Source organism: Malus sylvestris, chromosome 12, assembly GCF_916048215.2.
Source record: "Malus sylvestris chromosome 12, drMalSylv7.2, whole genome shotgun sequence".
In the NCBI taxonomy this organism is placed as follows: Eukaryota; Viridiplantae; Streptophyta; class Magnoliopsida; order Rosales; family Rosaceae; genus Malus; species Malus sylvestris.
Genome location: NC_062271.1, coordinates 23,820,937 through 23,887,539, shown reverse-complemented (window position 1 = coordinate 23,887,539; position 66,603 = coordinate 23,820,937). Strand labels below are relative to the sequence as shown.

The 66,603-nt window shown below is 36.3% G+C and overlaps 3 protein-coding genes, 1 long non-coding RNA gene and 1 pseudogene across 10 annotated transcripts; 3 read left to right on the top strand and 2 right to left on the bottom strand.

Moving 5' to 3' along the window:
- Positions 1-9,555: 9,555 nt before the first annotated feature.
- On the bottom strand, positions 9,556-42,938 carry LOC126593344 (probable LRR receptor-like serine/threonine-protein kinase At3g47570). 5 transcript variants are annotated; one of them, XM_050259388.1, is made up of 3 exons: positions 41,134-42,938; positions 25,334-26,239; positions 24,621-25,236 (listed from the first exon to the last, which is right to left on the bottom strand). In XM_050259388.1, the coding sequence occupies exons 1-3, from the start codon at positions 42,896-42,898 to the stop codon at positions 24,785-24,787; spliced, it is 3,123 nt and encodes a 1,040-aa protein (XP_050115345.1). In that variant the 5' UTR covers positions 42,899-42,938; the 3' UTR covers positions 24,621-24,784. The 5 variants fall into 5 exon arrangements, with proteins under 5 accessions (XP_050115343.1, XP_050115345.1, XP_050115344.1 ...); XM_050259387.1 differs by having other exon boundaries at positions 25,334-26,347; positions 41,242-42,938; XM_050259389.1 differs by having other exon boundaries at positions 25,334-26,992; positions 41,887-42,938.
- LOC126593347 (uncharacterized) lies at positions 27,859-28,436 on the top strand. 2 transcript variants are annotated; one of them, XR_007612918.1, is made up of 2 exons: positions 27,859-27,983; positions 28,173-28,436. It is a non-coding gene; the product is annotated as an uncharacterized LOC126593347 (long non-coding RNA). The 2 variants fall into 2 exon arrangements; XR_007612917.1 differs by having other exon boundaries at positions 27,862-27,983; positions 28,176-28,436.
- A 6,690-nt stretch (positions 42,939-49,628) lies between the features above and the next one.
- LOC126591767 (uncharacterized) lies at positions 49,629-51,727 on the top strand. Of its 2 annotated transcripts, XM_050257446.1 has the most exons (2): positions 49,629-50,862; positions 50,974-51,727. In XM_050257446.1, the coding sequence occupies exons 1-2, from the start codon at positions 50,172-50,174 to the stop codon at positions 51,429-51,431; spliced, it is 1,149 nt and encodes a 382-aa protein (XP_050113403.1). In that variant the 5' UTR covers positions 49,629-50,171; the 3' UTR covers positions 51,432-51,727. The 2 variants fall into 2 exon arrangements, with proteins under 2 accessions (XP_050113403.1, XP_050113402.1); XM_050257445.1 differs by having other exon boundaries at positions 49,632-51,727.
- Positions 51,728-53,108: 1,381 nt separating this feature from the next.
- Positions 53,109-53,832, bottom strand: LOC126591768 (30S ribosomal protein S31, chloroplastic-like). Its single transcript, XM_050257447.1, has 3 exons — positions 53,586-53,832; positions 53,449-53,513; positions 53,109-53,327 (listed from the first exon to the last, which is right to left on the bottom strand). The coding sequence occupies exons 1-3, from the start codon at positions 53,743-53,745 to the stop codon at positions 53,199-53,201; spliced, it is 354 nt and encodes a 117-aa protein (XP_050113404.1). The 5' UTR covers positions 53,746-53,832; the 3' UTR covers positions 53,109-53,198.
- A 2,468-nt stretch (positions 53,833-56,300) lies between these two features.
- Positions 56,301-57,787, top strand: LOC126592281 (uncharacterized; annotated as a pseudogene).
- Positions 57,788-66,603: the final 8,816 nt, after the last annotated feature.

Here is a 66,603-nt window from a genome sequence, read left to right as displayed (position 1 = left end):
AATTCCACATCAAGCGAACTGAACTAAAAATTCTTATTTGGTTGGTTATGATCGTTGAGATAGTTGGTTTTGTTAACAGTTTAGGCTGTAGAACCAAACAAGACCACGTCCATCCCTAGATAATCTTAATTGGTGAACCTAGTAAAATATGCGTGGTGTGTTTAACATAAGAAGTTGATTAGGGTTGGTGGAAACTGCAAATATGATTAAACATTTTTTTATATTAAATATGATTAGCCATAGCATAAGTAGTTTTGTTAGACAAATATCTGTCATAATAGTGTTCATTAGTCAATACTATCAAAACATGAAATGAATGTGATGGAAGTTACCGAGAAACAGGGCCGGTCCTGAGTTTTTTGGTGCCCAGTGCAAAAGCTCAAAATGTGCCATTTTTTAATACAAAAACATATGTTAAAAAAAAAAAATTTTAACGAGGGCTAGAACCCAGTCAAAGCTGGGGGGCTAGGCCCTCACGCCCAAATTATATTACTTGAGAAAATATACAACGGGGGGGACATAGTACCTAAACCCCGACAATAAAAAATACAATCATATACAACCATTCCTAGCAAAGCTCCTTGAAATTTCAACCTTTAAGAAATTGTCTTCTAGCATTTTTTGAAGCAAAATCATCAATTATATCATCATACTCCAAGTCTTCAATCTCATCATTTTCAATGCATAAGATTGCTAATCCATTTAGCATATCTTGAGTCATAGTGGTCCGCAAGTAAGATTTTAATAATTTCAGTTTTGAAAAACTTCTTTCTGCAGATGCCACGGTCACAGGTATAGTCAACACTACACGATAAGCAATCAAGACATTAGGACACGTGTCAGTTTCTTTTACAACGTTTGCTATTTCCATGGATGTCCAAGGGTTATTAAGGAGAAATATTTCTTCAGGTAACATCATTTGCAACACTTGTAATTCGGAACATAAGTCGGCTCCATCTACATCCATGGTATTTCCATGTTTCAAATGTGCTTCAAGATCCATATAATTTTCTTTTAGCTGTTGATCATCCAATGAAATTAACTTCGATGCATCAAACAAGAAGCCAAAAATAGATTCAAAAGCCTTTAACTGTTCAAACCTGTGTTTCAGTTGAGAAAGAGCAATATCCACTATAACAAGAAAATAATATGTTCTAAATGATTCTTCAGCAGACTGTTGTTCCCTCTCATTACCATCAACTTCATCATGATGTCTTTTTCTAGGTCTATGACGTTTAGTTTGAAAAACATGGTCAATTTCCGAATCAAGTGCAATTTCTTTAGCATCATGCATGGCAGAAGCAAAACCAGTTTCTTTGTAGTTTTCAAAAAAGTTAACAAGTGCTTCCAATGCCTTTACAGCAACATCAAGACGCATGTCTTCATATTGTAATTTTGTGCTCATCATGTTAATCTTCAACAAAATGTCATACCAAATAATCAAACTTAATACAAAATCAAAACTGGAAAGTTCTCCTGATGCTAAACATCCTGCATCCCTACTCAATTGAGGATTCTCAGTAATTTCTATCAACGTAAACAAAGCATTTCTAACTTGGGCTACTTGGGATTTAATTGCTTTTAACACTTTCAATGTGACTTTCCCATCGAGTAGTTGACAATGACTTCAAAGTTAAATCATCAATATGTTCAAGCAAAATATTCCAACGCTTTGTAGAGTTGGAAAACACCGTATATATGCATTGACATGCTCCAAAAAAAGATTTTGCTTTAAGACATGAACTTGCCATATCACAAACTATTAAATTAAGATAATGAGAACCACATGGCATGTAAAAGGCTCTGGGATTTATGTCTAGCAATCTTTTCTGGACACCTTGGTGTTTCCCTTTCCTGTTAGATCTATTATTATAACCTTGTCCCCTCACATTATCAATATCAAGATCAAGAGACTTTAGGACATCTTGCAACTCATTAAAAAGTCCTTGTCCTGATGTATCTTCCACACTTAAAACTCCATGAAATACTCCCTCATATTTATTAACCTAATTGACAAGTCAACACATCTCAAAATTAAAGTCATCTGTTCCAACATGACTTGCATCAGGAGTACAATCAAGAATGACAGAAAAAAAAATTGGCTTCTTTTACTTTTTTAATGATTGCGGTTTTGACTTTTGAAGCTAAAGTAGCTATCAACTTATTTTGGATTTTATGGCTCAAATAGTGATGATGAATCTCTTTATTCTCAATGAGTTGAAAATGCTTTTGCATTATTGGATCAAACTCCACAATCATTTCAAGTAAACCTAAGAAGTTGCCATTAGAGTCTTCATAAGGTCTTTCATTTGTTCCACGAAATGCTAAATTACGTATGGTAAGACATTTCACAACAACAATAATTCTGAGCATCACTTGTTTCTAATGATTTGTCTCTTTCTTGATTCGCATTTGAAATTCTTTATCCATTGTCTGTTTTTTTTGTCAATCTACTTTTCAACTCAACCCAAGTTCTCGAATTAGTGAGATGCTCTTTATGCTTTTCATGGTGGTCAAACTTCACACCAAGATGTCTCCAATCACTAATTCCATCTTTTGCTAACTCACTTTTTGAGGCAATTGTTTTAAACAATTTACAACAAAAGCAAAAGACTTTATCCAACTCTTTTGAGTACACGAGCCATTTCCTATCATAAATTTCACCCGTTGGTAATTTTCGATCATAGTAGTGTGAGGAAAATTGTATACAGAGTTTGTTCTTAGGATAAGTGAGATTAGTTTCTCGAATTGGTCCCTTTTCTACAAGTAAGTCTTTCATTTCTGTATTAAAACCATCACAAACTCTTGGATCATAAATGTTTAAATGGAACATAGGTTCAGGAGATTCAATATTTTCCTCTATACCAATATGATCATCATCAACATTTAAATTCACGTCACCACCATTTTCATGGTCTTGAGACTCATCACCAACATTTTCTTCTAAATCACTACCATTTTCATGATCATGAGACTCCCCAACAACATTTTGTGACTCTTCACCAACTTCATTTTCTCTCAAATTTTCAACTGACTCATTCTTTGTCACGCCCCAATCCCGACATACGTCCAGGATCGACACGTGACGTCACCAAATACTCATATATCTATCATACCTTGCCTCCTGAATATATACAAAGTATCCTTCAAGATCCAGATGCACAATAATCTTTCGTATACTTTATGGCTGCATCTAACCTCTTCGTTAGACTGCCTACGTACCCTCAATAAGGATCAAGTCATTCGTAGTTCACCTTATCACAAAATTAGACGTTTATCCACTAAGTTCAAGCAGAAAAGCATAGCATTCCTCAATCATTTATTATAACCTGACAACATGTAATTCCTGGACTCAGGCTACATAACCAATCCCCATGAAAACATGATTTCTCTCCCACCAACATATAAATCATTATGTCTCATCATGATATCGCAATTCATAACACACATCATATTTAAGAGTTGACGAAACACAAAACCTTTCTCTAGCTACATTAATTAATTAATTTGATCAAAGTAATAACAATCATTCCCATATCTTCTAAATTCATACCTTATGAAATCATAATCGAATCATAGAAAATCCCGAATGAGTCATTCAGGCGTCCAACATCTTTTCTAACTCAATTCACAAGACTCTCGAAACCATTGACACAAATATATATAAAACTAAGGCTAGAGTGACACAGTTAGGCCAAGCCTACTTCTCCAATTAATGGGATTTTAGGCCATTCCACGAAATTCAACAATCTCGGGTTCCGGACCACTCAACGGAACCAAACCAAATATGATCGCCTATAAAATGTACCAAGTACAACCAATCATCATCACCTCTAGAATGTGTATGGTCCCCCATCGCGGATATATCAAGCAGAACCATAGGTATAATATCATCGTGTAGGCAGTGATCACGCATCGCGGATATACCAAACATGATCACCCCTGAATACATATGGTCTCCCATCGCGGATATACCAAGCAGGACCACATCCATGTACCATTACTACGTGGTGCAATCTCATCATCACACATTAAACATAATTATACGCATACATGTTATCGATTCCACATATCAACCAGCATCTAGTCATATAGAACACAACACTAGGAATTCCCTTAATTACTATTCCTACTAAAAATCTAATAAAGTACCTAACTCATCTCCATCTCAAGCTAGGTAGTAATGCCAAGTTCAAATAGGTATTCAGTTGGAAATCATATCCAAATAATTATCAAACAATAATTAAATCTCATAATTGTCATAACATTCATCATAATTATCAATCACATTATTAAAAAGATAATTAAACACATATATATCACAAACATCATCAGTGTACAAGCCAAATCCTATTTAATAAGCATAGGTCTATGGCTAAATATATAAAATCACATTTCAATAGAAATCATATTTATAAAACCAAGTCATAATCACAATTGATATTAATATAAGAATTTAAGGTAATCACCATAGCCCATATATTCAAGTCACTCTCTAACCAATGTAGGCCCACTAGGCCTCACTACATCTCTCGTAGTACTAATTTTAGTATTTAGAACGTTTCGAGACATGTTGACCAAAAGTCAACTCTCGATCAAAGGTAGGATTCACAATTCTACATAACTCGATCCATAAGATCCGCAAGTTGGATTTCGGATCTGTAACTTTCTAAAATTCACATTATTCCCCTAAAACAACATACTAAAATTTCATCACGATCCGACAGTCGGATCTCCGCCAATTTCAAAATTCAAGTGGCGGGCGACATTTAATTTTATAAACTTAAAAATCCAATTAGGGAAGATCCGTACGTCGGATTCCCGATCCGTAAGTTTCTATGATCCAAAAATATTATTTTCTATCATGCATTAAGGTTTGGTGACAATCCAATGGTCGGATCGTCAAATCATATTTTTAACCTACCCACGTATCGTAATGAAATTAGGTTCAACGATCAATCCATGTCAAACGAATATCAAATACAAATTCAGGACATCTAATTGAACTTAGAAAGTCATCGTCGGCCCACTGGCCACGTGCCGCCGCACGCGCCGCCACAGGTGGTGGTCGGGCACCCCGACTCGCCGGAAAATTCAACTATTTAAAAAAATTACGAAATTTTACAGGCAAGTAGATCTCAGTGAGGGGAACAATTTTCATACCTATGACCAAGACCAATTTTGCCGGGAAACACCTCGATTTTACACAAACCCGCCGGAACCCTAGAAAAGGGTGTGCTTCGATTCGTAATCCATACGAGCTCCGATGCCTCAACCAGTGCTTGGGCTTTGTTCCTGGGGTTGAGAGGAGTCCTTTGGTGGTCGATGGTGAAGCTTTCCGGAGCCACCGGAAAAAGGATAAAACCGTCCGGACACCCGTGGGTTTGTGGCTTCGAACTGAAAAAATGGGAAATAAATTGAGAAATCTAACACTACAAAGATGTAGGGCTTGTTAAGGGCTTTCCATGGACATCAAGAGCACCCAAAACGGAGTTCGTATGAAAGAGATATGAGCGGTTCATTTTGAAGGTTCACGGGTCAAAATGACCCATTTCGGGTCTCCCTCCTTTCCCCCTCCTTTCCTCCTTTCTGATTGGCTGTCCCCTCCTCTTTTCTCTCCCGCACTCTCTCCTTTCTCCCCTCTCCCTTGCTGCCACTTGGCAGCTTCTAAACTTTTAATTATTTATTTTCCAACAACTAAAACGTCTCTAACTTCTTCGTTATAGATCCGTTTCATGAACGGTTTGCGCCTACGCGTTCGTGAGATCCAGCTCTATCCAAAGATATAAATTGTGACCTCGAACGGTCTAAGAATTTTAAATAATTAATTTCCAAACTCTAAACTTCGCAACTAGTTTAATTAAAGTATAACTTCAAATAACTTAATATAAATTCTCGAAAAAATAATATAAAATCTTAAGAATACAAACACGTGCATTATAACAGTGAAATCCGGGAAGGGGATTTCACATTCTTTGTAGAGAAAAATTTATTAAGAGATCATCTTAAACTTTCGGCAATTTCGTTATCCTTTGCCTTTTTTTTCCTTTTCATATTACCAGAGAGTTGTTTCCTAAAAGATATGGCTTCGATAATTTGTTTGCAAAAATTACCTACACATGATATAACAAAAATATCCTATCAAAATTATCATTTCAACACATATTATATATTATAAAAACACTTACACAAAGTCTAACATATTATAAAAATTGAACCTAAAAATTGGGTTTGAAATGAAATCAAATAATTAAATTAGTCAAGAAATCAATTCATCAACAACAATTCTATACATCAATTATCATATAATTCTATATCACTTGCAAAATTTTATATTAAAGTATGAATTGATAATTCAAATTTTAAAAATTAATTTACCTCAAAACTCAAAGGGGTTGGTGGTGAGTAAATGCTCTTGCACTTGAGCAGCCAATGCCCAATGTTCTGTGACTGTTGTCTGCCTGCGTGCAACAACTTGCTGTTGAACTTTTGAAAAGGGGGTCAGGAACTGAGGAACGGCAGGGTGGAAGTGGGGGAAGTGGGGAACAAAGGGGGGTGGCCCGGGTGGGAATTAGGGTTGTAAGGTTATGGGAAATCGGGAAAGGGTTGTAAAATGGGGACCAAGTGGTCCCTCTAATAGTCTAATGTCTGATTTTTTTTTTTGGCTGTAATTCCCAAAACTTGGACTGAGTGGTCCAAATCCCAAAACCTGGGCCCTTTTTAAAACTTTCTTGAGCTCTTGCCCTCCAGCCCCTATTTGGGCTCTGGACTTTTTTTATTTTTTTATATTTATACCTAGTTATTTGGGGTTTTTTTTTTGCCCCCTTCAATTTGGGGCCTTGGACAGCTGCCCATGTGGCACTGGGCCTAGGCCGGCCATGCCGAGAAAGTTATTTAAGAAGATAATGAGGGTGTGTGCGAGGAAGAAATAAGCATGATAATAAAGAATTTGCCCATTTTTTGGGAGTTCTAGATAAGGTTTGCGCTCGATGGGCTTGGAATGACTAGATTTCTAAATCTTTAAAAAACAGTATGGGTTATACTCTACCAGCATCTTTATCCAAATGTCTCAAATATTCAGAAATTCAATACTGAAGGAAGCAAATTTGAATGGAAAAGTTAAAATTGGTTTTGAGGTTGTGCCCACCTTTAAAAGATGTAAAAAGACGTAAATTTGTATTTTTATTTACGTATTGCAGCAAAGATGAATATTTTACATCATGCTATTGGAGTTTTTGCTTCCGTTTGAGGCAACTTTCTTCCCCCAGTCAATGGCTTAATGGAGCCAGAAAGTTGAATTTTCTCCCCTGCACGTTAAAAATGTACTTTTAAATTACGCATATGAACAAGGGTCGTTACAGTTTGTTAAATCAAATAATTTAATAACTCTTGTTCAAATGTGTAATTTAAACGTGCAATTTCGATGTACACACTAGAGAAAGCCTTGTGAGAGAGTGCCTATAATTTTCTTTGGGTGAAGTGCCAATTTAGTCCTTGAAATTAGGTCTATGAATATTTTTTTGGTAAAATAAGTCCCTAAATTCATTAAAAATTGCTAATTTCATTCCTACTATTATATTCAAAGTTATTTTATCCAATTTTTCGTCAACTTAAGTCACTTGACACACTTTATAGTGTGATACTGTAATTTTCTCGCCTATAAACCCTTAACATTTCATATAGGTTGTGAACCTATCATCTTAACTCCATACACTATTTCTTTATGAAAAATTACGAATTTACCCTCCAATTTGTATCACATACAAGTAACGTGACTTAAAAATTGACAGAAATTTGAATATAGTAGCTTCGAATATAATATTAGGGATGAAATTGACAGATTTTTATAATTCAAGAACTGAATTTTCTGAAAAAAAAAAATAGTTTAGGCACCTAATTTTCACCAAGGTGATAATTCAGAAACTAAATTGACAGTTTACACATTTTCTTTAGATGACTAGAAGAGCCTTCTGGGCCTACTATACACAAAGCCCATATGATATGAAATCTCGATAAAGCCCAGCGTGCTGAAATGTTTGCTGGTATTGATCTCTATGTAATAGCCGTTTTTTGATCTCTTTTCTGCATTTGTCCGTGAGCAAGAATCTGAGCACTGTTCTTGGCTTATCTGTGTGAGAGTGGATTTGGAACCTGGGTTTGTTCTTGGCTCATCTTTACGCTATTAAATTTCGCCTCATCTCGACAATTCCTGGCTTTACATGTTCATAGGAAAAAGGCCCACCGACAACATTTTTTAAGACGGACTACAACACCATAACTTTGTTAGCAAAGCACTGCCTGAACAAATATATGAAGTTTTAGACCCGTTGTTTGTTGAAGGAGGGAAGGAGAGGATGAGGAATCAGCTTGCAACGAGAATTGTATCGTGGGGCAGGTAAAAGATGTACCGAATCAGGACTGCCTGATTGAAATACTCAGAATCTGAGTTAGGAAACATTAAGTCGTGTTAGGAAACACGCAAAAGCTCAATTAAGACGTGTTAGGAAACATTAAGGTCTATCATTTACATGACTTGTAAAATGATTGAAAACGCTTTTAGAGAAAATGTTTTTTGGTTCCAAAAGCACTTAAAGTGCTTTTCCAAATTTTATTTGCATATTTACTAAGGATTAATTCCAAAAATATTTTCACAAAAAGCGCTTTCAGTAACTTTAAAATTATATTCAAACGAGCTATCAGTTTGCCTCACAACTTATCAGCTTGTCTCAAATAATTAATATGGCCAAGATATTTCTAGCTCATATGAGGCTACCATTTTGCTAAGAGTTTTATAATTTCCGTACACATAATGGACATAACTAGAAAACTGGCCAGCGTGTTGCTGCGGGTTCTTCATTCCTTAATGCATTTTTAATTAGATTAATCTAAAAAATGTACATCTTAATTCAACCAATTCAAAATAAAATAAACACACATGCGAACACAGATAATTCAACATACTTTGAAACCCTTAAGCATAGATACAAACTTGAGTTTCAAACCAATGCGAACCATGAAGCGAAGATACGAACCTGACTTTCAAACCAACTTATTAGCACATGGTGTTAATTAACTTTCCAGTAGGTTTATAAAGTTGTGAGATTAAGTAGTTCATTAGAATTTCTCACAAATTGTAATGAAAACTTCCTGTCGAAAATGAATGACTTCGACTTGAAAACATAAAATGTTGATTGACCCAATCTTAGTATTAGAAATATTTTGTGACCTTTACACTAAAACCTCCAAATCAAATCCCTCTATTTTTTTTCTCTTTCCTTTATTCCAAATTTACATAACCAGATAAAAAGCCTCAAAGAACCTCTTTTCCTGACCTGGTAAGTATTCCCTTGTCTATCGAATAATATCTCTTTGTTTTGTTGGCGTATATCTCTTCCTTCAACATGATTGAAAAGTTTTGTTTTAGAAAAGTAGTATCAAATTGTGTGATTAGTGTTTTTTATATAACCGAAGTAAGGAAAGAGGTAATAGAACTCTTGAGTAGTTCAGGTGCAAGCATGAAATGCTCTTAAACCAACCAAATTACAAGCCCTGCGATTATGAAGAGACAAATATATAGAGTGATAAAATATTGATTCAATCTTACATGATGTCACATACATTTATACATATAATTTATTGCATACAGATAAAAGCTATATATAGATTGGAATAGGTAAAGAAACTTAGCCTGGTGTTGCACATTGCAATCGTCATCATCTTCATCTTCTTCTTCTTCTTCTTAAGTTGAGATATGAGTCTCTGAGTGCACCCATTTTGTTGACAACCACATCCATACGCATCCGCTCTCCTGGTGATATTGCGGAGCACGAGATGCCTATTTTTATCACCGAATACAGGCATTCCTCCAGTCTTTTTGCTTTGTCCGGGCCGGTATCCTTGTATTTGGCCAGTGGTCTTTCCCGTATTTTATGCCCATATCCGTCGCCATCATCATCTTCTTCAACATCTTCATCATCTGTTTCGAGTAGCAATGAGGGCTCAACTACGTCCTTGACATGGTCCGGCAATGCCATGGCGGTGAATTGGTGAATGCTTAGACCATCTTTGAAAATGTCATCGGTTGGCCTTTTTCCTGTGAACATTTCTAGCAACAGTATCCCGTAACTATAAACATCTCCTTGTGTGGAGACTTGTCCTCCCATCCCATACTCTACCATTCAAAATAGTTCATGCTTAGAATTTATAGCATATTTGAAATTTCTTTAGTGCTAAAAAATATAACAAATGAGGATTATAGAAATCTATACCTGGAGGAATGTAGCCTATGGAACCTTTTAGCCCTACTGACAAGGTTGTACCATTTGATGCCTCCAAGAGGAACTTTGCTAGGCCAAAGTCACCAACATGAGCAACCATATCTTCGTCAAGAAGAATATTGCTTGGCTTTAAATCACAATGAACAATGCATGTTTCACAATTGTGGTGTAGATAATCTAGTGCAAAAGCGACATCAATGGCTATATTCAGTTTTTGGGTAAGGCTCAATCTCTTGTTTGGAGATTGTTCGTCGTCCCTTGGATGCAGCCAAGGGTCCAGGCTTCCATTTTCCATGAACTCGTAAACTAGACTTTTGAACTCATTACCTTGACTATCAATGCTCGAGCATACAGTTATGATCTTGACAAGATTGCGGTGCCTTACACTTCTTAAAGCTTTGCATTCATCAATGAAACTCTTGGAAGCTCCTTCTTGTTGAAGGTTTAACACCTTAATGGCAACTATCATGCCATTACCAGAGAGTACTCCTCTATATACAGAACCAAAACTTCCCGAACCAATGAGATTTTCTAGAGAGAACCCGTTGGTTGATTCAACGAGTTGTAAATAAGAGACACCTAATTTTGATTCTTCATTAGAACGTGAAGTTAAAGGTCTACCTCTTGACCTTGTCACCAATGCACAAGCAGCAATGAAACATGATAGAGTAATTATTAATGCAATTGCACAAGTTAGAGGGATCATTACTTTCGGGGAAAGTAGTCCTTGAGATTTGCTGGTGCATACATGTAGACGTAATTCTCGGATGCCACCGCAGAGCTTATTATTTCCAAGAACCGAGAAACCACTCGCATTTGAAAATATCCCTTCTGTGGGCAATTCACCCTCAAATTCATTATAGGAAATATTGAGTTGCTTTAGAGCTCCAAGCTTACCTAAAAATTCAGGAATCTGGCCAGATAAATTATTGCTTGAAATATCTATTTCTTCCAAACCTCTTAAGTTGGCTAGAGATTGAGGAATTGTTCCTTCAAATTGGTTACCTTCCAAATGTAGGCTCACCAAACTAGTACAGTCGCCAAGGGTTATGGGGATTTCACCCGATAACTTGTTTCCTGATACATCTAGCTCCGAGAGATGTACCAACTTGCCCACTTCAGATGGTAGAGAACCAGTCAAAGAATTGTTCGACATGGACAAAGAAATTGATAGAGATGAAAGCCCGATAACCTCTTTAGGTATGGTGCCACTTAGCTGATTACTAGAAAGGTTAAGCATCAATAAGCTTTGGCAGTTCCCGAGACTCGGAGGTATGCTTCCCTCAAACCTATTCCCCTCCATGAAGAGCCTTGTGACTGAAGTCAAGTTGCCTAGCGTCGACGGGATTGTCCCAGAGAATTGGTTAAGATTCAAATACAGCCCGTGCAACTTCTGAAGCTTACCGATCACATCAGGGACACTACCACCAAGATAGTTTTGTTCCATTCCTAGATTGATCAAGTTTACAAGATTCACAACCCGGGTAGGGAAGCTTCCATGCAATAAATTTCCCCCCATTGTAAAAATTCTCAGTTTTGTCGAAAGGTTGCCTATGGACTCTGGCAATTCCCCTCCAAAACGATTACGACTAAAACTTAACACCTCAAGATTAGTACAATTGGCCAGAAAACTGAGAGAACTCAGGTCACCTGTTTTCCCACTTCCCAGCCTATTGTCATCAATGTTTAGTCTCACCAAGCCTTTCAAAGTTCCAAAATTTTCAGCAGGGAATTTTCCCGTGAGGCCATTTTCGGCAAAATCAAGAATTCGAAGTTTAGAAGCATTTGACAATGAAACAGGAATACTTCCGGTTAATTTGTTGACACCACCAGAAAATATCTCAAGATTAGGAAGAGTAGTCCCCACATTTTGTGGGAGCTCTCCCTGCAGCTGGTTCTGAGTAAATGTTATATAGTATAACGACGATATATTATAGATTGAAGAAGGAACCGTACCGGAAAGTTTGTTTCCTGGAATTACGAATCTTCCCAAGCTTGTCAACCTCCCGAATGCATTTGGTATGCTTCCTTCAAAATTGTTGTTAGCAAGAGAGAGGGCATACAAGAAAGAAAAGTTTCCTATCCAATCCGGAATTGTACCGGTGAGATTGTTTTCATCAACCCAAAAATGAGTTAAATTCAACAACGAATTGAGTTGGTTTGGAATTGACCCAGTAAGCTTATTTGCACCAACATCGAGCATTCTTAGCTGCGTGCAGTGAGATATATTAGTTGGAATTTTCCCACCGAAAGAATTCGAAGACAGGTTGAGATACTGCAAGCCTAGTAGACGTCCGATTTCTTGAGGAATTTCGCCGTGAAAGTTGTTGTCTATCAAGTTGATTCCAGTAAGATAAGTAAGATTTCCGACTGAAGGCGTTACGGAGCCTACCAATTTTTGAGCTTCCAAGTTCAAGATCATGACTCTTTTGTGATAAAATTTGTTTGTTTTGTGTTTTTTTTTATTGAGTGTTTGAATCGGTTTCTTGGGTAGGATAGTAGAGAAATTGAAAAAGAAGGAACTTGGAGATTGATTTCTGCTGTGCAGATAATGCAGCAGACTTAATTGAATAAGTAGAGTGAACATTACACAAGAGTATGGTGCATTTCCATCACCCATACTTTTCTAAAAGGTGATTGACAAGAGGCTTTAACAACCATTAAGCCTTACTACTCCAGATTACATCCTAACCCTTCATTTGGGGTTAAATGATTTAATCTGGAGTGTACACTTGTCACTCACACACTTACACAAACATTTAAAAAACAAAACTAGCCGTTGGAGACTAGAACCCTTCATTTTCTTTCTTCTTCTTCGATGCAGATGACATCCTTTTGCTCGGGAGTATCTTGCTGCCTTCGACTCCCCGACTCCAGGAGCTGGTTAGCTTCCAACATTTTGTTCGCATGGTTGCACGTAACGCCAACCCAACTGCACAAATCGACCGAATCATTCCATGAGTTCATGATATGGAGAGGATCTTCTATTATTCTCCTCTTGAAGTCCAGCAGAGCGAGGCGATCAGATTTGTTTCCGAATGTGGATTCCGGGCACGAGATCATGCATAAGAGAAAGAACCCGGGAAGGAATTTAAACAAAAAATTCGTACAGTAAGTATACGAAAGCTCCATTTTGTTGTAAATACTGAATACTGAATACTGATTTCGCTTTTCTTTTTCCATTGTAGTTTGTTTGTTGAATTCAGTGTTTAAAAGAGGAGTCTGCTTCTTCATTACTGGGTTCGTTGAGGAGATGAGGAGATTTGACTTTCTTTGGGAAGCAATTAATGTGATCTAACGTTTGTTTCCTATCAGCAGGCCACCCACTGGAGAAATTCTAGGTGTGGATGTCTGAACAACGTGGCTGTCCAACCACCCACAAAACACCCCTACTTGTATTTTGATCCCATCCCTTTGTGTTTGCTCACATTTGGTGTCCTGGACAGGCGTCGGCAAGCGAAAGCTCAATTAACGGCTGGTTTGGTATTGCTATGTTTAGAAAAAAAAAAACTGTTTTTGTTGTGCTGTGAGAATAAGTTCATTTTTGTTGTTTCACGTTTTCAGCTTATTTTCATCCAAAACTGTGAGAATAAGATATTTCCAGCTAGGCCTTGGTCTCGCTTCCTTCCTTCGGGCCGTCCTTTCTTTCTTCCTTTAGACCGCTGTTTCTTTGGGCTCTCACTATTTTCGGGTTTGGAAAGGACCCTGTGTTAACAGGTTGTTTTTCATTTAAAGGAAAATATTGCTTTTTGGTGGGATAGTTTGCAAAATACACGAAAGAAAGAAGGAAAGAATCATATCCGATTTTGGCGTAGGATGAAGAGAAAGTTATTGTGGAGGTATGATTTTCGTTTGAATATAATTCGTATCTTCTAAGAACGGAAAATGCTACTTTCAAAGACAAAGTAGGTGAGTAAAAATCATTTGATGATCCCCTATGCCAAGAAAAGATGGAGGAGGAAATTCGAGAAAAGGAAGTAGAATCGCCAATTAAAAGTGTGTCATGATTGAAGAGGAAGCCATAATAGAAGAAGACAATCAAGTTAGCATCCATGACGAATAAGGTATTGATAAAACTCAAACTATCGAGGTCGACATGGTAGTAGGATATATGCCATTATCAAACCAGGCATGTGAACCCGGACAACAAGATGAGTCAACTACATATTCAAATCTTATTTAGGGAATCGACTACATGGTTGTACAATCCAAGTTTGAAGAAGTTCTGGCTCCTCATGTCAGAGATTATACGTGCTTATTTAGGTCTGTGATTCTTGATGTCAAAGGCAATTTTAAGACGAACTCGATTCAAGTGGAAGAGTGTGATGTAGGACAAGATACGAGTTAATTCTAATGGAGAAACATAAAGAAAATAAAATATTTCAAATTCTGAAAATGAAGAATTAAGGTTCAAAAATATTGGATTCAATCGATATGTGACCAAAAAAGGTAGTAGGAACTATCTGGTGCCAGAATTGAGTGTTTAATATGTCCTTATATCAATTGACAATTAAATGCCTAATTCTGACACCAAAATATTTCTTACTGTCTTTTCTGTCACCATATAAATTGAATTCAATATTTCCAAACTTCAATTCTTCTTTTTTCAAAATTTAAAACATTTTATTTTCTTTATCTTTCTTCGTCAGAATTGATCCATATTTTGTCCTATATCAATTTTTGCTTTAGTACAGATACAAAAGGACTAGAGTATAGGAAAAGGATCCTCGCCGGATGGTAAAAACTGCACGACGGTCCATGCCTTTTTTTGGCTTTTGTAATAAATTGTTCACCCACTATAAAATTATAAACCAAGATTTATTATATTTGGCTGGTCCTGGGGGTGACATGTTAAAGGTGGCACTGGTAGGAAGAGTTTCAATTATCTACATCTTAAGTGGAATCCCTAAATAAGAACAACCATCATAATAAATATTTATAAAATAAATATAGAGACAAAATAAATCTCTAATGAATTGGAAAGTGAGTCTCTAAAGTATAAGGACTCACTGAATACATAATGTATGTACTCACATATAGAGATTTTATATGGACACAACCTTGAGTAAAAAACGGAGCCTACAATCTTGATTAAAGCTTTTAATACTTTTAATGCTTTTAATTTGGAAAGTTTTAATGAAAAGAGCTTGGGTCATTAGAATATTTTTTTGGAGGAGTGAATATACCACTTTCAATATAAGTGGGCCCGATTTTACAAGTGGAAGATGGAGTTCGACCTCCAACGCATTTTTGCCACCGGCCTACGTATTTTAAGCCCTTCATCGGTTTCTTCTAGTCTTGGGGTTGGTCCGGGTTCTATCTTTTAGTGTTAGATGAACCACTTTAGAGATAAATACTCATTCATCTACTTTTTCTTTCCCCTGGAAATTAAGGCTCAAAAGTTGCTTATTTTCCTGTGGCCTTCAAGGGACCAATATCAGATTTTTCACGGGCAAAAAGATTAATTAATTAATTAATTCAAAACATATTCATTTATTTTATAGAAAAAACGTATAATCTATCATCTATGAGATAGATGTATATTTTGTTGTTATTCTAAAAATAGTGTGCATTATTTTGTTTCAGTTTCAAAAAATAGTGTAGATTATTTTTCTGTAGTTCTAGAAATAGTTTGAGCTATTTTGGTTTGATTTCATAAATAGTGTAGGTTTGTGGTAGTTTCAGAAATTTGTTTTCTTTTATAAATAGTGTGGATTGTTTTAGTTCAGGTTTTTTTTTCCCAGATATAGTGTGTAATTTTGTTGTAGTTCCAGAAATAATGTTGTTTATTTTGGTTCAATTTCAGAAATAGTGTTGGTTGACACACCCCGATCCAGAGGATCCAGGCGTGCTGGCTGTCACGTCAGCGTGACGTAACCATAAGTGCGACACGGAAGCAAAACAATAACATACAAGATGGAATTCAAACCAAATCTCTAGTAGAACCACCTACTAGAATAACAGGATGAGTTATAAGGTAACACATAAATTCAGAGCATAGGTTTAAGTGCAGTCAAGTAGGACCAAAATAAAATACATCACCCGCAGGTGAGTCCTACATGCAGAACGTCTGTCAGAATGCCGAAAAAGACCTCGAGAGCCACCAACAGCTAACTAGAACCTGGAGGGGCGCAAAACAAAGATGAGTGGGTCAGTAAAATCAAAGATTTTCCAAAACATTTCATTTAAAATGTTTCTAACCCCTCACCATAAAACCTGTATACTTTCCCAGAAAAATAGTATATAAACATATATATACACATATCATCAAAACTCAGCTCATATCCATCAACATAACATCTTAGAAATAATATGCCACGCCATGCCAAATATAATCAGAAATGCATCAATATCAATAAGGTGAAATAATAAGTTAACCGGAGACCCTACAATGGTCCTGTACGGCTGATTCTAAAGCTCAACATCCCACTCAGCCGGAGTCACCACAGTGACCTATACGGCCCTGCCGGAGTCACCAATTGTGACCTATACGGCACTACACTGCACATCACTCGGAACTACGTATAATAGTCTGTACGATGAAAGGTGTATAAATACGCTCTAGTGCTTCTCTCATCAATCATCAGCGCGCATAACTAAGGTCACCCACTAGTCGGAATCACATTTAGTGATCTATACGACTAGCATGTCGGAACCCTCACATGGTCTGTACGACATCCACCTACTTGGATCCAAGGCGAGAGTGCGGTGTGGTGAATAACAATATAAGCACTAACACCTAGGGTGCAGGTTTTGAGCTTTCAATGCAATTCTCATAAAATAACTCATCTGCATAATATAAAAACTCACATGTGTGTCCACCGCGTCAATTAACATATATATGCATCAATTATCAAACTAAATATCTCAACATTTGCATGCATGGCAACTTAAATCATAATTTTCATATAAATGCATTTTCTGGGAAAAACAGTAGTATATAGGTAATACGAAAACAAAACTGCCCACTCACTGATAAGTCGATGGGTCGTAACCCCCGTGACGTCCCTGGATGCGCTCGTCCTCGGGATAAGTGTCACCTATATGTGAAACAACTATAAAAACGTTAATTTAAACACATAACCAACAATTCAAAATAACTTCTCATACGATGCTCAAATTGGGTATATGAATATACCACATCGACCTACTCGACGTCACGGACGTCGAGTAATTTTTAGAAAAATTTTTGGAGGCCGCATGCGCCCCCACGCGCCAGGACAGGCACGGGGACACGCGCCCCCACGCGCACCATCTTCAACCTCGGGCTCGCCGGACTGAACTTTCCGGCGGTCGGTTTCCGGCCAAACTTTGAACGTCTCGTTCTCCTTCGTTTCTCAACCATTTTCTTCACATTTTATACAAAAATGAAGCCCCAAACATGTAGAATCACGATACACTACTTTTAAGCTTAAAAAAAAACTAAATCTCACCGGAAAAATAGAAGCAAAATCGGCCAAACTTAACCCTCGCGATCCCGGCGTCCAAATCCTTCAAACGAAGCACTCCGAGCTTCCTTGGGACCTCACTAAGCTCACTATAAGCTTAGAATTCCCTGAAACACAACATTTCACGTGTGCATGAACAGTGACCAAAAATGAAGGTTCGGGTTTCACGTGAAATCGAGGGTTTCACTTCCTAAAACTAGTACCATTCAACTCAGAACGTCAAAATGATGAAGAACCATACCTTAATAGCTTCGATCCGTGACGTTTGGAAGGTTTTTGGGTGTGGTCCATACGTTTGAGGGTGAGGGAGAGAGTGAGAGTCGTGAGGGAGAGAGACAGAGAAGACACGGGGAATGAGAGAGGGAGAGAGGTCCTGTGTGTGGTCCAATCTAATCCACACCATCCATTTTCATCCTAACCATACAAACAAAATGCAAACCAAATTTTTTTATCCCCAAAACTTATAATAATTTAAACCAAATAACATTACACACACATACCTTAGTAACGTCAAGGGTAAATCCGTCAATTCACGTCCCCGATATGAAAATCTCGGGACGAGCTATGACATTGGTTATTTTGTTGTAGTTTCAGAAATATTGTTTATTTTGTTCCCTTACAGAAATAGTGTTGGTTATTATGGTTTAGTTTTAGAAATAGTGTGAGTTATTTTGTTGTGGTTCCAGAAATAATATGAGTTATATTGGTTCAGTTTTAGAAATAATGTGGGTTATTTTGCTGTAGTTTCAGAAATAGTGTGAGTTATTTTGTTTTAGTTTCAGAAATGGTGTGGATTATTTTGCTATTGTTTCAGAAATAGTGTTTATTTTGTTATCTTCCAGAAATAATGTGTGTAATTTTGATTTAATTTTTTGAAATAGTGTGGATAATTTTTCTATAGTTTTATAAATATTGCATTTTAAACTAAACACTGATTATTTCTAGAACTGAATACGGATACTATCACAATTTCTTAAATTGAACAATGCCTATTTCTAAAACAAAAAAAAAAAAAATTCAAAGCACCTATAGATGCAACACATAGAATTTCATTCAATGGTGTTACAAAAGTACTAGTGTAGTTTTGCACAAACGCCAAAAATGAACTAAGGTTGCAAATTATTGATTCTATTGCAAAAGAATATGTTTCAAAATTCTAATAACTACAGGACACCATCTATTCATCTCATGTTTTCTTGTGAAAATAGATTCAAAAGCCTTTAATTGTTCAAACCTGTGTTTCAGTTGAGAAAGAGCAATATCCACTATAACAAAAAAATAATCTGTTCTAAATGATTCTTCAGCAGACTATTGTTCCCTCTCATTACCATCAACTTCATCATGATGTCTTTTTCTAGGTTTATGACGTTTAGTTTGAAAAACAAGGTCAATTTCCGAATCAAGTGCAATTTCTTTAGCATCACGCATGGCAGAAGCAAAACCAGTTTCTTTGTAGTTTTCAAAAAAGTTAACAAGTACTTCCAATGCCTTTACAGCAACATCAAGACACATGTCTTCATATTGTAATTTTGTGCTCACCATGTTAATTTTCAACAAAATGTCATACCAAATAACCAAACTTAATACAAAATCAAAACTGGAAAGTTCTCCTGATGTTAAACATCCTGCATCCCTACTCAATTGAGGATTCTCAGTAATTTCCATCAACGTAAACAAAGCATTTCTAACTTGGGCTACTTGGGATTTAATTGCTTTAACACTTTCAATGTGACTTTCCCATCGAGTAGTTGACAATGACTTCAAAGTTAAATCATCAATATGTTCAAGCAAAATATTCCAACGCTTTATAGAGTTGGAAAACACCGTATATATGCATTGACATGCTCCAAAAAAAGATTTTGCTTTAAGACATGAACTTGCCATATCACAAACTATTAAATTAAGATAATGAGAACCACATGGCATGTAAAAGGCTCTGGGATTTATGTCTAGCAATCTTTTCTGGACACCTTGGTGTTTCCCTTTCCTGTTAGATCTATTATTATAACATTGTCCCCTCACATTATCAATATCAAGATCAAGAGACTTTAGGACATCTTGCAACTCATTAAAAAGTCATTGTCCTGATGTATCTTCCACACTTAAAAACTCCATGAAATACTCTCTTATATTTATTGACCTACTTGACAAGTAAACACATCTCAAAATTAAAGTCATCTGTTCCACATGACTTGCATCAGGAGTACAATCAAGAATGACAGAAAAAAATTTGGCTTCTTTTACCTTTTTAATAATTGCAGTTTTGACTTTTGAAGCTAAAGTAGCTATTAACTCATTTTGGATTTTATGGCTCAAATAGTGATGATGAATCTCTTTATTCTCAATGAGTTGAAAATGCTTTTGCATTATTGGATCAAACTCCGCAATCATTTCAAGTAAACCTAAGAAGTTGCCATTAGAGTCTTCATAAGGTCTTTCATTTGTTCCAATTACGTATGGCAAGACATTTCACAACAACAATAATTCTGAGTTTCCAATGATTTGTCTCTTTCTTGATTCGCATTTGAAATTCTTTATCAATTATCTGATTTTTTGTCAATCTACATTTCAACTCAACCCAAGTTCTCGAATTAGTGAGATGCTATTTACTCTTTTCATGTTGGTCAAGCTTCACACCAAGATGTCTCCAATCATTAATTTCATCTTTTGCTAACTCACTTTTTGAGTCAATTGTTTTAAACAATTTACAACAAAAGCAAAAGACTTTATCCAACTTTTTTTAGTACACGAGCCATTTCCTATCATAAATTTCACCCGTTGGTAATTTTCGATCATAGTAGTGTGAGGAAAATTTTCTGGAGAGTTTGTCCTTACGATAAGTGAGATTAGTTTCTCGAATTGGTCCATTTTCTACAAGTAAGTCTCCCAATTCTGTATTAAGACCATCCCAAACTCTTGGATCATAAATGTTTAAATGGAAAATAGGTTCATGAGATTCAATATTTTCCTCTACACCAATATGATCATCATCAATATTTAAATCCACATCACCACCATTTTCATGGTCTTGAGACTCATCATCAACATTTTCTTCTAAATCACCACCATTTTCATGATCATGAGACTCCCCAACAACATTTTGTGACTCTTCACCAATTTCATTTTCTCTCAAATTTTCAACTGACTCATTCTTTGTAGAGAAAAATTTATTAAGAGATCCTCTTACACTTTCGGCAATTTCGTTATCCTTTGCCTTTTTTTTCCTTTTCATATTACCAGATAATTGTTTCCTAAAGGACATGGCTTCAATAATTTGTTTGCAAAAATTACCTACACATGATATAACAAAAATATCCTATCAAAATTATCATTCCAACACATATTATATATTATAAAAACACTAACACAAAGTCCAACATATTATAAAAATTGAACCCAAAAATTGGGTTTGAAATGAAATCATATAATTAAATTAGTCAAGAATTCAATTCATCAACAACAATTCTATACATCAATTATCATATAATTCTATATCACTTGCAAAATTTTATATTAAATTATGAATTGATAATTCAAATTAAAAAAATTAATTTACCTCAAAACTCAAAAGTGTTGGTGGTGAGTGAATGCTCTTGCACTTGAGCAGCCAATGCCCAATGTTTTGTGACTGATGTCTGCCTGTGTGCAACAACTTACTGTTGAACTTTTGAAAAGAGAGTCATGAACTGAGGAACGGCAGGGAGGAAGTGGGGAACAAAGGGGGGTGGCCAGGGTGGGAATTAGGGTTGTAAGGTTATGGGAAATCGGGAAATGGTTGTAAAATGGGGACCGAGTGGTCCCTCTAATAGTCTAATGTCTGATTTTGTTTTGTTTTGTTTTGTTTTTTTGCTGTAATTCCCAAAACCTGAACCGAGTGGTCCCAAATCCCAAAACTTGGACCAAGTGGTCCCAAAACTTGGGCCTTTTTTTAAACTTTCTTGGGCTCTTGCCCTCCAGCCCTTATTTGGGCTCTGGACTTTTTATTTTATTTTATATATATATATATATATATATATATATATACACACACCTAGTTATTTGGGGTTTTTTTTTGTGCCCCCTTCAATTTGGGCCCTGGATAGCTGCCCTTGTGGCACTGGGCCTGGGCCGGCCCTGCCGAGAAAGTTATTTAAGAAGATAATGAGGGTGTGTGCGAGGAAGAAATAAGCATAATAATAAAGAATTTGCCCATTTTTTGGGAGTTCTAGATAAGTTTGCGCTCGATGGGCTTGGAATGACTAGATTTCTAAATCTTTAAAAAACAGTATGGGTTATACTCTACCAGCATCTTTATCCACATGTCTCAAATATTCAGAAATTCAATACTGAAGGAAGCAAATTTGAATGGAAAAGTTATAATTGATTTTGAGGTTGTGCCCACTTTTAAAAGATGTAAAAAGACATAAATTTGTATTTTTATTTACATATTGCAGCAAAGATGAATATTTTACATCCTGCTATTGGAGTTTTTGCTTCCGGTTGAGGCAACTTTCTTCCCCCAATCAATGGCTCAATGGAGTCAGAAAGTTGAATTTTCTCCCCTGCATGTTAAAAATGTACTTTTAAATTACACATATGAACAAGGGTCGTTAGAGTTTGTTAAATCAAATAATTTAATAACTCTTGTTCAAATGTGTAATTTAAACGTGCATTTTCGATGTACACACTAGAGAAAGCCTTGTGAGAGAGTGCCTATAATTTTCTTTGGGTAAAGTACCGATTTAGTCCTTGAAATTAGGTCTAAGAATATTTTTTGGTAAAATAAGTCCCTAAATTCATTAAAAATTGCTAATTTCATCCCTACTATTATATTCAAATTTATTTTATGCAATTTTTCGTCAACTTAAGTTACTTGACACACTTTATAATGTGATACTGTAATTTTCTCGCCTATAAACCCTTAACATTTCATATAGGTTGCGAACCTATCATCTTAACTCCATACACTATTTCTTTATGAAAAATTACCAATCTAACCTCCAATGTGTATCACATACAAGTAACGTGACTTAAAAATTGACAGAAAATTGAATATAGTAGCTTCGAATATAATATTAGGGATGAAATTGACAGATTTTTATAATTCAAGAACTTAATTTTTTGAAAAAAAATAGTTTAGGGACCTAATTTTCACCAAAGTGATAATTCAGAAACTAAATTGACAGTTTACACATTTTCTTTAGATGGCTAGAAGAGCCTTCTGGGCCTACTATACACAAAGCCCATATGATATGAAATCTCGATAAAGCCCAGTACTAGCTTGCTGAAATGGTTGCTAGTATTGATCTCTATGTAATAGCCGTTTTTTTTATCTCTTTTATGCATTTGTCCGTGAGTGAGAATCTGAGCACTGTTCTTGGCTTATCTGTGTGAGAGTGGATTTGGAACCTGGGTTTGTTCTTGGCTCATCTTTACGCTGTTAAATTTTGCCTCACCTCGACAATTCGTAGCTTTACATGTTCATAGGAAAAAGGCCCACCTACAACATTTTTAAAGACGGACTACAACTCCATGACTTTGTTAGCAAAGCACTGCCTGAACAAATATCCGAAGTTTTAGACCCGTTGTTTGTTGAAGGAGGGAAGGAGAGGATGAGGAATCAACTTGCAACAAGAATTGTATCGTGGGGCAGCTAAAAGATGTACCGAATCAGGACTGCCTGATTGAAATACTCAGAATCTGAGTTAGGAAACATTAAGGCGTGTTAGGAAACACGCAAAAGCTCAATTAAGACGTGTTAGGAAACATTAAGGTCTATCATTTACATGACTTGTTTGGATGTGCTTTTAAAATGATTGAAAGAGTTTTTAGAGAAAATGTTTTTTGGTTCCAAAAGCACTTAAAATGCTTTTCCAAATTTTATTTGCATATTTACTAAGGATTAATTCCTAAAATATTTTCACCAAAAACGTTTTCAGTCACTTTAAAAGTATATTCAAACGTGCTATCAGTTTGCATCACAACTTATCAGCTTGTCTCAAATAATTAATATGGCCAAGATATTTCTAGCTCATATGAGGCTACCATTTTGCCAAGAGTTTTATAATTTCTGTACACATAATGGACATTACTAGAAAACTGGACAGCGTGTTGCTGCGGATTCTTCATTTCGTAATGCATTTTTAATTAGATTAATCTAAAAATTGTACATCTTAATTCAACCAATTCAAAATATAAAAAAAAAAAAAAAAACACAGGCGAATACAGATAATTCAACATACTTTGAAACCATTAAGCATACATACAAACTTGAGTTTCAAACCAATGCAAACCATAAAGCAAAGATACGAACCTGACTTTCAAACCAACTTATTAGCACATGGTGTTAATTAACTTTCCAGTAGGTTTATAAAATGTTGATTGACCCAATCTTAGTATTAGAAATATTTTGTGACCTTTACACTAAAACCTCCAAATCAAATCCCTCTATTTTTTTTCTCTTTCCTTTATTCCAAATTTACATAACCAGATAAAAAGCCTCAAAGAACCTCTTTTCCTGACTCCTCCCCCTCTTTCCCTAGGGATCATTCTGCGAAATTTAATCCCAGACCGATCAACACAAATTCTTACTGAAAAGTTGATTCTTCTTACTGTTATGGAAGCTCAAATTGCAGTAATTTTACTGGGAACACTTATTTGCGGTGGTGTGCAACTTTGCTGCTACTTCATGACCTGGTAAGTGTGCCCTTGTCTATCGAATAATATCTCTTTGTTTTGTTGGCGTATGTCTCTTCCTTCAACATGATTGATAAGTTTTGTTTTAGAAAAGTAGTATCAAATTGTGTGATTGGTGTTTTTTATACAACCGAAGTAAGGAAAGAGGTAATAGAACTCTTGAGTAGTTCAGGTGCAAGCATGAAATGCTCTTAAACCAACCAAATTACAAGCCCTGCGATTATGAAGAGACAAATATATAGAGTGATAAAATATTGATTCAATCTTACATGATGTCACATACATTTATACATATAATTTATTGCATACAGATAAAAGCTATATATAGATTGGAATAGGTAAAGAAACTTAGCCTGGTGTTGCACAATGCAATCGTCATCATCTTCATCTTCTTCTTCTTCTTCTTAAGTTGAGATATGAGTCTCTGAGTGCACCCATTTTGTTGACAACCACATCCATACGCATCCGCTCTCCTGGTGATATTGCGGAGCACGAGATGCCTATTTGTATCACCGAATACAAGCATTCCTCCAGTCTTTTTGCTTTGTCCGGGCCGGGATCCTTGTATTTGGCCAGTGGTCTTTCCCGTATTTTATTCCCATATCCGTCGCCATCATCATCATCTTCAACATCTTCGTCATCTGTTTCGAGGAACAATGAGGGCTCAACTACGTCCTTGACATGGTCCGGCAATGCCATGGCGGTGAATTGGTGAATGCTTAGACCATCTTCGAAAATGTCATCGGTTGGCCTTTTCCCTGTGAACATTTCTAGCAACAGTATCCCGTAACTATAAACATCTCCTTGTGTGGAGACTTGTCCTCCCATCCCATACTCTGCCATTCAAAATAGTTCATGCTTAGAATTTATAGCATATTTGAAATTTCTTTAGTGCTAAAAAATATAACAAATGAGGATTATAGAAATCCATACCTGGAGGAATGTAGCCTATGGAACCTTTTAGCCCTACTGACAAGGTTGTACCATTTGATGCCTCCAAGAGGAACTTTGCTAGGCCAAAGTCACCAACATGAGCAACCATATCTTCGTCAAGAAGAATATTGCTTGGCTTTAAATCACAATGAACAATGCATGTTTCACAATTGTGGTGTAGATAATCTAGTGCAGAAGCGACATCAATGGCTATATTCAGTTTTTGGGTAATGCTCAATCTCTTGTTTGGAGATTGTTCATCGTCCCTTGGATGCAGCCAAGGGTCCAGACTTCCATTTTCCATGAACTCGTAAACTAGACTTTTGAACTCATTACCTTGACTATCAATGCTCGAGCATGCAGTTATGATCTTGAGAAGATTGCGGTGCCTTATACTTCTTAAAGCTTTGCATTCATCAATGAAACTCTTGGAAGCTCCTTCTTGTTGAAGGTTTAACACCTTAATGGCAACTATCATGCCATTACCAGAGAGTACTCCCCTGTATACAGAACCAAAACTTCCCGAACCAATGAGATTTTCTGGAGAGAACCCGTTGGTTGATTCAACGAGTTGTAAATAAGAGACACCTAATTTTGATTCTTCATTAGAACGTGAAGTTAAAGGTCTACCTCTTGACCTTTTCACCAATGCACGAGCAGCAATGAAACATGACAGAGTAATTATTAATGCAATTGCACAAGTTAGAGGGATCATTACTTTCGGGGAAAGTAGTCCTTGAGATTTGCTGGTGCATACATGTAGACGTAATTCTCGGATGCCACCGCAGAGCTTATTATTTCCAAGAACCGAGAAACCACTCGCATTTGAAAATATCCCTTCTGTGGGCAATTCACCCCCAAATTCATTATAGGAAATATTGAGTTGCTTTAGAGCTCCAAGCTTACCTAAAAATTCAGGAATCTGGCCAGATAAATTATTGCGCGAAATATCTATTTCTTCCAAGCCTCTTAAGTTGGCTAGAGATTGAGGAATTGTTCCTTCAAATTGGTTACCTTCCAAATGTAGGCTCACCAAACTAGTACAGCTGCCAAGGGTTATGGGGATTTCACCCGATAACTTGTTTCCTGATACATCTAGCTCCGAGAGATGTACCAACTTGCCCACTTCAGATGGTAGAGAACCAGTCAAAGAATTGTTCGACATGGACAAAGAAATTGATAGAGATGAAAGCCCGATAACCTCTTTAGGTATGGTGCCACTTAGCTGATTACTAGAAAGGTTAAGCATCAATAAGCTTTGGCAGTTCCCGAGACTCGGAGGTATGCTTCCCTCAAACCTATTCCCCTCCATGAAGAGCCTTGTGACTGAAGTCAAGTTGCCTAGCGTCGACGGGATTGTCCCAGAGAATTGGTTAAGATTCAAATACAGCCCGTGCAACTTCTGAAGCTTACCGATCACATCAGGGACACTACCACCAAGATAGTTTTGTTCCATTCCTAGATTGATCAAGTTTACAAGATTCACAACCCGGGTAGGGAAGCTTCCATGTAATAAATTTCCCCCCATTGTAAAAATTCTCAGTTTTGTCGAAAGGTTGCCTATGGACTCTGGCAATTCCCCTCCAAAACGATTACGACTAAAACTTAACACCTCAAGATTAGTACAATTGGCCAGAAAACTGAGAGAACTCAGGTCACCTGTTTTCCCACTTCCCAGCCTATTGTCATCAAAGTTTAGTCTCACCAAGCCTTTCAAAGTTCCAAAATTTTCAGCAGGGAATTTTCCCGTGAGGCCATTTTCAGCAAAATCAAGAAATTGAAGTTTAGAAGCATTTGACAAAGAAACAGGAATACTTCCGGTGAATTTGTTGACACCGCCAGCAAATAACTCAAGATTAGGAAGAGTAGTCCCCACATTTTGTGGGAGCTCTCCATGCAGCTGGTTTTGAGTAACTGCAAATAAGTATATCGACGAGATATTATAGATTGAAGAAGGAACCGTACCGGAAAGTTTGTTTGATTGAAGTACGAATATTCCCAAGCTTGTCAACCGCCCGAGCACATTTGGTATGCTTCCCTCAAAATTGTTGTCACCAAGAGAGATTGCATACAAGGAAGAAAAGTTTCCTATCCAATCCGGAATTGTTCCGGTGAGATTGTTTTTACCAACCAAAAAATGAGTTAAATTCAACAACGAATTGAGTTGGTTCGGAATTGACCCAATAAGCTTATTTACACCAATATTAAGCATTCTTAGCTGCGTGCAGTGAGATATATTAGCTGGAATTTTCCCGCCGAAAGAATTCGAAGACAGGTTGAGATACTGCAGGCCTAGAAGACGTCCGATTTCTTGAGGAATTTCGCCGTGAAAGTTGTTGCCTTTCAAGTTGATTCCAGTAAGATAAGTAAGATTCCCGATCGAAGGCGGTATGGAGCCTACCAATTTTTGAGCTTCCAAGTTCAAGATCACGACTCTTTTGTTCGCATGGTTGCACGTAACGCCAACCCAACTGCACAAATCGACCGAATCATTCCATGATTTCATGATATGGAAAGGATCTTCTGTTATTCTTCTCTTGAAGTCCAGCAGAGCGAGGCGATCAGATTTGTTTCCGAATGTGGATTCCGGGCACGAGATCATGCATAAGAAAAAGAACCCGGGAAGGAATTTAAACAAAAAATTCGTACAGTAAGTATACGAAGGCTCCATTTTGTTGTAAATACTGAATCCTGAATACTGATTTCGTTTTCCATTGTAGTTTGTTTGTTGAATTCAGTGTTTAAAAGAGGAGTCTGCTTCTTCATTACTGGGTTCGTTGAGGAGATTTGACTTTCTTTGGGAAGCAATTAATGTGATCTAACGTTTGTTTCCTATCAGCAGGCCACCCACTGGAGAAACTCTAGGTGTGGATGTCTGAACAACGTGGCCGTCCAACCACCCACTAAACACCCCTACTTGTATTTTGTTTCCTATCAGCAGGTCACATTTAGTGTCCTGGACGGGCGTCTGCACGCGAAAGCTCAATTAACTAACGGCTGTTTTAGTATTGTTGTGTTTAGAAGAAAAAAAATTATTTTTATTGTGATGTGAGAATAAGTTTATTTTTGTTATTTCACGTTTTCAGCTTACTTTCATCTAAAACTGTGAAAATAAGCTGTTTTTAAGTATTTACCCAACACATTTTTGAGCTCAATTTTTTTTTATATCCACTTTTTATAAAAACACCTCAGTACCTCTAAGACACATGTAGCTCCACGTGAGATGACCATTCCTCAATTTGCATCACAAACTTCCTTTACATTATTATTATGGGAACTTTAATGAAAAACTCCCGGTACTGTTCACTTTAACGAAAAATTATATTTTAACACTAAAAAGTCAATCTTGGTACTATTCACTTTACCCTTTATTTTGTCCTTATAGTTAAAACTCAAAGTTTTCAAGCCATTTTCATTACTTTTCCTTATTATCTAACGGGTTTGGACCAATTTATCTAGGGTTTGAGCTGACATCAGCTCGTCTCAAATAATTAATAATGGCCAAGATATTTCCAGCTGGGCCTTGGTCTCGCTTCCTTCCTTCGGGCCTTCCTTTCTTTCTTCCTTTGGACCGCTGTTTCTTTGGGCTCATACTATTTTCGGGTTTGGAAAGGGCCCTGTGTTAACATATTGTTTTTCATTTGAAGGAAAATATTGCTTTTTGATGGGATAGTTTGCAAAATACACGAAAGAAAGAAGGAAGGAATCATATCTGATCTTGGCGTAGGATGAAGAGAAAGTTATTGTAGATGTATGATTTTCGTTTGAATATAATTTGTATCTTCTAAGAACGGAAAATGCTACTTTCAAAGACAAAGTGGGTGAGGAAAAATCATTTGATGGTCCCCTATGCCAAGAAAAGATGGAGGAAGAAATTGAAGAAAATGAAGTAAAATCGCCAATTAAAAGTGTGTCATAATTGAAGAGGAAGCCATAATAGAAGAAGACAATCAAGTTAGCATCCATGACGAATAAGGTATTGATAAAACTCAAACTATCGAGGTCGACATGGTAGTAGGATATATGCCATTATCAAACCAGGCATGTGAACCCGGACAACAAGATGAGTCAACTACATATTCAAATCTTATTGGGGGAATCGACTACATGGTTGTACAATCCAAGTTTGAAGAAGTTCTGGCTCCTCATGTCAGAGATTATACATGCTTATCTAGGTTCATGATTCTTGATGTCAGAGGCAATTTTAAGACGAACTCGATTCAAGTGGAAGAGTGTGATGATGACAAGATATGAGTCAATTCTGATGGAGAAAGATAAAGAAAATAAAATATTTCAAATTCTGAAAAAAAAGAATTAATGTTCGGAAATATTGGATTCAATCGATATGTGACAAAAAAGGTAGTAAGAACTATCTGGTGCTAGAATTGAGTGTATAATATGTCCTTATATCGATTGACTATTAAATGCCTAATTCTGACACCAAAATATTTCTTACTGTCTTTTTTGTCACCATATAGATTGAATTCAATATTTCCGAACTTTAATTCTTCTTTTTTCAAAATTTAAAACATTTTATTTTCTTTATCTTTCTTCGTCAGAATTGATCCATATTTTGTCCTCTATCAGTTCTTGCATTAGTACAAATACAAAAGGACTAGATTATAGGAAAAGGATCCTAGGGATCCCGTGATCTCACTTGATTATTGTATATCGTGCGGTCAAAAATCATTTCAAAATTTAAAATTTAATATTAAATATGAATAGTACCTAGAAAACTGACCGCATGATATACGATAAACTGGTAAGATCACTTGATCCCTAGGAAAAAGATCCACGCCGGATCCTTTTCCCAGAGTATAAACATACAAAGTCCTCCGCTTGACCAAAGAATAATATTAAGCACTGAGATCATTTCTGGACGTAGATTTAAGATGGTAAAAACTGCACGATGGTCCATGCCCTTTTTTGGCTTTTGTAATAAATTGTTCACCCACTATAAAATTATAAACCAAGATTTATTATATTTGGCTGGTCCTGGGGGTGACATGTTAAAGGTGGTACTGGTAGGAAGAGTTTCATTTATCTACATCTTCAGTGGAATCCCTAAATACAACAATTATTATAAATATTTATAAAATAAATATAGTGACAAAATAAATTTCTAATGAATCGGAAAGTGAGTTCCTAAAGTATAGGGACTCAATGGATACATAATATATATACTCACATATACATATTTTATATGAACATAATTTTGAGTGGAAAACGAAGGCTACACTCTTGATTAAATCTTTTAATACTTTTAATGCTTTTAATTTTGAAAGTTTTAATGAAAAAAGTTTGGATCACTACAATTTTTTTTTTCGAGGAGCGGATAGACCATTTTCAAGATAAGTGGGCCCGATTGTACAAGAGGAGGATGCAATTCGACCTCCAAAGCATTTTTGCCATTGGCCTACGTATTTTAAGCCCTTCATCGGTTTCTTCTAGTCTTAGGGTTGGTGCGGGTCCTATCTTAGTGTTAGATGAACCACTTTGGAGATAAATAGACTCATTCATCTACTTTTTCTATCCCCTGGAAATTAAGGCCCAAAGGTTGCTTATTTTCCTTCGGCCTCCAAGGGACCAACATCGGATTTTTCACTGGCAAAAAGATTAGTTAATTCAAAACATATTCATTTATTTTATAGGAAAACCATATAATCTATCATCTATGAGATAGATGTATATTTTGTTGTTATTCGAAAAATAGTGTGCATTGTTTTGTTTTACTTTCAGAAAATAGTGTAGATTATTTTTCTGTAGTTCTAGAAATGGTGTGAGCTATTTTGGTTCAATTTCATAAATAGTGTAGGTTTGTGGTAGTTTCAGAAATTTGTTTTCTTTTATAAATAGTGTGGATTGTTTTAGTTCATTTTTTTTCCAGAAATAGTGTATAATTTTGTTGTAGTTCCAGAAATAATGTTGGTTAGTTTGGTTCAATTTCACAAATAATGTTGGTTATTTTGTTGTAGTTTGAGAAGTATTGTTTATTTTGCCCCTTCTAGAAATAGTGTTGGTTATTATGGTTTAGTTTTAGAAATAGTGTGAATTATTTTGTTGTGGTTCCAGAAATAATATAAGTTATTTTGGTTCAGTTTCAGAAATAATGTGGGTTATTTTGCTATAGTTTCAGAAATAGTGTGAGTTATTTTGTTTCAGTTTCAGAAATGGTGTGTGAATTATTTTGCTATTGTTTTAGAAATAGTGTTTATTTTGTTATCTTCCAGAAATAATGTGGGTAACATCCCACATCGCCCAGGGGAGTGATCCTTAAATGTATATTTTCATCCCTACCTAGCACGAGGCCTTTTGGGAGCTCACTGGTTTCAGGTTCCGTAGGAACTCCGAAGTTAAGCGAGAAGGTGGCCATAACACTCCCATGCTGGGTGACCAATTGGGAAATTGCTCGTGAGTTTCCAAAAACAAAACCGTGAGGGAATGGTAAGCCAAAAGCGGACAATATCGTGCTACGATGGTAGAGCGGGCCCAGGATGTGGTGGACCAGGGCCGGGATGTGACAAATGGTATCAGAGCCAATCCCTGGCCGGAAGTGTGTCGACGAGGACGTCGGGCCCCCTAAGGGGGGTGGATTGTAATATTCCACATTGCCTAGGGGAGTGATCCTTAAATGTATATTCTCATCTTTACCTAGCACGAGGCCTTTTGAGAGCTCACTGGCTTCGGGTTCCATAGGAACTCCAAAGTTAAGCGAGAAGGTGGTCAGAGCACTCCCATGATGGGTGACCCACTGGGGAGTTGCTCGTGAGCTCCCAAAAACAAAACCGTTAGGGAATGGTAAGCCCAAAGCGGACAATATCGTGCTACGGTGGTAGAGCGGGTTCGGGATGTGATGGACCCGGGCCGGTATGTGACAATGTGCGTAATTTTGATTTAATTTTCTGAAATAGTGTGGGTAATTTTTCTTTAGTTTCATAAATATTATCTCTTAAACTGAACATTGATTATTTCTAGAACTGAACACGGATACTATTAGTATTTCTTAAATTGAACACTACCTATTTCTAAAACAAAAACACAATTTCAGAGCACCTATAGATGCAACGCATAGAATTTCATTCAATGGTGTTACAAAAGTACTAGTGTAATTTTGCACAAACGCCAAATATGAACTACGGTTGCATATTATTGATTCTATTGCAAAAGAATATGTTTCAATTGCAAATTCTAATAGCTACAGGACACCATTTGTTCATCTCATGTTTTCTTGTGAAAATTGAATATTAAAAAAAATAAAAAATAAAAAATAAAAAATAAAAAGAAAAGAAAAGGCTGTCATAAATTGGCAGAACCCCATTATCATATTGCATAGCCATTATTTCAATACTAATTTTTTAAATCCATGGACAAGTAAACAAGTTCATTCGCTGAAAATCGAAGCCCAAAAGGACAACCAATTCCTTTCCTATATGTATAAGTTTACAAATGAATCAAAACTCAATTCAAGCTATTGGAACTGGAACTGGCTCTATGTCGATTTCTGCGGGTGGAACTGGAAGATATTGTTCTTCCTTGGGGGTGTGGATGGTCAACAAATCAAGCAATGGAGTCATTAGTCCCTGCTTTCCCTTAGGATCCCAGTCGAGCATGATCTGCACCTTCATACCAAGCACACCCTGTCTAAGAAGAACGTGTACAGCAAATCTAATCAACCAAAGTAATTTATCGTCGTCGATTGAGTCCTCCAACTGCTTTCTTCTCTTTGGTTTTTCTTTTGCTGCCCATCTGATTTGGGCTTAGGAGTTTGGGATTTGGGGTTCGCGATCAGAACAGCAGAAGCAGCAATTGATTGAATTTCATGGAATCACGGGCGTTGGGGAACGCCAACTGAAGTGAATCAGCTTTTCTCCTCTAAGTCCAAGGGGACAGACATAAATAAACGGGCCAATAAAAGACGTTAGGGGGTAAAATCGGAATCTCAATAAATTACTTTGCTTGGGCCTGTTTTATTGAATTGATTTGATGTTGGGATTTATTCTAATCTTTAAATAAAGTTATTACATGATTTTTTTGTTAGAATTCAAATTTTGAAATCATTTTTATTAGTTTTTTTTTAATTTTATTGTTTTTAATTAATTAAAAAAATGTATAAATAAAAATGTGCACCTAATCAAATTATCACATAAAATCATAAAAACTTCAAATTTAAGGATTCTACTATAAGGACTCTCCAATTGGAGGCAATATTCCTTTAGGGACACAAAGATTCCCTTTAAATCCTTAAATAAGTACTCAAAAGTGGTGGTGAAAGTTCTTAAGAGCAGCTCCACTGTATTCAATAGCCCGGTGGACCGGCTGTTGCTCCAACCCAATTGCCCTAGCTAACAGCTCCACCCCATGCATCAATCATATACATCAATTTCTAGCAAAGCTTCTTGAAATTTCAACCTTTAAGAAATTGTCTTCTGGCATTTTTTGAAGCAAAATCATCAATTATATCATCATACTCCAAGTCTTCAATCTTATCATTTTCAATGCATAAGATTGCTAATCCGTTTAGCCTATCTTGAGTCATAGTGGTCCGCAAGCAAGATTTTAATAATTTCAATTTTGAAAAACTTCTTTCTGCAGATGTCACGGTCACAGGTATAATCAACAGTACACGATAAGCAATCAAGACATTAGGACACATGTCAGTTTCTTTTACAAAATTTGCTATTTCCATGGATGTCCAAGGGTTATTAGAGAGAAATGTTTCTTTAGGTAACATCATTTGCAACACTGTAATTCGGAACATAAGTCGGCTTCATCTACATCCATGGTATTTCCATATTTCAAATGTGCTTCAAGATTCATACAATTTTCTTTTAGTTGTTGATCATCCAATGAAATTAACTTCGATGCATCAAACAAGAAACCAAAAATAGATTCAAAAGTCTTTAATTGTTCAAATCTGTGTTTCAGTTGAGAAAGAGCAATATCCACTATAACAAAAAAATAATATGTTCTAAATGATTCTTCAGCAGACTATTGTTCCCTCTCGTTACTATCAACTTCATCATGATGTCTTTTTCTAGGTCTATAATGTTTAGTTTGAAAAACATGGTCAATTTCTGAATCAAGTGCAATTTCTTTAGCATCACGCATGGCAGAAGCAAAACCAGTTTCTCTGTAGTTTTCAAAAAAGTTAACAAGTGCTTTCAATACCTTTACAGCAACATCAAGACGCATGTCTTCAGATTGTAATTTTATGCTCACCATGTTAATCTTCAACAAAATGTTATACCAAATAACCAAACTTAATACAAAATCAAAACTGGAAAGTTCTCCTGATGCTAAACATCTTGCATCCCTACTCAATTGGGGATTCTTAATAATTTCCATCAACGTAAACAAAGCATTTATAACTTAGGCTACTTGGGATTTAATTGCTTTAACACTTTCAATGTGACTTTCCCATCGAGTAGTTGACAATGACTTCAAAGTTAAATCATCAATATGTTCAAGCAAAATATTTCAACGCTTTGTAGAGTTGGAAAACACTGTATACATGCATTGACATGCTCCAAAAAAATATTTTGCTTTAAGACATGAACTTGCCATATCACAAACTATTAAATTAAGACAATGAGAACCACATGACATGTAAAAGGCTCTGGGATTTATGTCTAGCAATCTTTTCTGGACACCTTGGTGTTTCCCTTTCCTGTTAGATCCATTATTATAACTTTGTCCCCTCACATTATCAATATCAAGATCAAGAGACTTTAGGACATCTTGCAACTCATTAAAAAGTCCTTGTCCCGATGTATCTTCCACACGTAAAAACTCCATAAAATACTCCCTTATATTTATTGACCTACTTGACAAGTCAACACATCTCAAAATTAAATTCATCTGTTCTACATGACTTGCATCAGGAGTACAATCAAGTATGACATAAATTTTTTTTGCTTCTTTTACCTTTTTAATGATTGCGGTTTTGACTTTTGAAGCTAAAATAGTTATCAACTCATTTTGGATTTTATGGCTCAAATAGTGATGATGAATCGCTTTATTCCCAATGAGTTGAAAATGCTTTTGCATTATTGGATCAAACTCCGCAGTCATTTTAAGTAAACCTAAGAAGTTGCTATTAGAGTCTTCATAAGGTCTTTCATTTGTTCAAATTACGTATGACAAGACATTTCACAACAACAATAATTCGGAGCATCACTTGTTTCCAATGATTTGTCTCTTTCTTGATTCGCATTTGAAATTCTTTATCAATTGTCTGATTTTTTTTGTCAATCTACTTTTCAACTCAACCCAAGTTCTCGAATTAATGAGATGCTCTTTACTCTTTTCATGTTGGTCAAGCTTCACACCAAGATGTTTCTAATCATTAATTTCATCTTTTGCTAACTCACTTTTTGAGTCAATTGTTTTAAACAAGTTACAACAAAAGCAAAAGACTTTATCCAACTCTTTTGAGTACACGAGCCATTTTCTATCCATTTTCTATCATAAATTTTACCCGTTGGTAATTTTCGATCATAGTAGTGTGAGGAAAATTTTCTAGAGAGTTTGTCTTTACGATAAGTGAGATTAGTTTCTCGAATTGATCCATTTTCTACAAGTAAGTCTCTCAATTCTGTATTAAGATCATCCCAAACTCTTGGATCATAAATGTTTAAATGGAAAATAGGTTCAGGAGATTCAATATTTTTCTCTACACCAATATGATCATCATCAATATTTAAATCTACATCACCACCATTTTCATGGTCTTGAGACTCATCACCAACATTTTCTTCTAAATCACCACCATTTTCAGGATCATGAGACTCCCCAACAACATTTTGTGACTCTACACCAATTTCATTTTCTCTCAAATTTTCAACTAACTTATTCTTTGTAGAGAGGAATTTATTAAGAGATCCTCTTAAACTTTGGGCAATTTCGTTATCCTTTGCCTTTTTTTTCCTTTTCATATTACTAGAGAGTTATTTCCTAAAATATATGGCTTCGATAATTTGTTTGTAAAAATTACTTACACATGATATAACAAAAATATCCTATCAAAATTATCATTTCAACACATATTATATATTATAAAAACACTAACACAAAGTCTAACATATTATAAAAATTGAACCCAAAAATTGGGTTTGAAATGAAATCAAATAATTAAATCAGTCAAGAATTCAATTCATCAACAACAATTCTATACATCAATTATCATATAATTCTATATCACTTGAAAAAATTTATATTAAATTATGAATTGATAATTCAACTTTTAAAAATTAATTTACCTCAAAACTCAAAGGGGTTGGTGGTGAGTGAATGCTCTTGCACTTGAGCAGCCAATGCCCAATGTTATGTGACTGCTGTTTGCCTGTGTGCAACAGCTTGCTGTTGAACTTTTGAAAAGGGAGTCAGGAACTAAGGAACGACAGGGAGGAAGTGGGGAACAAAAGGGGGTGGCCGGGGTAGGAATTAGGGTTGTAAGGTTATGGGAAATCGGGAAAGGGTTGTAAAATGGAGATAAAGTGATCCCTCTAATAGTCTAATGTCTGATTTTGTTTTGTTTTTTTGTTTGCTTTTTTTTTTTGCTGTAATTCCCAAAACCTGGACCTAGTGGTCCCAAAACTTGGGCCCTTTTTAAAACTTTCCTGAGCTCTTGCCCTCCAGCCCTTATTTGGGCTTTGGACTTTTTTATTTTATTATATATATACCAAGTTATTTGGGGTTTTTTTTTTGGTGCCCCCTTCAATTTGGGGCCCCCTTCAATTTGGGGCCTGGACAGCTGCCCCTGTGGCGCTGGGCCTGGGTCGGCCCTGCCGAGAAAGTTATTTAAGAAGATAATGAGGGTGTGTGCGAGGAAGAAATAATCATGATAATAAAGAATTTGCCCATTTTTTGGGAGTTCTAGATAAGGTTTGCGCTTGATGAGCTTGGAATGACTAGATTTCTAAATCTTTAAAAAACAGTATGGGTTATACTCTACCAGCATCTTTATCCACATGTCTTAAATATTCAGAAATTCAATACTGAAGGAAGCAAATTTGAATGGAAAAGTTACAATTGATTTTGAGGTTGTGCCCACTTTTAAAAGATGTAAAAAGACGTAAATTTGTATTTTTATTTACATATTGCAGCAAAGAAGAATATTTTACATCCTGCTATTGGAGTTTTTGCTTCCGGTTGAGGCAACTTTCTTCCCCCAATCAATGGCTCAATGGAGTCAGGAAGTTGAATTTTCTCCCCTGCACGTTAAAAATGTACTTTTAAATTACGCATATGAACAAGGGTCGTTAGAGTTTGTTAAATCAAATAATTTAATAACTCTTGTTCAAATGTGTAATTTAAACGTGCATTTTCGATGTACACACTAGAGAAAGCCTTGTGAGAGAGTGCCTATAATTTTCTTTGGGTAAAGTGCCAATTTAGTCCTTGAAATTAGGTCTATGAATATTGTTTGGTAAAATAAGTCCCTAAATTCATTAAAAATTGCTAATTTCATTCCTACTATTATATTCAAATTTATTTTATCCAATTTTTTGTTAACTTACGTCACTTGACACACTTTATAGTGTGATACTGTAATTTTCTCGCCTATAAACCCTTAACATTTCATATATGTTGCGAACCTATCATCTTAACTCCATACACTATTTCTTTATGAAAAATTACCAATCTACCATCCAATGTGTATCACATACAAGTAACGTGACTTAAAATTTGACGGAAAATTGAATATAGTAGCTTTGAATATAATATTGGGGATGAAATTGACACATTTTTACAATTCAAGAACTGAATTTTCTGGAAAAAAAAAAAAGTTTAGGGACCTAATTTTCACCAAGCTGATAATTCAGAAACTAAATAGACAGTTTACACATTTTCTTTAGATGGCTAAAAGAGCCTTCTGGGCCTACTATACACAAAGCCCATATGATATGAAATCTCGATAAAGCCCAGTACTAGCTTGCCGAAATGTTTGCCAGTATTGATCTCTATGTAATAGCCGTTTTTTGATCTCTTTTCTGCATTTGTCCGTGAGCAAGAATCTGAGCACTGTTCTTGGCTTATCTGTGTGAGGGTGGATTTGGAACCTGGGTTTGTTCTTGGCTCATCTTTACGCTATTAAATTTTGCCTCACCTCAACAATTCCTGGCTGTACATGTTCATAGGAAAAAGGCCCACCTACAACGTTTTTAATGACGGACTACAACTCCATAACTTTGTTAGCGAAGCACTGCCTGAACAAATATCCGAAGTTTTAGACCCGTTGTTTGTTGAAGGAGGGAAGGAGAGGATGAGGAATCAACTTGCAACGAGAATTGTATCGTGGGGCAGCTAAAAGATGTACCGAATCAAGACTGCCTGATTGAAATACTCAGAATCGGAGTTAGGAAACATTAAGGCGTGTTAGGAAACACGCAAAAGCTCAATTAAGACGTGTTAGGAAACATTAAGGTCTATCATTTATAAGACTTGTTTGGATGTGCTTTTAAAATGATTGAAATCATTTTTAGAGAAAATGTTTTTTGGTTTCAAAAGCACTTAAAATGCTTTTCCAAATTTTATTTGCATATTTACTAAAGATTGATTCCAAAAATATTTTCACTAAAAACGCTTTCAGTTACTTTAAAATATATTCAAACGAGCTATCAGTTTGCATCACAACTTATCAGCTTGTCTCAAATAATTAATATGGCCAAGATATTTCTAGCTCATACGAGGCTACCATTTTGCTAAGGGTTTTATAATTTCCGTACACATAATGGACATTACTAGAAAATTGGCCAGCGTGTTGCTGCGGGTTCTTCATTCCTTAGTGCATTTTTAATTAGATTAATCTAAAAATTGTACATCTTAATTCAACCAATTCAAAAAAAAAAAAAAAAAAAAAACACACACACAGGCGAATACAGATAATTCAACATACTTTGAAACCATTAAGCATAGATACAAACTTGAGTTTCAAACCAATGCAAACCATAAAGCAAAGATACGAACCTGACTTTCAAACCAACTTATTAGCACATGGTGTTAATTAACTTTCCAGTAGGTTTATAAAGTTGTGAGATTAAGTAGTTCATTAGAATTTCTCACAAATTGTAATGAAAACTTCCTGTCGAAAATGAATGACTTCGACTTGAAAGCATAAAATGATTGACGTAGTTCAGGTGCAATCATGAAATGCTCTTAAACCAACCAAATTCCAAGCCCTGCGATTATGAAGAGACAAATATATATAGTGATAAAATATTGATTCAATCTTACATGATGTCACATACATTTATACAGATAATTTATTGCATACAGATAAAAGCTATATAGATTGGAATAGGTAAAGAAACTTAGCCTGGTGTTGCACATTGTAATCGTCATCATCTTCTTCTTCTTAAGTTGAGATATGAGTCTCTAAGTGCACCCATTTTGTTGACAACCACATCCATACGCATCCGCTCTCCTGGTGATATTGCGGAGCACGAGATGCCTATTTGTATCACCGAATACAAGCATTCCTCCCGTCTTTTGGCTTTGTCCGGGCCGGGATCCTTGTATTTGGCCAGTGGTCTTTCCCGTATTTTATTCCCATATCCGTCGCCATCGTCATCTTCAACATCTTCGTCATCTGTTTCGAGGAGCAATGAGGGCTCAACTACTTCCTTGACATGGTCCGGCAATGCCATGGCGGTGAATTGGTGAATGCTTAGACCATCTTTGAAAATGTCATCGGTTGGCCTTTTTTCTGTGAACATTTCTAGCAACAGTATCCCGTAACTATAAACATCTCCTTGTGTGGAGACTTGTCCTCCCATCCCATACTCTGCCATTCAAAATAGTTCATGCTTAGAATTTATAGCATATTTGAAATTTCTTTAGTGCTAAAAGAATATAACAAATGAGGATCAAAGAAATCCATACCTGGAGGAATGTAGCCTATGGAACCTTTTAGCCCTACTGACAAGGTTGTACCATTTGATGCCTCCAAGAGGAACTTTGCTAGGCCAAAGTCACCAACGTGAGCAACCATATCTTCATCAAGAAGAATATTGCTTGGCTTTAAATCACAATGAACAATGCATGTTTCACAATTGTGGTGTAGATAATCTAGTGCAGAAGCGACATCAATGGCAATATTCAGTCTTTGGGTAAGGCTCAATCTCTTGTTTGGAGATTCTTCGTCATCCCTTGGATGCAGCCAAGGGTCCAGGCTTCCATTTTCCATGAACTCATAAACTAGACTTTTGAACTCATTACCTTGACTATCAATGCTCGAGCATGCAGTTATGATCTTGAGAAGATTGCGGTGCCTTACACTTCTTAAAGCTTTGCATTCATCAATGAAACTCTTGGAAGCTCCTTCTTGTTGAAGGTTTAACACCTTAACGGCAACTATGATGCCATTACCAGAGAGTACTCCCCTGTATACAGAACCAAAACTTCCCGAACCAATGAGATTTTCTGGAGAGAACCCATTGGTTGATTCAACGAGTTGTAAATAGGAGACACCTGATTTTGATTCTTCATTAGAACGTGAAGTTAAAGGTCTACCTCTTGACCTTTTCACCAATGCACAAGAAGCAATGAAACATGACAGAGTAATTATTAATGCAAGTGACAAGTTAGAGGGATTATTACTTTCGGGGCAAGTAGTCCTTGAGATGAATGAGATTTTTTGCTGGTGCATACATGTAGACGTAATTCTCGGATGCCACCGCAGAGCTTATTATTTCCAAGAACCGAGAAACCACTCGCATTTGAAAATATCCCTTCTGTGGGCAATTCACCCTCAAATTCATTATAGGAAATATTGAGTTGCTTCAGAGCTCCAAGCTTACCTAAAAATTCAGGAAGCTGGCCAGATAAATTATTGCGTGAAATATCTATTTCTTCCAAGCCTCTTAAGTTGGCTAGAGATTGAGGAATTGTTCCTTCAAATTGGTTACCTTCCAAATGTAGGCTCACCAAACTAGTACAGCTGCCGAGAGTTATGGGGATTTCACCCGATAACTTGTTTCCTGATACATCTAGCTCCGAGAGATGTACCAACTCGCCCACTTCAGATGGTAGAGAACCAGTCAAAGAATTGTTCGACATGGACAAAGAAATTGATAGAGATGAAAGCCCGATAACCTCTTTAGGTATGGTGCCACTTAGCTGATTACTAGAAAGGTTAAGCATCAATAAGCTTTGGCAGTTCCCGAGACTCGGAGATATGCTTCCCTCAAACCTATTCCCCTCCATGAAGAGCCTTGTGACTGAAGTCAAGTTGCCTAGCGTGGACGGGATTGTCCCAGAGAATTGGTTAAGATTCAAATACAGCCCGTGCAACTTCTGAAGCTTACCGATCACATCAGGGACACTACCACCAAGATAGTTTTGTTCCATTCCTAGATTGATCAAGTTTACAAGATTCACAACCCGGGTAGGGAAGCTTCCATGTAATAAATTTCCCCCCATTGTAAAAATTCTCAGTTTTGTCGAAAGGTTGCCTATGGACTCTGGCAATTCCCCTCCAAAACGATTACGACTAAAACTTAACACCTCAAGATCAGTACAATTGGCCAGAAAACTGAGAGAACTCAGGTCACCTGTTTTCCCACTTCCCAGCCTATTGTCATCAAAGTTTAGTCTCACCAACCCTTTCAAAGTTCCAAAATTTTCAGCAGGGAATTTTCCCGTGAGGCCATTTTCGGCAAAATCAAGAAATCGAAGTTTAGAAGCATTTGACAAAGAAACAGGAATACTTCCGGTGAATTTGTTGACACCGCCAGCAAATAACTCAAGATTAGGAAGAGTAGTCCCCACATTTTGTGGGAGCTCTCCATGCAGCTGGTTGTTGGTAACATGAATTGAGTGTATCGACGATATATTATAGATTGAAGAAGGAACCGTACCGGAAAGTTTGTTTGATGCAAGTTCGAAGCTTCCCAAGCTTGTCAACCGCCCGAGCGCATATGGTATGCTTCCTTCAAAATTGTTGTTATCAAGAGAGATTGCAGACATGGAAGAAAAGTTTCCTATCCAATCCGGAATTGTTCCAGTGAGATTGTTTTTACCAACCAAAAAATGGGCTAAATTCAACAACGAATTGAGTTGGTTCGGAATTGACCCAATCAGCTTATTTGAACCAACATTGAGCATTCTTAGCTGCGTGCAGTGAGATATATTAGTTGGAATTTTCCCACCGAAAGAATTCGAAGACAGGTTGAGATACTGCAGGCCTAGTAGACGTCCGATTTCTTGAGGAATTTCGCCGTGAAAGTTGTTGTCTATCAAGTTGATTCCAGTAAGATAAGTAAGATTTCCGATTGAAGGCGGTACGGAGCCTGCCAACTTTTGAGCTTCCAAGTTCAAGATCATGACTCTTTTGTTCGCATGGTTGCACGTAACGCCAACCCAACTGCACAAATCGACCGAATCATTCCATGAGTTCATGATATGGAGAGGATCTTCTGTTATTCTCCTCTTGAAGTCCAGCAGAGCGAGGCGATCAGATTTGTTTCCGAAAGTGGATTCCGGGCACGAGATCATGCATAAGAGAAAGAACCCGGGAAGGAATTTAAACAACAAATTCGTACAGTAAGTATACAAAAGCTCCATTTTTGTTGTAAATACTGAATACTGATTTCGTTTTTCTTTTTCCATTGTAGTTTGTTTGTTGAATTCAGTGTTTAAAAGAGGAGTCTGCTTCTTCATTACTGGGTTCGTTGAGGAGATTTGACTTTCTTTGGGAAGCAACTAATGTGATCTAACGTTTATTTCCTATCAGCAGGCCCACCCACTGGAGAAATTCCTAGGTGTGGATGTTTGAACAACGTGACGGTCCAACCACCCACAAAACACCCCTACTTGTATCTTGATCCCATCCCTTTGTGTTTGGTCACATTTGCACGCGAAAGCTCAATTAAGGGCTGGTTTGGTGTTGCTGTGTTTTGAAAAAAAACTGTTTTTGTTGTGTTGTGAGAATAAACTTATTTTTGTTGTTTCACGTTTTCAGCTTATTTTCATCTAAAACTGTGAAAATAAATTATTTTTAAGTATTTACTAAATATCTTTTTGAGCTCAATTTTTTTTTATATCTATGTTTTTTATAAAATGTCTCAGTACCAAACTAATACTAAGACAGGTAGCCCTTGCATCACAAACTTCTTTTACATCATCGTCTAACGGGTTTGGACCAATTTATCTAGGGTTTGAGTTGACATCAGCTTGTCTCAAATAATTAATAATGGCCAAGATATTTCTAGCTAGGCCTTGGTCTCGCTTCCTTCCTTCGGGCCTTCCTTTCTTTCTTCCTTTGGACCGCTGTTTCTTTGGGCTCGTACTATTTTTCGGTTTGGAAATGGCCCTGTGTTAACAGGTTGTTTTTCATTTAAAGGAAAATATTGTTTTTTGGTGGGATAGTTTGCAAAATACACAAAAGAAAGATGGAAAGAATTCTATCCGATCTTGGCGTAGGATGAAGAGAAAGTTATTGTAGAGTTATGATTTTCGTTTGAATATAATTCGTATCTTCTAAGAACGGAAAATGCTACTTTCAAAGACAAAGTGGGTGAGTAAAAATCATTTGATGATCCCCTATGCCAAGAAAAGATGGAGGAGGAAATTCAAGAAAAGGAAGTAGAATCACCATTAAAAGTGTGTCATGATTGAAGAGGAAGCCATGCTAGAAGAAGACAATCAAGTTAGCTTCCATGACGAATAAGGTGGTAGGATATATGGCATCATCAAACCAAGCATGTGAACCCGGACAACAAGATGAGTCAACTACATATTCAAATCTTGTTTAGGGAATCGACTACATGGTTGTACAATCCAAGTTTGAAGAAGATCTGGCTCCTCATGTTAAAGAGTATACGTGCCTATCTAGGTTCGTGATTATTGATGTCAGAGGCAATTTTAAGACGAACTCGATTCAAGTGGAGGAGTGTGATATAGGACAATATATGGGTCAATTCTGATGAAGAAAGATAAAGAAAATAAAATATTTCAAATTCTAAAAAAGAAGAATTAAGGTTTGGAAATATTGGATTCAATCAATATGTGACAAAAAAGGTAGTAAGAACTATCTGGTGCCAGAATTGAGCGTATAATATGTCCTTATATCGATTGACTATTAAATGCCTAATTTTGACACCAAAGTATTTCTTAATGCCTTTTCTGTCACCATATAGATTGAATTCAATATTTCTGAACTTTAATTCTTCTTTTTCAGAATTTAAAATATTTTATTTTCTTTATCTTTATTCGTCAGAATTGATCCATATTTTGTCGTATATCAGTTTTTACATTAGTACAAATACAAAAGGACTAGAGTATAGGAAAAGGATCCTCACCAGATCCTTTTTCTAGGGATCATGTGATCTCATCTGTTCATTGTACATCGTGCGGTCAGAAATCATTTCAAAATTTAAAATTTAATATTAAATATGAATAGTACCTAACGAAAACTGACCGTATGATATACGATAAACGGGTGAGATCACTTAATCCCTAGGAAAAGGATCCGGCGTGGATCCTTTTCCCAGATTATAAACATACAAAGTCCTCCGCTTGACCAAAGAATAAGAATAAGAACTGAGATCATTTCTGGATGTAGATTTAAGATGGTAAAACCTGCACGATGGTCCATGCCTTTTTTTGGCTTTTGTAATAAATTGTTCATCCACTATAAAATTATAAACCAAGATTTATTATATTTGGCTGGTCCTGGGGGTGACATGTTAAAGGTGGCACTGGTAGGAAGAGTTTCAATTATCTACATCTTTAGTGGAATCCCTAAATAAGAACAACCATTATAATAAATATTTATAAAATAAATATAGGAACAAAATAAATATCTAATGAATCGGAAAATGAGTCCCTAAAGTATAGGGACTCACTGAATACATAGTGTATGTAAAGCACATATGGAGATTTTATATGGACAGAACCTTAAGTGGAAAACGAAGTCCATAATTTTGATTAAAACTTCTAATACTTTTAATGCTTTTAATTTTGAGAGTTTTAATGAAAAGAGTTTGAACCACTAGAATTTTTTTTCGAGGAGTGGATAGACCACTTTCAAGATAACTGGGCCCGATTTTACAAGAGGCAGATGGAATTCAAGGAGTGGATAGAAATTTTAAGCCCTTCATCGGTTTCTTGTAGTCTTGGGTTGGTGCGGGTCCTATCTTAGTGTTAGATGAACCACTTTGGAGATAAATATACTCATTCATCTACTTTTTCTATCCCCTGGAAATTAAGGCCCAAAGGTTGTTTATTTTCCTTTGGCCTTCAAGGGACCAACATTGGATTTTTCACGGGCAAAAAGGTTAATTAATTAATTAATTCAAAACATATTCATTTATTTTATAGAAAAAAACATATAATCTATCATCTCATAGATGTATATTTTGTTGTTATTCTAAAAATAGTGTGCATTATTTTGTTTCAGTTTCAAAAAATAGTGTAGATTATTTTTCTGTAGTTCTAGAAATGGTGTGAGCTATTTTGGTTCAATTTTATAAACAGTGTAGGTTTGTGGTGGTTTCAGAAATCTGTTTTCTTTTATAGATAGTGTGGATTGTTTTAGTTCAGTTTTTTTTCCTAAAATAGTGTGTAATTTTGTTGTAGTTCCAGAAATAATGTTGGTTATTTTGGTTCAATTTCAAAAATAGTGTTGATTATTTTGTTGTAGTCTCAGAACTATTGTTTATTTTGTTCCCTTCCAGAAATAGTGTTGGTTATTATGGTTTAGTTTTAGAAATAGTGTGAGTTATTTTGTTGTGGTTCCAAAAATAATATGAGTTATTTTGGTTCAGTTTCAGAAATAATGTGGGTTATTTTGCTGTAGTTTCAGAAATAGTGTGAGTTATTTTGTTTCAGTTTCAGAAATGATGTGGATTATTTTGCTATTGATTCATAAATAGTGTTTATTTTGTTATCTTCCAAAAATAATGTGTGTAATTTTGATTCAATTTTCTGAAATAGTGTGGGTAATTTTCTATAGTTTCATAAATAATGTTTCTTAAACTAAACACTGATTATTTCTAGAACTGAACACGGATACTATTACTATTTCTTCAATTGAACACTACCTATTTCTAAAACAAAAACACAATTTCAGAGCACCTATAGATGCAGCGCATAGAATTTCATTCAATGGTGTTACAAAAGTACTAGTGTAGTTTTGAACAAACGCCAAATATGAACTAAGGTTGCAAATTATTGATTCTATTGCAAAAGAATATGTTTCAATTGCAAATTCTAATAGCTACAGGACACCATATGTTCATCTCATGTTTTCTTGTGAAAATTGAATATTAAAAAAAAAGAAAAAGAAAAAAAGAAAAGGCTGTCATAAATTGGCAGAACCCCATTGTCATATTGCATAGACATTTATTTCAATACTAATTTTTAAATCCATAGACTAGTAAACAAGTTCATTAGCTGAAAATCGCAGCAGAAAAGGACAACCAATTCCTTTCCTATAGGTATAAGTTTACAAATGAATCAAAACTCACTTGAAGCTATTGGAACTGGAACTGGCTCTAGGTCGATTTCTGAGGGTGGAACTGGAAGATATTGTTCTTCCTTGGGGGTGTGGATGGTCACCAAATCAGGCAATGGAGTCATTGGTCATCCACATATGAACAGTTCAGTTATTTGGTCATATTATACGATAATTAGGGAGTTATGTTTAATTATTAGTGTTCATGTTGAATACGCAAAATTGATGTTTCCACTGATATTGACTTTTGGGTTAGATACTAGTTTTTTTTTGATAAATCAAGCAAAATTCGTAACTTTGTCTACCTTCTAGAACTGTTATATCAAAAAATTATTCTCTCTTGAGAATTTTGCGAGGTACAACTGCCTCGAGTGGATGGCTCCCACCATAATAATCAAAGTTGGGAGTCGTTCTTGCACTTCAGTTTTGACGAGCTTCATGATCAATTGTACACGTACAACCTTAGAATTTTTCTAAACCATGCGGGTTTCTTACGTTGAAAAGAGTGCTAGCAACTTTTTCATTTCAACATTTTCGCTTCTACTAATGCAATAAATAATTTTTTACTTTCTACTAAACCAGGACTAGGAGCTAATAATATTCCAAGACCCCATCTGTAACATCCCACATCGTCCAGGGGAGTGATCCTTAAATGTATATTCCCATCCCTACCTAGCACGAGGTCTTTTGGGAGCTCACTGGCTTCAGGTTCCGTAGGAACTCCGAAGTTAAGCGAGAAGTAGGCCAGAGCACTCCCAGGATGGGTGACCCACTGGGAAGTTGCTCGTGAGTTCCAAAAAACAAAACTGTGAGGGAATGGTAAGCTCAAAGCGGACAATATCGTGCTACGGTGGTGGAACGGGTCGAGGAAGTGGTCCACCCCGGGCCGGGATGTGACAATATGGTATCAGAGTCAATCCCTGGCCGCGTGTGTGCCGACGAGGACGTCGGGCCCCTAAGGGGGGTGGATTGTAACATCCCACATCGCCCAGGGAGTGATCCTTAAATGTATATTCCTATCCCTACCTAGCACGATGCCTTTTGGGAGCTCACTGGCTTCGGGTTCCGTAGGAACTTCGAAGTTAAGCGAGAAGTAGGCCAGAGCACTCACAGGATGGGTGACCCACTGGGAAGTTGCTCGTGAGTTCCCAAAAACAAAACCGTGAGGGAATGGTAAGCCCAAAGCGGACAATATCGTGCTACGGTGGTGGAACGGGTCGGGGAAGTGGTCCACCCCGGGCCGGGATGTGACACCATCCAATTTGATTCAACTCATAAGAAATTGTTACAACAACTACATCACTAATTAAAAAAGTAAACAATGTTTTAGCACGACCGAGTACACACCTTATCTAATACATTATATATGTAATAAAGAATATCATTAATAAAAACACTTTATCTACCATATAACATACAATATTAACGTGAATCAGCCAAGTAATCACGGAATAATTTGTAAGGATTATCTTAATCCCCAATGCAAAACAAGTCACAAGTTGCATGGACCCAACCCTTGAATCGAATCATATATACGTATTTTTCTGCTGGCACTATATATATTAATTATATTTCACATGCGATTACGTACGTTGCTTAAAACTATGACTTGAATAATTTTGCTACATGTTCCAAATGTTGCATGCAACCTCTTGATCGATAAATAAAATGAAGAAAAATAAATACTGAGAAAATCAAAATAGTTGACAAGTGGTACTACGTGGATCATATTAGCTAACAAATTATATTGTAATCATGTGCACACCTTAATTTTTTTAGTTTTTATTTCAGTAACAGAAAAAACCCTTTCAACATACTTTCTCATTAGGAAAAAGGTAGACAAAAAATCATATGATTTTACAATGAGTTGTGATTTACCTATATCTGAAACATAAGTCACCATGTTAAAAATATTATTGTTAAACATTATTATTTAAGCCACTTGTACAGGTTTTATCTTCGACTAATGTGGATGAGGAGGTATAAAAAAATCGTTATTTTTATCATATCTCCAGAGAGATGTTGTGTAATCGGAGAAAATATTTGCATGTTACGGTTTTTCGTAATAAAGAAAAATTTAACGACATCACTTCATTTCTCAATGTACTATTAAATGATGTCTCATGTGATGACAGATGTAAATACAAGAGTGTATATTCTTAATTGTATGTAAGAATTTCTATAGACCTCAAAACAGACTGATTGTATCATGTCTATGAGAGATGTTGTGTAACACACAAGAGGAAATTTTACTCACATCACATGTCATGGTTTATTATAACAAAGAAAAATATTTATGATTGTATACGTGTAAGAATTTGTATACAACAAATTTAGTTGTGGGTAAGAAAAGCTAATGTATGTAGGTAACAGAACAATCAATATTCTGTCCACTAGAATAAATAATATTTCAATCCAATATGAAAAGATGAATTATCCAATATAACCACGTGGACAAAAGAATAAGGAATAAGACACAACATAATTACATAAATCCATTGTTTTATAAACCTTATGCAATGTATCCCCCTCTCTAGGTCCACTAAAAATGGACGTATGAGGAAAATAAATACACCAACAACATGGCCAAGCTAAGTTAAACAATTTAATTTCACGGAAAGGCCCTCCCTTTATGCTTTGATGAAATTACATTTTCAATGCTAAAGTATGGGTTGGTCAGAAATACCAAGGTAGCTTGCTATCTAAGTCATTGAAAATTAAAGCAATAGGGCAATTCCCTAATCAATAAACAAAGATTATTGGCTTTTTTAAATGATTAAATAAAGATAATTGTAAAACATGTTTCCATCACCATCTTTTTGTCGATAATGTGATGGACCATCGATATTTTTTATTAATTTTAGGAGATACAAATGTACTTTGACAAGTCATAGTAAGTCACATATTTGTATTAAACAATAATTACGAAGACATATAAAATTAACACACTTGCTGACATCTGACACAGTGTTTAATAGATGCAACCTTAGGGTGGTTTGTGGAATGCATTTGTATTGCAGTGTCAATTTGGGTGTGAGTCAAACTTGACATCCTTCACCAAAGTAAAAATAAAGTACCGCTAAACGAACTAGTCACTTACGATCCTAGTTATGTACTACCATATCCCATACAAAGGTCAGGGCATACTTTTAGAGGCGGCTAGCCATTTGACTATTACCAAAAATTCAGATTACTGAATGCTTCAACACCATACGCCTAAAGAGTAAACATTGAACTATAGAAAGCCTGCAACCAACCTTTCTTTTGGATAAGCGTGTCTGTCGTCAAGTACATTGATCTATTCGCCATGAAAGTTCCTCTTGAGCTATATCTCTTCAACTTCACTTCTTTCCCCATGCAGCAACGCCTCTGACAATTACCATGACTCGAATCGACAGCCGCCTACTTAGCCTCGCCAACTTTCACGTCTTCTGCACTCTTTCAATTGTTGCAATCATCTTCATCGTCAATGCCCATAAAATCATCTATGGCAACTCGGAACGGTCATTGGCGTCGAACAATGAAGCGATTTCTCCGTTGCTGCAGAATTATGATCATAATTCTGCAGGCAGACTGATCAAGTCTGATGTAAGTCGCTTAGTCCTGCATTCCATGCAGGACGAGACCATTGAAGTTGGTAGAGAAAACACAAGGCCTCTTGTTCCTCCTTTCAATGTCACAGAAGAAGAGAGAATTGCTTGGTTCCGAAGCAAGCTGCCGGAATTTCACATTCTCAAGTCAGACAAGTCTGCAAAGCAATTCCATGGCCGTGTTCTGGAATTCTTTAACAAGGAGTGTGAGGGTCAGTTCTTTATGACATGGATTTCGCCGGCAAGGTCTTTTGGGAGCAGAGAGTTCTTGACTACGGAAAGTCTCTTCAAAGCCCACCCACGCGGATGTTTGATGATTATCTCGAGAAGTATGGACTCCAAGCACGGCTACAGAATTCTGAAACCGCTGCAGGATAGTGGGTTCAAAGTTCATGCTGTGACACCAGACTTGTCATTTCTGTTCAACAACACACCGGCAAAAACCTGGTTTGCTGGGATGAAGAGAGGCAACAGAGACCCTGGTGAGATTCCATTAGCCCAGAACCTGTCGAATTTGATTAGACTTGCAGTTCTATACAAGTATGGAGGTGTTTATTTAGACACAGACTTCATCGTCTTGAAATCATTCTCAGGACTGAGAAACTCGATTGGTGCACAAAGTGTGGATGTGGTTTCGAAGAACTGGACCAGATTAAATAATGCAGTTCTGATCTTTGATGCGAATCATCCCCTTCTGCACAAGTTCATGAAGGAATTTGCCCTGACTTTTGATGGGAATAAATGGGGGCATAATGGTCCCTACCTGGTCTCCAGAGTGGTCCTGAGGGTGCAAAACCGACCCGGTTATAACTTCACGATTCTACCCCCTCTCGCCTTTTACCCCGTCGACTGGAATAGGATCGGGGGGCTGTTTAAAAAGCCGGGAAGCCCGGCTCATTCACGATGGATAAAAGCAAAGCTGCTTCAGCTTAGTGGGGAGACTTATGGAGTACACCTATGGAACAAGCAAAGCAGCAGAGAAGTAGTCCAAGAAGGAAGCATTATGCAGAGATTAATGTCCGATCACTGCATCATTTGCAACGACATATAGAGTTCTTCAAGAATCTTAAGCAAATAAACGGTGAAGCATCTTCAATCAGTGACGAAGTCGCAGACTGGAAATTAGTATCTGTTTCTGGGAATTCCTTTCTTTTTTTCGTTAATTTTTTTTTTCCGATCATACAAATTTCGATCAATCTTCTTTTATTTCGATTAGCCCCATTGTTTGGTTGTTATTTGTAAATGTTAGATTCTGTAAACAAGTTATGGAACACATTCCATGTCTCAGTATGTTACTAGAACTTAACCTTTTCTTTTATATATAAACAAATGTGGTTTGTATTACAAGTCTGCAGACTAATCTCAACATTTTCTTCTACAAAAAACAATCTTAAGCCGCCTTAATCTTAATCGAAATCTAAATCCTCTGCATCTCCATAACCCAAATCGTGGCAAGTTTCTAAATGACTTTTTCCTAGTCAACCTGCGGGTGCCGATTGTAACTTCCCTATCCCGAAAGCCAGAATCTCCACCCAAGTTACCGTCTGAAGCATACTTATCCTGTACATCATCAATCCTGGAATGATTTATTGATCTAAACTGCTTGATGGATTCCCAGGGGTCACGGGTTTCGTGTTCATTGTCCGTATCACTCCCCCATAGAAGGATAGGCTTAATTATCGACGAGCCACTGAAATCCTCGAAATGGTTCGCCAAACTCGTATGCTCCATGTCAAACAATCTCCTCAAAGATGTGTTTCCTACTTTCATCAAACCTAACAAACTGCTACTTCTCCGAGCTGAAGAAAACGAGGAACAGGAAGCAGAAGAGGAAGACAAAGAAGAAGAAGAAGATGAAGACCGATATAGAGATTTCTGATACTCTATAATCCGCCTTATCCTCTCCTTCTGAGTTTCTGGATCGACAAAGAACTCGCTCTCATCATCATCCTTCTCTTCCGTTATTTCCGATAAACTCATCCTAACCCTAAATATCTAGGGTATTCGGATTGCACAAAAGGAACAGACAAGATGCAGGTTTATGAAGAAGAAGAAGAAGAGGGCAGGAAAACACCAACAGCTGGGACTAAGCCGGCAATAAACTAATAACAATGGCGAAAGCCGGCGGTACGAAAACCATTTGTTTTTCCTTCCATGTCTTTCCAAGAAGATTTTGTGTCCAAAAAGAAAGACAGTAACACAATAGGTAATCCAAATTTTAGATAATTAAATAAAGGTTTTTTTAACTAAAATTGTCTCTGAGATTGTCATAACTCTCCAGTTTGGTCCTAACAATGAAAATAGATAGAAGTGATATTTGTCCACCGTAAATCATATTGATCATTCGTTGAAAAATCTGTCAATATCCTGGTTAAATAGTCATGTGAACGACCAGTAACCACCTTTTTAAGAGTATTTTGTCAAACCAACTCCTCAGTTAACGAGGATTTTGACAGATTTTCAGGGAATGAACAAAACGATTTATAATGAACAAACTCAATAGCCATTTCTATTGACTTTTATTGTCAATGACCAAAATGAGTAGTTATATCGGTATCAGAAGCATTTTGGCTAAAAAGACTAAAATAAACAAATGAAACATAAAAACACATCCGGGAAGTTGGCAAATTGTCCTCCCAGACTATAAGGAAAATATAAAAAATATATAAAATCATGGAAATTGGAGCTTGGAGGTTTAATTCATAAATTCCAAGCAAGACAAAGAAAATTATTTGATCAAAATCCTCATAACATAAACTCAAGGTTCATAAATTACAATTAAAAACAGAAATTAGAGAAATTGGGCTCCATTAATTAATTAAGACAAGGACTCATCAATTTCAACCTTGACAATGGTATCGTCCTCAAACTTATCTTTCTTTGGGGGAGCCGCCGGCACCGGAACCCTAGGTGGTCCTCTGCCTTTGTTCTTGTTCCGCGGCCGCGCCTACAGTTCAATTTCCCATGTTTTCGCAAATTTACAAATATAGAAACAGAAAGTCTTCAAATTAAAGAAATTCATGAGCTTTTTGATGAGAAACGGTGAAAATTCAGAACATTTGACTTACATTGCCAAAAGAGTGATTGAAGCGCTTTCCCCTTTCGGTTTTCTTATCGCCTCTGCCGCAGTACACTGCAGAAGCACAGAGAAAAAATTAGGGAAAGTTACAGAGAGCGAGAGAGAGGTTTTGGGAATTACGTATACCTGAAGGGACTGGTGGAGAAGAAGCTGTGGAGAGTGATAGCGAAGCAGTGGTGGAGGGGAGAGAAACGGCTAGGGTTTCTGAGTGAGAGAACGAAATGCGGGAGCTGAAAGCGAGCGATTGAGAGGGGGCTGGTGGAGCTCCAAGTATCAGTGACGCCATGGATGAAGCTTGAGGAGAATAATCGGATAAGGTTTTCGAGAAAAAGTGTGTGCTCTGTTTTAGTGACCGTTGGGTTGAATATCGCTTATGTTTTGTGTGCGTTTTGTATTTTGCTTTGAGAAGCCCAAAGATTAAGTTGGGCCTTTGGGTTCTTTTTTTTTTGTTTTTTTGAAGTAAAAAAATGTTTCGGGAGAAGGAAAACTACCTCATTTCAGGATCAAAGCATATCACAAGTCTTTTTAAGGACTTACAAAGGGTTTTAGCTCTTTTTTTGGTTTTTACACATAGCCCATCAAGAGAGAAATTGTTGGCAGTGAGACTCGAACATAGGTTTTGATCTAGCGAAGAGAATGATCATTTTTTAGCTCTTTTGGTATACTTACATGCTGAATTTTCTCCAGTGCACATGAAAAATACACATTTAAGTTACACATCTGAACAAGAGCTGTTATATCCTGTTAGACTATATGATCTCATTACCATCCGAAAAGAGGAAAAAATGGTGTCTTTGTCTAAAGAAATGCCTTGAGAAAGGGCGGATGTATAGAACTTTTCAACGAAATAGTACTTTATCAACTCTCTCAAAATGGAATATATTCCAAACATATATGCCATGGTTCCTTACTTCGACAGGATACAAATATCTAAATTTGATATTTTTAGATACTTTTTCAGACCTATTGCCGATACTAAGTAGCAGCCAAAAATTTGTATCTATTTTTCATGATGTTATGCATGGATCAGATATATCATGGCGAATTCTGGCTCTTGTTTAAATGTGTAACTTAAATGTGCAATTATTATGTGCAGTAGAGAAGACCTCTTATTCATCCAACTTGGTTTATATATTTGGGCTTAATTAATCTTAAATATGAAGTACGTTTTCAATGGAAAAATAAAATGGTTTGGGACTTTCAACTTGGTTTGATTTTCCGACGGAACAGTTCGGAATCAAGGTTTGCCAGTTTCAATTAAAAAATTTTGAATGAAATTTTCTTCAAATTGCGGAAATTCAGCGTCCATTTAATTTAGTTTTGTATTGTTCGGAAAGATTTTAGAACTAAATAATTCTAAATTCTTGAGACTGCAATTTAGAACTTGGATGTTTCTGACAATCTGAGTGGTAAAAATAGTTTCGAAAAAAAAGAAGGAAAAAATAGCATTACTCAAAATATTATCCATTTAATTTAATTTCATTGTCTACGTTACCTACAATTTTTTGAGTAATGCTATTTTTATCATTTTTTTTCAAACTATTTTTATTTTTTTGATAGATGAAATTATATTTTTACCATCTACTTGTATCAAAATTTTATACCACCTTAATTGTCAGCTGATATGGATATTTGATTCCATATAATTTAGAACTCATTTGGAAGTGATTTTAAAATAACTGAAACTACTTTTAGTGAAAATGTTTTTGGAGCAACCCTAAAAAAAAGTGCAAGTGAATTCTGAAAAGCACTTGAAAAGCTTTTAGAATCCAAAAACATTTTTTCAAAAACGCTTTTAGTCATTTTAAAAACACTTCCAAACCTGTCTTAATTTGAATATTTAATTAAAAGCATTAAAACAACCAAAAAGAAAAATAAATTAAAAAAATCTTAAAACCCAGGTTTCACGTCTTTCTTCTATCGTTGTCCTCCCTCCTCCTACACCTTCGACAACCACCGTCTTCCCACAACCCCATAACCATTTGAAAAAAGGTATTCATTGAAAAAACCAATGATAGATGCAATTTCATAATGAAAGAATTGGGTTTGGAGTTTATTCATAACGAAAGAAATGAATCCAATGGTAAACAATAATCGGAAAATTTATGATTGAAAAGGTTGTGATCATTGGTTGAGAAACGGTGGTGGCTGTTGAATAGTGAGGGAGGGAAGCGACAGTAGCATTGCTTTTTATATGGTTTTGTTTTAATTTTTTTATGTTTTTTAAATTTTTTTTAATTGCATAAAAAAATTTAGATTATATGAATGATGTGGCTATTACCTAATTAAGCTGCCACATAAGGTGGTATGTATAAAATTGTGGTACAAATAAATGGTAAGTGTAGTATTACTTTTTCTTTTCTTTTGGAAATTCGGATATTGAATGTTGGATTACATTCACGCATCCACAATTGGAAAATTTGGCTCAAAATTAATTTGAATCGGAATTTCTAATCCCACTTGCATCCATACTTCCAACTAATAAAACTTGACACGTATGCAAATATATTTTGTTTTTTGTTTTTAATAAGTTATTTCATATATTAATATGTGATTTGCAAATATTTATGGAGATGAATCCCTATTTAAAATGATGACCGTGTTCCTCTTTAATCATTATTGTTTGATAATCTCATGATGTAATCGGTATAATCACTAATAAGTAGCTGTAATGTGACATTTTTTCATAAATTACTCCTTGATTGAACATTGAAAGAAATGAATCCAATAATAAACCCTACAATTATTTATATCCAACATTAATACAACATTTTTTTTCTAAATTGAGAACAACTGTAAATATTTGCACATTAATTCTAACATGCAACTAATTTTCCACAGATGGACAGCATCTGCGAAGTTTTAAACGTCTCAGGTACTATATATACATGTATTTGGCATACCGTACAATGCAACACACCAAGAACAATGCTTTCTCCAAAAAATTCCTCACGCCATTCTACTCTTAGGAAACTGAAAAGAATCTCTCAAAAGGTGTTTGATTACAGGCAAATTAGATGCAGTGCCAAATCTCCCTTTTTTTCCTTCGTCTCATTTGCCATCATATTCTTCATCATCTATGCAGACAGCATTTTCTCTTTTCCATGCAAACAGATGACCTAAGAACTCATCAAATTCTTGAACATAATCACCAGACTCAAATTCCTGAAGAGCAACTTGAATCAGTGTCACCGCTTCCAAGTATGCAAGCAAATATTGATGACATTGCAGATGAAATTCATGATCCTTTGATTCCTCCAGAAAATGCCACAAAAGAAGAAAGGCTAGGGGTTCGGGCGAAAACTACCGGAGCTTGATATACTCAACTCTGAAAACTTGACAAAGCAATTCCACGGTCGAGTGCTCGAATTCCTTAACAATGGATGCAGCTCTCAGTTCTACTTGATATGGCTCTCACCGGCAAAGTCATTTGGGAAACGAGACTTCTTGGCTATGGACACCCTCTTCAAATCCAACCCTCAAGGCTGCTTGATGATCGTATCGAAATCCATGGATTCGGAAAGAGGGTACAGAATCCTGAAACCATTGCTGGACAAAGGATTCAAAATACTAGCGATCACGCCTGACTTGCCCTTTTTGGTCAAGAACACGTCGGCTGAATCTTGGCTTGAGGAATTGAAGAGCGGGAGGAAGGACCAGGTCACATCCCATTATCTCAAAACCTAGCAAATCTTATTAGGCTCGCAATGCTGTACAAGTATGGAGGCATATATTTGGACATTGACTTAGTAATATTGAAGGATTTTTCGAGTCTGAGGAATGCAGTTGGAGCACAAAGTGTAGGCAAGGACTCCAAACAATGAACCAGACTAAATGGTGCAGTGATGATCTTCGATATAAACCATCCGATTCTGGTAGACTTTTTAGAAGAATTTGCTACAACTTTTAATGGGAACAAATGGGGTCACAATGGACCTTACTTGGTTTCGAGGGTAATTGAGAGAGTTGGAAGCACACCAGGTTACAACCTTACAATCTTGCCTCCCAAGGCATTTTATCCCGTGGACTGGAATCGGAGTCAAGAGCGGTGGAAATCACACTTAATGAGCTAAATGAAATGGAGACTTATGCAGTGCACCTGTGGAACAAGCGAAGTATAGAAATCGCCATCCAAGAGGGAAGCGTCATGGCTAGATTATGTTGGAATTTTTGGATCACCGGGTCCGCCCCACTCTAATGACACCGATATTGTTCCCAACTTAACCACCTACACAATCCTCAGGTGTGAGATTTTACCACAAAAGGCCTCGGTGTTAGTTAGAGTGGGGTAATACTATTTAAACCCCTTTGGTTTTCTTGCACCCACCGATGTGGGACTTTAACACTTCCTCTCACGTGTAACCTCATTTTGGAGCTAATATGACTAAATAATTGAAATATTAGGATTTAAACTAGATTCAAATAAAATTTTCTGATAATATAAAATAACTAAAGTTTGTTGAGCGGCTTGTTTAGTGGCACGGCCCAAGAACGGCTTAGGCCCATATGACACCTTTAGGTGTTAGACCGTTTGACACCTTTAGTTTTTACGGGTGGGCATGAGAAACATAGAACCGAGAAAGCAAAATGGACCATGACAAAAAACGAAAAAAAAAATTTGTGTTTGTTGACCAAAAAAATCAGCTTTTGACAAGAATTGAATTGAGCCGGTTTAGACTGGTTTCGATTCAAGTTCTCAACTTGAAAAAATTAGCATGATTGAACTGAACCGGCTAATATTAATTTTTATGTTTTTCTTTTAAATAAACGATATTATCTACATTAAAAAAATAAGGTGATAATTTAATTTTTATGTTTTTAAATATTGAATAAACATAACCCATCTAATACTAATCTCTCGCAAGGCCGACCAAATTTAACTAAATCGAAGGTCCAAAGGCCCATAACCTAACTAAACCCAAGTGACCTATGTCTCTTCCTCTTCCTTTTCTTTATGCAGTGGCCACCAAACCAGTCTCACATTTTGTCTCTCTTTTCTTCTCTCTCTCTTTCCTTCTTCGCCTTCTCTTTTCTTCTCCACTAGTCTCGCAAATCTTGCAGGTTTATGTTTTTACCTTGTAGACTTCCAGTAGCTTGGCTCAAATTTGTAAGAATTTGTCGGTGGAAACATATTGTTGGATATTGAAGCAGAACTCGGAGGAAAAATATATCTCTACAATAGAATGTCAGAAGATTACTTTAGTGTCTCAAGCTCCTTAAACCAAAAAAAAAAAAAAATGTACGGTTAGAACAATAAACTCAAGCGTAAAAGTGGAAAGGTTTTTAAAACGAACAATACTTCGCTACTCAAATATGAGTAGGAACTCTTACTCAAAACTCTTAGTATTTTAATCATAGAGTTTTGTACTTATGATCAGAACCGTTTATACTATGAATCACACTGTAAAGATCATCTCTTAAAAAAAAAAAAAATTAAAACTAAGGTCGTTTTGTCAATTTATTGTAGCAAATACATAGACGGTTCGTAATGCTTTTACCAATATCTTTCATTTGTTTTTAAACAGTTTGATGACTGAACGACCTTAATTTTAAGGGGTGTGATATCCACACACCCCATTTTACTTCTCACACACCTTTTTAATTTTCGGCCATCGGATTGGATGAATTGAAGAAGATCAACGGACAAAAATTATCAAGGGGTGTGTGAGAAGTAAAATGGGGGTGTGTGGATAGCACACCCCTATTTTTAATTGAGTTTTTTGCAAATGTGATCTTTATAGGGTGATTTATAATATGAACGGTTCTAATTATAAACACGAAATTCTATAAATTGACAATGAACAATTTTGAGAAATTTTAAGTAGGAGTTCATACTCATCATTGAGTAGCCAAGTATTGTTTTTTTTTTGGTCCCGTTAGCTCTCCATGTCATGCACCTATTGGTTGGTACTACCAACTATCATTGCCACTTGATAGTATTGTACCATCTAATAATTTCTCATCCGGTCATTGCCAAGTGGTGCTACTGTACCATCTAATAATTTCTTCCCATGGTTGACAAGGATGATAACGTTGAGGATATTGTCATGCGTGGCAAAATCTCCTTACCCTCTGTCATTTCCAATAGTGAAGTCTCTAAGCCACTCGTAATATTTGGCCACGCTGAGAGCCACTTGTAAACAATGCCAGGGAAGTATGATTGACGTAATGGAGCAGGAAGAGGAGAGATTTTTTAGTGTGATCGGAACATAGAATGGTATACCACGTGTTACTATATAAATGGTGAGATATGTATGCTAAAAAGTTAAAAACTTAAAAAATAAAAATTTTAACCACTTATATAAAAATACATAGTATACCATCAGTATTCTAATCATAATAGAATTTTTTTTTCGTGAGGACAACGTTACACACGAAAAAAAATGAAAGACGTAAGCTTTACGCCATAGGCCCACAGGTATCAGTTTCAACCCATCAATTTCGTCCTCGCTTTTTGGAGGCGCCCCCATGCCCGACAAAGACAATAATGTTGAGGCTATCATCGGACTTGGATTCTCTGCCCTCCCATTTCGGTGCCCTCCCTGTGCCCTCCTGTTTTGTGTGGTCACGGTTAATCCATGCTAACATTTTATATTGTTTTTTATAAAAATAATAAGATAAAAAAAAATAGTAATATAAAATATTGACATGGCTTAACCGTGACCACACAAACAGGAGGGCACGGGGAGGGCACCGAATTGGGAGGGCAGAGAATCCAAGTCCGCTCATTAATAATGTTACGTTGATTTCTCTCCTCCAAACTTTTTATGTTTCCCAAGAGCACCAGGTGTCGGTCCTTATAAGGCGATTTACACAAAAAATAGGAAAGACGTAGCTTTATGCCATAGGCCCATATAAGTCGATTGAAAGATGATGTGTGGTCTCCAATCCTTTTTATGTTTCCCTGCAGCACTAGGTGTCGGTCCTTAAAAAAGATGATGTGTGGAAAAAGGATGATATCACATGGCCCATATAACTCAATAAGCCCCTTGAGAAACGGCCAAATGAGAGTGTTTACAATGTTTTTGGTAATTTCACAATCCAAAGTTCCAATACACCTAATAGTTTTCACACATAAAAAAAACAAATAAAGAAGGAAATATAATAATTATTTTCTTTTCTATACAAAGATTAAAGCTAATATGACAAATACAACTTTGATGGGTGAGTGCTAACCAAAAGGAGAAGGCAGTACCTTTCTTCCTCTCTTCAAATGGGGCTGTCGGCTTTTCTTTCTACAGGGCAGCAGCTTCCCTTTTTTATTTCTCTTTGCTGTCGCTAATATAAACAATGCTGCCTTTTTAGAAACAAATAGCAACCCTAGCCACCATGTTGCTTTTCACATGGGACAAATAAAAGGACCCATTTAATGGGCTGCTAGACAACAGTGAGCCCACAATAATTCGGCCACAAACTTAACAGTCTCTACATTGATCAAATTCCCGAAAGCACCATGATGGGCTAAACCACCATATTCAACAATTAACTCGAAAAACTACTCCCAAATACTAGCAAGATAATAACTCATGTCGAGCCAAATACTCAAACACTCCTACTGCTCAACACATTCTTTATAAATGCAAAATGTGAGCCAAATTCAAGCAATGAACAAACTTGGCTACAACAACATCCTTAGTCAACATATCAGCGAGATTGTCTTTAGTTGGAATCTTCTGGAGAATGATCTCCCCTTCACCAATGATTTCACACACAAAGTGATAATACAGATCTATGTGCTTAGTCCTCGCATGATGAATCTGATACTTAGCCAAATAAATGACATTTTGACTATCACAATGCACCTCCACCTGTCCTTTATAGCTTCATCAACTACCATATATTCAACCTTTGTAGTAGATAAAGCAATAGACGACTACAAAATGGACCTCCAACAAACTAGCCCTTTAGCCATAGTAAACACAGCTTGTAGTAGACTTCATTTTATCCAAGTCACCTGCATAATCTGAATTAACATAACCAACTGCAAAAGTTGCCAATACCAGAGTTATCGCTCTCAAAGCATAAACCAACATCTCTAGTATCATAGAGATACCTCAACAACCACTTAGCTGCATACTAATGCTCTGATTATGCATACATCGACTCGCCATACCAACTGCATGAGCAATACCATTGCATATATCAAACTACCAACCAAATTAGCATACGGTATATTTTTCATTTGCAGCTTCTCTTTATCAGTTTTACAACATTATAGAGAACTCAATTTTCAAGGTATTGCTTTCGATTCAAGCACACCAAACCCTTTTCTCTATCTCTAGTAATCACCATGCCAATGATCTTCTTTGCTTCACCAAGATCCTACATCTTAAACTCATTCTTCATTTGCTTATTCAATTTCTCAATCTCTTTGACATTCTCAGAGGCAATCAACATATCACCAACATATATCAATAAATAAACGAAAGACCCATCTTGCAAGCTCTTGAAGTACACACAATGATAATATTGGCTTCTAGAATAATTTTGACTTCTCATAAATTTATCAAACCTCAAATACCATTGTCTTGGAGATTGCTTCAAGCCATAAAGTGATTTCTTCAACTTGCAAAACAAATATATATATATATATATATATATATATATATATTATTAACTTTTGTTGCACAATGTGATCACATTGTGCAACAAAAGCTAATATAATACAAATGGAGGAGTGCTTCACAACCGGAGAAAAATTTCATTGTAGTCAATGCCCTTTTTTTGTGCATACCCTTTAGCAACTAATCTTGCTTTGAATCTCACATTGTTTTTCTCATCAACACCTTTCTTCTTGGCATACATCCATTTGCAACCGATAGCTTCCTTACCTTTAGGCAATTTAGCTAACTCCCAAGTTTTGTCCTTCAAGAGAGAATTCATCTTGCCACCCATGGCATTGTACTACTTCTTATTTTCTTCACTCTTAATGGCTTTCTCAAAATTGGATGGAATCTTATAAGTGATAATAGGAAGAGCAAAAGCAACATAGTCACTAAACCGAGCTAGCTCGGGAGGTCTTCTTCAACATGATTCTCAACAAGCGAAATTTCTCGATATTTTTCTTCCTCCTTGACCCCCACCATTTCTTTGCAAAACAAAATTTCAGTCTTCATCACTATAGCTTCTTTCTAATGATTGCTTGACTCATCCTTGCCAAATACAATTAGTAGAAATTAGGAAAGAATTGCTTAACAATTAGACGCTTCAACCGACGCCAAGCTTAGATAGGATTCTTACCTTGATGTTGCCTATGATCTTGTATTTGATCCCACCATAAATGAACATCACCATCTAAACCGGAAGCAACCATCTTCACCATCTTTATCTCCAAAATTGGTTGTCTTTAAAAGTTTCTCTACATCCTTAACCCACAAGAGAAAACCTTAAATGTAATCACTTCCCAAAAAATAGGAATATCTTCAACGTCAACTAGATGAGATTGGCTAGGGTCAATTCCCTTTGCGCATATCGCATCTATTGCCACAACCTCGCGATCAACATCGCTTAAGGTATATCTTCTCCCACGACCAATCGCCACTAGAATAGGGCAAATCCTAGCTTTGATACTAATTGATGCAACACGAAGTAAAAGGGATACGAGCGTAAGCCCTCAAAGAACACGATTTACTGAGTCCACCAAATTTTGATTGAAAACCCAAATGTTGTTTTGTTTAATTGAACATTTTATTTATTTATTTATTTAAAGATTGAAAGATGATTACAAATGAGAAGCCAAATTTCTTAAAATAAACAGATTACAATTTTTGAGACATCTCGAAAGACTTTAGGAATTAACGATTTTAGATCCTGATTTCTTCATTTTCTCCAATTTTTTGTTTTTATGTTTTCTACTTTCAGATACTTTAATGCGCGATTTCAAATCCCGATTTCTTCATTTTCTCCATTTTTTGCTTCTAGGTTTTCAATTATGGTGCTGGAATCGAGATTTCTGATCATTTTCTCAATTTTTGCATCTGGAGGAAGACTCCAGCGCTGCAGCTAAAGAACCTAGCGGCAAGAGGGAAGCTGATCAAGATCAGGGCCTCGCATAAGCTCTTTGAGGCATGCAAGAAGGAGAAATCTGCACAAACAAAGATCAAAACGACCTCGTATGTGGTTTATTCTATTATTTTTTTCATTTTTTTTTCATTTATTAACAAATTATATATACACTAAAAGAGAAATTATATATATATATATATATTCGACAGTGTGATTCCCTTTTTACCCTTTCTTTGTTTCTATGGTCACTGTTCATTATACAATGTGATTCCGTTTACCTCTGTTTTAGCGAGATGGTGGAAGCATGTTCGCTATCAAGATTTCTCGACCTCTCTCTCGAAGATTCCAGTGAACCTTCCCGTATCCTTCCTATGCAGATTTCTTGAGTTTTCTCTCTAAAATTTCATTTCTCTCATCTCCTTCAAACCACTTTCTCTCTCTAGAACTTCCATCTCTAATTGTTGAATATGGGTCTGCATCAACCCTATGACAAGTAAGTACCTTCGATCTGTTATTTTCAATGTTTTGAAAAAGGTTAGCTGAAGCGCAGTTGATTAGAAAATATTAAGAATTTGAGAATTCGAATTTTGGATTACTGCAGTGATGTCGGAAGAAGAAAGTCAACCCATAATAGAATATGAATCAAAAGGAGAAGAAGAAAGCCAACTTTTCAACGGAAAAGCTAAAACCAATCCCTTCGACCTCCTCATCGCAGCGACAGGTGCTTCTATATTCGTTGTTTCTCTTCTTTTTGTATGTGCAAATCTATGTTTGCTCACTGATTAAAAAATTGATTTTAAATTCTAATTTATTATTATTATTATTTTTTTTAGAGGTCGCACTTGGTGCGATGGCAAGTGCCTTCGCCCATGAGCGGTAGGTCTCGAGTTCGAGACTTGGGAGCAGCCTCTCCATAAATGGGGGTAAGGCTAGCCGACATTCACCTCTCCCAGACCCTGCGTAAAGCGGGAACCTTGTGCACTGGGTACGACCTTTTATTTTGATTTTTTTTTTGTTGTATTTAATTGCAGAGGATGAGCAAGCTTTGGTTTTGGCCGAAGAAAGGGAAGCCACATGAATGCCTAGTACACACCATACTTTGTGGTAAGTGAAGGGTTGAACTTGATATGATAGAAAATTTTCCAACTTCTTGATCTAGACTGGGGAAACCAACCAAACGCTACTCGATCTCTTCCTGACGAGGCTCTCCATCTGCTTCCTCTTCTCCTCCTCCGCCCGAGCTACCATCTTCTCCAAAATCCCATTTCTTCATTTTCCTTCCTACTGCATTCACATCTTCATAAGGAGATATTGACATAGATAAAAGCAGTAGATTAATATCACCATCTAAAAATCTGCATTGCATTCTATACCACTCATTTTAATAACATTTATAATCTCATTTGTCATGCTAAAATTTTGGGCCTGTTTCTTTTAAATTTTTCTGCTGATAATGTTGTTGATAATGTTTTTGTTTACAATCCAGAGTCAGTGGACAGAACCTAGGGAAAGAGTGAAAGAGTATGCAGGTATTTCCTTTGTTTTGGGTGAGTCACAATTGCCCAATGCATATAGTTTGCTTCAATTATCATCTTCTTCCGGATTTTTGTGCAACTTTTTTTAAGCCCAAAGGATTCAATTTTATAAGTTGATAAGTGTGGTCGACACCCTATTAGTTGCAAGCTTTTAGCTTTTTAAAAAGCTAAAACGTCTTTCTTTTTTATTGCCTAATTGCTTATTTTCACCAAATTTACAGTTCCTCTCTCTCTCTCTCTCTATGTCTTTCCTCAGCTGGATCGATGGCAAAAAAAGAAGTACATAGGGATGCATTTAGCTCCCACTTTTGAAGTTCCTTCCATGAGCAGGCACCCAAAAACTGGCGATTGGTGAGCACGCAACTGAATGTCCTAAGGATGGATTTATGAGACATCCTTCATATTCTCCAGCATAGAAGCATTTGGATAATTTATATTTGAAGTTTGGATCAGAAATTTGATATGTCCGATTAGGGTTGGCCAATGATGGATTTAATCCTTTTGGAAAAATGAGGCAAGACCATAACACATGGCATGTGGTGCTTTCAGTTTACAATTTACCGCCCTGGATGTGTATGAAGCAACCAAATTTGTTGTTGTCTCTGTTAATACCAGGACCGTGCAGCCCTGGTAAAGAGATTGATGTGTACATGTGTTCATTTATTGATGAGTTGAATGAGTTGTGGGAGGTGGACACTCATACTTATGATGCGTATTCCAACCAAAACTTTATGATGAAGGTTGCCATCTTATGGACTATAAGTGATTTTCCGGCTTATGGAATGTTATCAAGACAGAGTACAGATGGATATAAAGCATGTCCACATTGCATGCATGATAAAGAATCTATTTACTTGCCGATGAGTCATAAGATTTGCTATTTGGGGCATCGACGCTTTCTTCATGTTGATCATAAGTTTCGAAGGCAAACCACATCTTCTAATGGTCGGCGAGAGCATCGTAGTGCACCAAGGCAGTGGACTAGTTTACAATGTCTTGAAGAATTTTGTACTTTGAGATTTACTTTTGGAAATCCAAAGAAAGATGCTTTGGTTGGGCAACGCAGAAAACGAACTGAGAGCAGTACAAATAGCAAGAGTCAGTGGAAGAAGAAATCTATTCTTTATGAACTACCTTATTGGAGGCTGTTGTGCTAGGATAACACCAAACCCGTTGGAACCAACTCAAGCTAACCCACAGGAAATTTATCAAATGAAAATGCAAGAACAAAATATTAAAGACACCAAGATTTTAACGAGGTTCCTCCACAGTTAGTGTAACTGGAGTACGTCCTCGGAGCAGTAGGAGTTCACCCAATAATCCACTATCAACCAAATGGGAGTTTACAAAGTGTTGGCAATCTCACAACCCAAAACCCCAATACACCCAATAACTCTCACTCACCAAAGAAACAAATAGAGAGGGAAATATAGTGAATAATTTCCTCTCTATACAAAGCTCAAAGCTAATACACAAATACAACTTTAATTGAGTGAGTACCAACAAAGAAAGAAAATCACCTTTCTTTCTTCTCTTGAAAATGGGGCTGCAGCACCTCTGTTTTTGCTCTCTATTTTCTGCTGCGTTTTTTTCTCTTCTATGGC

Coding starts and splice junctions, on each gene's coding strand:
- LOC126591767 (XM_050257445.1), top strand. CDS start 50,172: ATGACTCGAATCGACAGCCGCCTACTTAGCCTCGCCAACTTTCACGTC.
- LOC126593344 (XM_050259388.1), bottom strand. CDS start 42,898: ATGGAGCTTTTGTATACTTACTGTACGAATTTGTTGTTTAAATTCCTT. Junction 26,240..41,133: donor CCAGCTTCCTGAATTTTTAG/GTAAGCTTGGAG, acceptor CTGAATTTTTAG/GTAAGCTTGGAGCTCTAAAG. Junction 25,237..25,333: donor CATAGGCTACATTCCTCCAG/GTATGGATTTCT, acceptor TTTGAATGGCAG/AGTATGGGATGGGAGGACAA.
- LOC126591768 (XM_050257447.1), bottom strand. CDS start 53,745: ATGGCGTCACTGATACTTGGAGCTCCACCAGCCCCCTCTCAATCGCTC. Junction 53,514..53,585: donor TTCTCCACCAGTCCCTTCAG/GTATACGTAATT, acceptor GTGCTTCTGCAG/TGTACTGCGGCAGAGGCGAT. Junction 53,328..53,448: donor TCAATCACTCTTTTGGCAAT/GTAAGTCAAATG, acceptor ATTGAACTGTAG/GCGCGGCCGCGGAACAAGAA.